Genomic DNA, 72,089 nt, shown 5'->3' with positions numbered 1-72,089 from the left:
CTGTGACTACTCCCAAGGTGGGGAAGGGGCAGAAGAAACCCGCAAAGTCTGGGAGGAGCAGCACGGCGGAGAAGACCGCCATCATCCCCGCTGGCCAGAAGGCCACCGCCAGCCCCATCGTCGCTGTCCAGGAGGACCACGCCAGCCACAGCTCAGCTGCCCAGGAGGGCCCCGCCAGCCACAGCCCAGCTGCCCAGGAGGGCCCCGCCACCCACAGCCCAGCTGACCAGGAGGACCCCGCCAGCCACAGCCCAGCTGACCAATGAAGGACCGCCAGCCCCAGCCCAGCTGGGCAATGAAGGACCGCCAAGTCAAGCACCGCTGAACAGGGCAAGCACCACTGAACAGGGCAAGCACCGCTGAACAGGGCAAGGACCGCCAAGTCAAGCACCGCTGAACAGGGCAAGCACCGTTGAACAGGGCAAGCACCGCTAAACAGGGCAAGGACCGCCAACTCAAGCACCGCTGAACAGGGCAAGCAGCGCTGAACAGGGCAAGGACCGCCAACTCAAGCACCGCTGAACAGGGCAAGCACCACCAACTCAAGCACCGCTAGCCCATAAGCGGCAGGGGCAGTGACGCAACAGGGACCGTCATGGGGTGAGTGATGCACTCTGGGTACTAGTCCCCCTCCAGAACCAGTGGAGACATGCATCCACTCCGTCTGTCCTGCACAGGATGAAGCACTCTGGGCACCAGTCCCCCTCCAGAACCAGTGGAGACTTGCATCCACTCCGTCTGTCCTGCACAGGATGAAGCACTGTGGGCACCAGTCCCCCTCCAGAACCAGTGGAGACTGTTATCCACTTGAGAGACTGTGGCTTTGCACTCCCCAGGATGGTACAGTGGGCAAACCACCCACTGGAGAGACTTGAGAGACTGTGGCTTTGCACTCCCCAGGATGGTACAGTGGGCACACCACCCACTGTAGAGACTCGAGAGACTGTGGCTTTGCACTCCCCAGGATGGTACAGTGGGCAAACCACCCACTGTATAGACTTGAGAGACTGTGGCTTTGCACTCCCCAGGATGGTACAGTGGGCAAATCACCCAATGTAGATACTTGAGAGACTGTGGCTTTGCACTCCCCAGGATACAGCAGTGGGCAAACCACCCACTGGAGAGACTTGAGAGACTGTGGCTTTGCACTCCCCAGGATGGTACAGTGGGCAAACCACCCACTGGAGAGACTTGAGAGACTGTGGCTTTGCACTCCCCAGGATACATCAATGGGCATGGAGCCCCCTTGTGGATCTGGCGTCGTGCACTCATCCGGCTGAGGTGCCCCCACTTCCCTTCCCCCTGAGGTGCCTGTTGTATTTCTATCTGATGCCCCTGTAGTGTTCTCTCCGTCATGTTCGGGTATCTTGTGTGGGCCTTGCCCATGCATTTTGGGCCCAGTGGTCCACGGACTATGAATGGTGCAATACCTGGACTACTATTCGTGGTGTATATTTTGTTAATAGTGTATATATGTATATATTTGCTTACTGAATTTTGATATATTACAATGGTTACACTCATTTCCTTTTGTCTTTGCATTCTTCCGGGGGGGTTGGGGGTGTTACTGTAATGTTTGGATATGCATTGGTGTGTGTGTGTTGTAGTGGGTGAGGGTGGGGGTGGGGGTTGGGGTGTTGCGTGTGTGTGTCCCTGTTTTTTGCCTCCCCTATGTCGTAGGTGCAGTACTCACCGTGGTCTTCGCCGCCGGCGTTGGTACTCCTGGTACAGGAGCAGGAAGACTAGCGCAGGAAGAATATGGAGTTCCGGCTCCATGGTGTCGTCGTTCCTCGTGGAGTGTGTAGAGGTGAGCGTTTTCCCTTCAAAATGCCTGTTTCCGCCGTGTTTTTATCCGCAGTGAATCCGCCCCGGAAAAGGTGGCGGATTGGCCTGTCATAATAGTGTGGGCGGTACATTGTCTCCTGCCTGTCTGTTGGCGGTGACCGCCGCACTGTTTGTTTGTACCACCGTGGCGGTCGGAGTGTTAAAGTGGCTGTCTTTGTTGGCGGTTTCCACCACGGTCGTAATTCCAATTTTTTTACCGCCGGCATGTTGCCGGTCTTACCGCTGCTTTAACACCGTCCGCCAGGGTTGTAATGACCGCCATAGTATTTTCGGCAAAAGCATCACTGTAACCAGATTGACCCTTCCTAGAATCGTAAGAGGCAAATTAGCCCACTTCTTCATCTGCTTACATGACTCAGTCATCACTCTCCAAAACATTTTCTCAGCTAACCCCCCCTAGATCCTTTACTATTGTAATACCCAAGTATTCCAGCTCTCTAGTCGTCTTGACACTCCCTGCGATCATATTTTCGGGCATATTCCAAACCATAACTTCAGTTTTGCTTTTATTAACGGCATATCCCGCAATTTCCCCAAAACCGTTATAAACTCCTCCAAAACAGGCAAGGATTGCTTAAGATTACCAGTATAGACCATCAAGTCACCTGCATATAGTGTTACTTTCCTGTGCCAGTTTCTGCACTGGATGGGGAGTGTCATCGGATTTACTAATTTTACAAGCCGGAGGTTCTATATATAGATCGAATAATAGGGGAGATAAAGGGCGCCCTTGTCTAGTTCCCCTCTCGATCCTAAAGGGACGAGTCAGGGAGCCATTAACTAAAATTCTAGCCACTGGGTTGCGATATATCAGACTTAGTACCCTTATAAAACTACTATCCAAATTAAGAAACTCACTAAGGGCAGTCAAATAGTCCCAATTAACCATGTCAAAAGCCTTAGCAGCGTCTATCATCACCACCAAAAGGGGCACCTTACATGTACTTGCCAAATCTATGACCCTAATCAAACCATGGGTCAACTCATGTAAAAATCTACCCCTTATCAACCCTTTTTGATCTTCCTGGGTCAGTTTCTCCACAACCGTACCTAATCTTCTTGTTAAAATTTTTGCAAACATTTTATAATCGGAATTCAATAAGGAGATTGGTCTATAAGACTCACAACGTGTAGGGTCTTTCCATGGTTTTAATATAAGGGTAATTGTTGCCTCCCTCCAAGAGGGGGGAAGTGCTACCCCCGCCTTAACAATATATCACACTATCCCGCAAAAACCTTAGTTATGCTATCCCCTAGACTCTTATAAACTTCAAGGGGTAAACCATCAGGGCATGGTGCCTTCCCTAATTTTCCAGATCGTATCACCTCTTCCACTTCAGCCTGGTTTACTCCTTCATTCAAGATATTCCTATCCTCATCTCTCGAGGCTGTGATATTTACACCTTGTAGCCAGGTCCAGACAAATCCTGGGGATGCGACTAATCTCTCTGAGTACAGATCCTCAAAATGATCCTGAAATGCCTCTTCTATTTCCTTATTCCCACTACAGGGGCCTCTTATGTTATCCTCCTGAAGCTCCACCACTTTGTTCCTCATCAATTTTGATTTTATTTGCCAAGCTAATATTTTTCCACAGTTTTCCCCGTATTCAAAAAAGTCATCTTATTAGCTTTGTATCTCTCCTTAATTCTCCATCTAATGTAGCTACAAGCTCGTTACGGGATTCTTGAAGTACCTTAACCAGTTCCTTTTCCTCTTCCTGTCCCTTTTTAACTATCAGCTCTTTTTTCTACTGATTGTATGCGCTCTTCTATAACACTAATCATATTATATGTTTTCTTTTTAAAGGAGGCTAGTCTCAACAATCTCCCTCTCAAAAAGGCTTTATAGGCATCCCACACCACCTCTAATGCAGCTGATCCTACATTTAATTAAAAAAGTTATTCTGTATCCTTTTTCAGGTCTGACACGATATCTTCATCTAGGAGGAGAGTTCTTTCTAGCATCCATCTAGTCCGCATGTTACTCCCTCTAAGCTTAAAGCTCACACTCACTGCTGAATGATCTGACAGGTGGGCTCCAACATGTGATATCCTATCAACAAACTCTCTCAACCTCCCATCAACCAATACATAATCAATCCTGGAGTGGTGTTTATACTTCTTCTTGTTGAAAGTATACCCTCGCTGTGTTCCCATCGCCTCCATCCAAACATCATGCAACCCAAAATATGACATCATATACATCACCTGGGACCTCATTTTCTCGTTCATTTTTGCTCTACTCCCCTTAGACCTATCCAGGTCATAGTCCAACACTATATTAAAATCCCCCACCCATATTATCGGATCTGTATGCAGTAGCAAGTGCTGGTACAACTCTTGCAAGGGCTGGACATCATCCCTATTCGGACCATAATAGCACACTAGGGTAAAAGCTTGATTGAAGGCTACCAATCTCCCTATAACCCACCTGCCAGCTTTGTCCACTAGGCTTCCCTGAAGAGATATCTCTGGGTGATTTTTAACCAGTACAGCCACCCCTTTAGTACCCCCGCATAAGTAGAGCACAAAATGTCCTGAACCCACCCCAATGGCTTAAAAAATTACTACACTCTTCACTAGATAGATGCGTTTCCTGTAGAATTATCACCATGGCTTGGATATCTCTCCAGTATTGGACTAACCTCTTTTGCCTACCCCTTACCCTTAAACCATTAACATTCCAAGACAGAAGCCTTAATTTGTTATTCTTATAATTATTTTCCTACACTTCCCCACATTCTACCCACACACCAGAGATTAACAAAAACAACCATTTCTTAACCAATACACCAAAATAAGGACACAGATTTTTTTCCTTTTTTTCCCATGCTCCCCACCCTGTGCAACACCCCCTCCTCCCTACTCCCCCATTCTATACCATCCCTCCAACCCATCCCTGAGAGAACCCACCCAATCTCCTCATTCGGCGAACTCAACGTGGGAGGCTCCTCCCGGACTTTAGTTCATATATATCGAATACCGTGCCCCTTAGCCTAATGGTTGATAATCCTTGTCCAACATCTTAATCAGACCATCTACCTCTCTCGTATCTCGGAATGTGGGGAGCAGGGAATTTCAACTGGGTCATGGCCCCTAATCACTTCAAAACAACAATTATTTTCCCTAATTCCCACTTATGATTCAATGTCATAGAGGATAGGTCTGACCTAATCTCAAAATCAATGCCCTCTGCTGTTAGAGATTTTGGTGGTCATTACAACCCTGGCGGACGGTGTTAAAGCGGCGGTAAGACTGCCAACAGGCCGGCGGTAAAAACTTTGCAAATACGACCGTGGCGGAAACCGCCAACAAAGACAGCCACTTTAACACTCCGACCGCCACGGCGGTACAAACAAACAGCGCAGCGGTCACCACCAACAGACAGGCAGAGGACAAAGTACCGCCCACAGTATCATAACAGGCCAATCTGCCTCCTTTTCCGGGGCGGATTCACCGCGGATAAAAACACGCCGGAAACAGGATTTCAAAGGGAAAACGCTCACCTCTACACACCCCACGAGAAACGAGGACACCATGGACCCGGAACTCCAAATTCTCCCTGCAATTGTCTTCCTGCTCTTCTACCAGGAGCACGAACGCCGGCGGTGAAGACCACAGTGAGTACTGCACCTACGACACAGGGGAGGGAAAAAACAGGGACACGTACACGCAACACCCCCACCCCCACCCCCACCCTCACCCACTACAACATACACACTAATACAGCATGATACATCACAGTTACACCCCCTAACCCCCCGGAAGAACGCAAAGGCAATAGAAAATGAGTGTAATCATTGTAATATATTAAAATCAAGTAGGCAAAAATATATATATATACAACATGTACAAAATATATACCAAGCATTGTAGTCCAGGTAGTGCTCCAATTAAGTCCGTGGAACAATGGGCCCACATGGTATGGGCGAGGCCCAAACAAGATCCCCAACCATGATGGAGAGAACACTGCAGTGGCATCAGAGAGCAACAAAACAGGGAAAGGGGGGGCAACTCAGCCGGTTCAGTGCACGATGCCAAATCCACGAGAGGGCCACATGCCCACTGTTCAATCCTGGGAAGTGAAAAGCCACATTCTCTCAAGTCTCTACAGTGGGTGGGTTGCCCACTGTTCAATCCTGGGGAGTGCAAAGCCACAGTCTCTCAAGTCTCTACAGTGGGTGGGTTGCCCACTGTTCAATCCTGGGGAATGCAAAACTGGTTCTGGAGGGGGCTTGGTGCCCAGAGTGCTTCATCCTGCTAAGGACAGAGGTAGTGGATGGATCTTTCCACTGGTTCTGGAGGGGGCTTGGTGCCCCGAGTGCTTCATCCTGCTAAGGACAGAGGTAGTGGATCGATCTCTCCACAGGTTCTGGAGGGGGGATGGTGCCCAGAGTGCTTCATTCTGCCCGTGACGGACTCAGTAGCGTCAGTGCAGTTGGCGCTCATGGACCAGCGTTGCTTGAGATGGAGGTGCCCTGTTCAGCAGTGCTTGAGTCGGCGGTGCCCTGTTCAGCGGTGCTTGAGACGGCGGTGCCCTGTTCAGTGGTGCTTGAGGCGGCGGTGCCCTGTTCAGCGGTGCTTGGAGCAGTGGTCTCCTTTGCAGTGACTCAGCTGCTGGCAGTCCTTCATGGCCCAGCGGGGCTTTTGCTGGCGGTCCTTTATGGCCCAGAGGGGCTTGTGCTGGCGGTCCTTCATGGCCCAGCGGGGCTGATGATGGCGGTCCTTCATGGCCCAACGGGGCTTGTGCTGGCGGTCCTCTCTGTCCCAGCGGGGCTTGTGCTGGCGGTCCTTCATGGCCCAGCGGGGCTTGTGCTGGCGGTGTCCTACTGGGCAGCTGGGCTGGTGCTGGCGGTGGCCTCCTGGGCAGCTGGGGTGGTGGCGGTGGCCTCCTGGGCAGCGGGGATGATGGTGGTCATCTCCGCCGTGCTGCTCTTCCCAGACTTGCTGACTTTCTTGTTGCCCTTCCCCACCTTGGAAGGTGTCGCAGATGACTCCACACTCTCAACTGTACCCCTGGGAGCGGCTTTGGTGGCTGGAGTCTTCCCCCTCTCCCACCGGGCACTGGCCAACCTCTGATGCTTCACAGGTGGGGGACTGTCTGTGCTGTGGTTCCGTGCCACAATGGTGCCCTGGTGGCCGGTGCACCTCAGATTCCGGTGACTACAGGCACCACTGGTCCTGGAGGTGTTGTGGCTGAGGTGCTAGTTCGGGACCTAGGAGATGGACAGGGTGGGGGAGGTGTGGGAAAGAGGTCAAGGTTGGACAGGAAAAGTTTTTGGGAGACACCGGGACAGGTAGGTGGAGGGGGTTTGGGATTGGAGGAAGAGGTTGTGGTTGTAGAAGGTGTTCGTTTGCTGACTTTTGGTGAAGGTGCATGCGCTGGATGGCTGTTGGGTGGGTGTGTGCCTGCGTTTGTGTATCTTGGGAGGGGGCAACACAGACACACTGGGAGAGGACACAGGGGACGTGTGAATGGTAGTGGGGGTGGTGACTGCACGTGAGCGGGGTGTGGTGGTGGGTGTGCTGTGATGGTAGTAGTGGCTGTAGAGGTAGTGCATGCAGGTGTGAGTGTAGACAAGACTGGGAGGGAGGAGGGAGACGAGGAGGAGGGGGACACAGTGTAGGCAGTGGATGTTGGTGTGTCTGCATGTGTGTGATGCTTGCATGAGTGCCTGTGGGATGTGTGGTGATTATGTTTGCCTGAGCTTCCCTTGTGTGTTGACGTGTGTGCATGCTGGTCATTAGATGTGCTTGTGATAGGCTGGGGTACAGGGGATTGGGTCTGGGTGGAGGAAGGTGGAGGGGGAGGCTAGACACAGGGACAATGGCTGCCATCAGTGCTGAGGCCAGAGTCTGAAAAGCTCGCTGAAGGGCCGCCTGACTAGAATGAATGCCCTCCAGGAATGCATTTGTTTGTTGCAACTGCCGTTCTACACCCTGGATGGCATTCAACAGTGTAGACTGCCCAACAGTGAGGGACCTGAGGAGGTCAATGGCCTCCTCACTGAGGGCAGCAGGGGTGACTGGGGCAGGGCCTGAGGTGCCTGGGGCGAAGGTGATGCCCACCCTCCTGGGTGAGCGGGCAAGGGGCGAAGGCTGAGGGGCTGCTGGGAGAGCGGTGCTGGAAGGGGGGGTGGCGGCTGTACCTGTAGATGGGGGGGCACAGATGTTGCCGCCACCACAATGGAGCTACCATCAGAGGCCGAGTCTGTGTCACTGGTCTCAGCTCCTGTCCCCGCCGTGGAGCTCCCCTCGCCCTCCATCCCATTGGTGAAGTCCGATTCCGTAGTGTGACCCTCCATGGCCATGTGGGATGCAGCCCCCTTGTGCTCCGGTGCCACTGCTCCTCCGCCTGATGATGCTAATGCACACAAGAAAAGGGAGACCACAAAAAGGGGGAGACGACAGAAGAAAGACATGTTGAGTGCATGCATTACCGCTACTGTTGGCGGGCACGACAGACACAGAAGCCCCCTGCACTACGCCGCGCTCTTGGGCTCCACTGTTCAATTCCTGGGAAATGGCCTACTAGGCTATGGACGACATCTGCACACATGGATGACACAGGGGCATGACTAGGTGTACTTGGCACTCTACAGAGGTGCGGTGGGGTGCCACATGGCCTGCCTTACGGAGGGACCTTGCCAACGGAACTCGCCCTGGCCTAGGGAAACCCACAGCCCACCTCCCCCACCCACACACCTCCACTGCATGCAAAATCAGCAGAATGCGAGTGTACTCACCCCCGTGTGGCTGCTGTGATGCCCTCAAGTGCCCATCCAACTCCGGTTACGCCACCGCCAGGATCCTGAACATCAGGGGGGTCATGGTGCGACGGGCACCCCTCCCACGTTGGGAGGCCATCCCCAGCTGAGCCTCCGTCGTCTTCTTGCTCCAGCGGCGAATGTCCTCCCATCTTTTCCGGCAGTGGGTGCTCCGTCTGTGGTAGACCCCCAGGGTCCGGATGTCCTTGGCGATGGCACGCCAAATATATTTATTCTGGTGGGCGCTGACCTACATTATTTGTACAGGGGGAAGAGAAAGTTATTACCAACGGCACCGTCAAAGTGATTGGCCCCCATCCCTACCCTTGCCATGTGGCACATGCACTCTCCCCCCTTCCTTCTTACATCCACCCCTCTCCACACAGGCGTAGCCCATACAGCATGCTCCCAGTGTACTTACCTGTTTGTCTGGAGGACTGTAGAGTAGCGTGTACTCGGGGAGGACCCCATCCATGAGTTTCTCCAACACCTCCGATGTGAAGGCAGGGTCCCTTTCCCCAGACACTCGAGCCATTTGTCTCTTCCAGACCGAGGTCACAGCAGCACTTGCAGTGTAGGTCCTCTCCTGTTGAAGATCAGGTATCGAGTGATTGAACAGATAGAAAATGGCTGTCACGTCCGCGGCGGTGCGTACCGTCACCGCCGGCGTACATCGTCACTGGCTTCTGGGACCCATAGGGTCCAATGTTACCAATGCAGCATTACGCTGCGGACTTCGACCGCCTACCGCGACGGTGTACAACGCCAGCGCAGTTACCTCACATCCCATTGTCCCACTTTACAGCTCAGGCAGCCGCCATTTCAGGGGCCCACATGCCTTCATTTTCAACTGCGTCATACATACATAGGCCTAGACTCAGCACGCATACAGGCCACTTTTTAGATTATGAATGGTGTTCTGTGTAAGCTGTGGGTACGTACCTCTGAGTTTTTTTACTCTGTTCTCGCTGTTGTCCTTCATAGGCGCCGTCCGCTGGGACATGTGAGGAGATGGCGGCATCCTCCGCTGTACCGAGCGTTGGTGGACCTGTCGACAATGGAGGAAAGACATGTGATAATCACATACATGCTTGACCGTGCCACAATCCAGGAACTGTGTACCCAGTTGGAGCCAGACCTGATGTCAGCTATCCGCCATCCCACAGGAATCCCCCTTCAAGTGCAGGTGCTGTCAGTGCTCCATTTCCTTGCAAGTGGGTAATTTCAAACAACAGTGGACATAGCATCAGGGATGTCCCAGCCTATGTTTTCCAACGTGTTGTCCAGAGTGTTGTCTGCCCTGCTGAAACACATGCGGAGCTACATCATTTTCCCTCAGGTGGAGGATTTGCCAACAGTGAAAGGTGATTTCTATGCCCTGGGACATATCCCCAACATCATAGGTGCCATTGATGGGACACATGTGGCTTTGGTACCCCGCCACAGCAGTGAACAGGTGTACAGAAACCGGAAGAGTTATCATTCCATGAATGTACAGATGGTATGTTAGACAGACCAGTACATCTCCCATGTGAATGCCATGTTCCCTGGCTCAGTGCATGATGCCTACATCCTGCGGAGTAGCAGCATCCCTTATGTGATGGGTCAACTCCAGAGGCACCGTGTGTGGCTATTAGGTGAGCACCTGGAAGCTAGTCAGTGGGAATGGTTGGCTGGGTCTGGGGATATCATTCCAGGTTAGTGTGTGTCTAACAGTTGTCCCTCACCATTTGCAGGTGGCTCTGGTTACCCCAACCTGTCATGGCTACTGCCCCAGTGAGGAATCCCAGGACAAGGGCAGTGGAACTCTACAGTGAGGCCCATGGGTGAACTAGGATGGTGATCGAGCGGATCATCGGCCTCCTGAAGGCCAGGTTCAGGTGCCTCTATATGACAGGTGGATCCCTATTCTACTCACCAAAGAAGGTGTGCCACATCATCGTGGCCTGCTGTATGCTTCGCAACTTGGCTTTGCGATGACAGGTGCCTTTTCTGCAGGAGGATGGTCCAGATGGCGGTGTTGTTGCAGCTGTGGAGCCTGTGGGCAGTGAAGACGGGGTAGCATAGGAAGAAGACATGGACAACAGGGACTCAGTGATCCAGCAATATTTCCAGTGAAACACAGGGAAGAATACAGACCTGCCTACTTCATGTACTTAAACACTACTGCCTCTCTACTGTCTGTCGTTTTCACTCAGTTTATGGTCATTGAGTTGTCACTTTCCCTTACGATTTCACAGATCTGGGTCCCACAGTGTGACATCTGCTTTGATTCCTCATGGACTGGAGCTGTGTGACATAGGTATGTTGAGATTACAAATGAAAGAGATTTTTGCCACAGTTATTGCTAATACAGTGTTCCGAAATCACAGACTGACTCCAGATTGTTTTGTGCTTTAAGGGTGTTTATTTAAGGGCTCAATATTGGAAGGGGTTGTAAAATGGTGAGGGGTGATGGCAGAGGAATGTCCATGGCAGAATCTAGTCTATTAGTCTCACAGTTGCATTGCCCAAATGGGCATAGGAAGTGGAGCTGGGGCAGTTTAAGGATGGACAGGGTGACAAAGTGGGACAGTAGGATGACAATCAGGGTGGTCTCATTTCTTGGCGGGGGTCTTGGCATCGTTCTCTGTCTTGTTCCTGGATCTCAGGGACAGTTTGTGAGGTGGTTCTCCCTCTGCAGGGGGTGGGGTGCTTGTGTGGTGGTCCTGTGGCAGTGCCTCCTGTCCACTAGCGCCAGCAGAGGTGGTGGGCAGTTCATCATCCTTGCTAGTGTCAGGGGCCCCTTGGAGTGCCACAGTGTCCCTCTTGGTGTTGAGTATTTCCTTCAGCACCCCTACGATGGTGCCCAGGGTGGAATTGATGGTTCTGAGTTCCTCCCTGAAGCCCATATACTGTTCCTCCTGCAGGCGCTGGGTCTCCTGAAACTTGGCCAGTACCGTTGCCATAGTCTCCTGGGAGTGGTGGTAGGCTCCCATGATGGAGGAGAGGGCCTCGTGGAGAGTGGGTTCCCTGGGCCTGTCCGCCCCCTGTCGCACAGCAGCCCTCCCAGTTCCCCTGTGTTCCTGGGCCTCCGTCCCCTGGAACGTGTGCCCACTACCACTGCCCCCAGGTCCCTGTTGTTGTTGGGGTGGTGGGTTAACCTGGGTTCCCTGTAGTGGTGGAGACACTGCTGATTGACGTGTCCTGGGGACGGAGGTATGGGCCCGCTGGGTGAGTGCTGTGCTGGTGTTTCTAGAGGGGGGAAGCTCTGTGGTGGCCTGTGACTGGGTGTGGGGAACCGACTGTCCCGAGGTCCCCGATGGGCCGGGCTGGTCATCTAGATCCAGTTGGACAGAGGTGCTGTCATCACTGTGGGCCTCTTTGGTTGGTGGTGTGGACATGTGTGGACCCTCCTGTCCGGTGACTTTGGCTAGGGGTCCTGCAGGGGTATAAAAGGATGTTTATTACATCTGTGTGTGGCATGGTGTGCAATGGGTGGGTGACCGTGTACCCCAGTGCTTGCATTCCTGTGTGGGACCTTGTGTGATGATGGTTTAGGGGGGTGTATGGGTATGTGCAGTGGGCATGCTTTAGTGATAGGTGTCCATGCTTTGTTGTTGCATGCAGGGCTTGGGGTTAGGATGTGTGGTTTGTGATGTTTGGACATTTGTGAGGAGTTAGAGTGATGGGGGTGAGGGTGAGGGTGAGGATGGGGGTATGTGCTGGCATGCAGGTAGGGTGGGGGATGTAATAGTTAAGATTTGACTTACCAGAGTCCATTCCTCCACCTACTCCTGCGAGGCCCTCAGGATGCAGAATCGCCAAGACCTGCTCCTCCCATGTTGTTAGTTGTGGGGGAGGAGGTGAGGGTCCGCCGCCAGTCCGCTGAACCGCCAGGTGGTGTCTTGAGACCATGGAACGCACCTTCCCCCGTAGGTCGTTCCATCTCTTCCTGTTGTCCTCCCGATTTCTTGGGTGCTGTCCCACTGCGTTGACCCTGTCCACTATTCATCGCCATAGCTCCATCTTCCTTGCAATTGAGGTGTGCTGCACCTGTGATCCGAATAGTTGTGGCTCTACCCGGATGATTTCCTCCGCCATGACCCTGAGCTCCTCCGAGAACCTGGGGTGTTGTTGCCGTGCCATGGGGTGGTGTAAGTGATGTGTGGGGTGGTGTGTGGGGTGATAAGTGTGCTCATATGTAGTGGTGTGTAGTCTGCGGTGCGTGGAAGTTGTGTGGGTCATGGTGTTGTGTGCCTGTGGATGCTTGTATTGTTGATGGTGGTGTCTCTCTCTTGCCTTCGTTCATGATTTGTTGTCTTAAGGGTTTGTGGGTGATGTGGGTCTGTTTTTTTATAGTATTGGGTGTGTGGGAGTGGTGTGTGTATGTGTATCAGGTGTGTGTATTTCGAATTGTCCAATGTGGATGTGTTTTGTAGGAGTGTGTGTATTTTGAGCGCTGCAGTGTGTACCGCCAATGGAATACGGCGGTTGAAAGACCGCCGAGTGGATTCGTGTGTCGTGATAGTGTGGGCGTATTTCTGTTGGCGTGACGGTGGAGGTTTTGTTATCGCCAGTTTATCACTGACCTTTGGTGTGGCGGACTCGTGTGGGTGTCTGAATTTTGGCGGATTCCGTGCTGTGGGTCATAATAGCTGTGGCGGTTTTCTGCAGCCGCGGCAGTGTGTTGGAGGTCTTCTGCATAGCGGTACGCGACTTTTACCGCTAATGTTGTAATGAGGGCCTTTGTCTTGAAAGCAGCAGCTAAAATATGCTCTTTAATGACATAGGTATGGAGGCACACTAGAATTGTCCTAGGTTTACCCATACTGGGGTTTTTCCTAAAGGGATCCCTATGCACTCGCTGGATGTCTTTTAGAAAGTCTCTTCTTTATCTTCCACCTGAGTGCCTTGTTTAATCAGGCGGATGACCAAACTCTTCAAATCCCCAGCTTCCAAATCTTCTGGTACTTTTAAAAACCTCAGGTTATTCCTCCTCAGTCTATTCTCCATCATTTCAAGCTTTACTTGTACATCCTCCTCCCTCAATTTCACTTGATGAATTGCCTCCCTATTCTCTTCTGTATCTCTCCTCAGGTCTGAGACTTCCATTTCCAGGGCTGCCGTTCTTTCCTCAAGGTCATCAAATTTCTGTCCAAGAGTTTCACATAGGCTTCTTATTGCTTTCTAATTCGTATTTGAAATCTCAAAGCTTCCCCTGACCTCCACTGCTAGGTCATGTATCATCCCTGCAATAGACAGAGCAAGGGGGCCATTATTTATGGCTGTCCCCTGAGAGGGGTGGGGCACTTCCAATTGCAAATATTCTTCTGCACCTTGCCTCTCTCTTGTCTCTGAACCCTGCCGTTGGGGGCAAAGATCTCTTCAGGCGCAGATGTCCCATACTCTTGACTAGAAATCACACAGTAATTACTATAGTGCAAATTGTCCGCTTCTAAAGGTTGAAATCTATTAGGAGAAAGCTCAGTTTGTAAGAGCCGGCTCTCATCTACTCTCCTTCCTGAGAGTGGATCCCTGGGCTTTTCCACCTCCTTCTCCTGCATACCAGGCAGAACTTTAAAGTACCTTCTTAGGGATGGGGTAATCGTCGCTTTTCTGTGAGTAAATTCTGAGGCCCTTTTTTTCACCCCTGCCGCCCCTGTGTACCTGGTAGTGTCCTTGGGCCAGATGTAGCAACGTAGAAATTTGCGAGGTGCAAAGTGCGAGTCCATGCGACTCGCAATTTGCACCTCGCAAATTGATATGCAGTACGGTGTCTCAGACACCGACTGCAACTCGCTATGGGGTCGCAACGACCCACCTCATGAATATTCATGAGGTGGGTCGCAAATTGCGCCCCATAGCGAGTATAGGCACTCGCAAACATGGAGGCCTGCTGTAGTCAGCAGACCTCCGTGTTCGTGACTACTTTAAATGAAGCAGTTTTTTTTTTTTAAGTGTAGCCCGTTTTCCTTAAAGGAAAACGAGCTGCACTTAAAAAAAAAAAACGAAACCTTTAGTTTCGGTTTTTTTTCAGGGCAGGGAGTGGTCCCTGGGACCACTCCCTGCCCTAAAAAAATATTTGTGGGTCCATTCACAATGGGGACCCCTTCCAATTTGCGAGTGGGTTACCATCCACTTGAAGTGGATGGTAACTGCGATACGATTTGCGACCGCGTACGCATACCACTCAGACTCGCAAATAGGAAGGGAACACCTATAGAACCTTCCTATTTGCGAGTCGGAAATGCATTTTGCGAGTCGGTTCCGACTCGCAAAATGCATTTCTGCATAGCAAAGAGGCATTTGCGCCTCGCAAACGGCGATTTTCGCTGTTTGCGAGGCGCAAATCCTTTGCTACATCTGGCCCCTTGTCCCTTATTTCTTGGTCGTCCGCCACAGGGCGCTTGCTAGCTCTCCAATTTCTTTTATGGGGGGGCACAACGTGAGGGGGAAGAGACCCCTTCGTGTTAAGGCTCTTCTTAGTCCCGGGGACAAATAAATTGCAAAACTCCGGAGCAGCAGTAATACTCCCAGCAGGACCCAAATACCTTCCTTCCTAGGGTCTATCGCATGTACAAACAATCCTCTCAAAGGCTTGGCCTTTAGTGTGACTGGCGTCCTCCAGTCTGCCACACCGCTTTTTCTGGCTCTGCCTTCAATACTCCCGAAGGAGATTCTGGCAGTAGTATGCCTGCCTCGCTGAAACTCCCAAGCGGCCTGTGTCCAAGTCGCGGGCCTGAACTTTTCTGCAGCCTCTTCTAGGGTAAGTCTTTCACTTACTCTGCTTCCGCATTTTTCTGTTGTAATCTTTTTTTTGTAAAAATAACGTTGGGGCGCGTATCGCGGTGTAAACACTTCAGTCAGCCAGCCTGTACCGAGCCCCTCCGTCGGCCGCATTAAGCCGGCGCCACGTTCTCTGGTCGGGATTGTCTCCAATAGTGATAGTTAAAAAAAATTGTACAGAAATGGCAAAACATTCACTTGGGCAAATGGGCAAAATACAAAGCAGGCTTTACATTACATCTTGCCAATGCTACCACTTCTTCCTGTTGTTTTACTAATCTAGTAGCGTTGTCAACTTTAGTATATTACCAAATAAAAAGAAGGTACCCCCTATATTTTGATTTAAGGTTTGGGAAAAAAGAGAAAACAACAACCACAAACAATGTGCACAATCCTACATCACCTCTATGTCTTCTATAAAGGCTCTAAGTGCTCAAGGCCGGACCAAGAAACAATGTTCAAAACATGCAAATTTCGATTTGTTTTTCATTTATTCAGCATAGTAGGTAGACCCTACATTGATTTCTAATCCTGCACTCAAAACATTATTAAAACTTATTTTCTACATATGTTTCAATGTCCTAATTCATCAAAGTTTCACAAAAACACAGAAAAATTGTTTGGTACATTGGATATACATGCAAATGTTTTACCATGTAGATTTCAATTATATTAACATTAATCCCCATTATTTCCACCTCCATATATATCACTTTTCACTCTCTCATTCAAACATATAACACACACATCCTTTTCCATCTACACTTAATCCCATCCCAGCCACACTTAACATACATTCCAAGATTTCAATGGAGAAAAGATCTCAAATTTCTGCCATTGTAGAGTTGATGACTGGGATCTCTTGAAGACCAGTCTTTGTACCTTTTGGTGGGAAAAACAGAATAACATTCCACCTTCTTTAGGACCACACAATTTAAAATCATATGAATAAGGTGGGTCAATGTGTGGTGAGCTGCAAAAATAATAGATGAACACAATAAGGACAGGCCTGGAGTTATATAGTTAGTGAGCCACTTTCTACTATATGGAGGCATTGCTCAAACTCAAAGGAATTCCTCTGTTCAAAAATAATGAACCATCTATTCCCACAGGTGTGACATAGTGAAAAGTGCCATTCTATATATAGAAACCTTATACCTCTTTTGCAACATATAGTAGGATGGTGGACTATATTAAATGGAATCGTCTTCTTACAAGCATCAGACCATATGGTAGACTGTGAGATACATGTAAACAAAAAGCAGAAGCTATGGTGGGTACAGTTTAGACATGGAGATAGGCGTGAAGACCATGCATTCACTATAAAATAGTATGTGTATTCACCCATGTGTTTTGCACCACCTACACCATCATATCTCTAGATAGCAAACCTGTCTCATACGTCAGTGTCACTTTCCACTCTTCCCGTGTGCTTACAGGAATTATGAAACCACTAAGTGTGGGGTTCTAACAAAGCATGATAAATGAGAAGTCTACCATTAGAACTGACTCTAGTTTCTAATATATACTGTGTCCTGGTCTATGCAATACCTGTGATTTTACTAGATGTTTAATTACATATGCTCGTCTCTTAGGACCACCTAGCAGTCGGGACCTACTTCTTCCAAACACATGAGTGATACCACCTATAACCAGGAGTAAAGATGCAACATCAACATCAATGCTAGTAGAGGACATTTTGACCTAGTTGGACTATGTAGGAAAGTACCATCTTGCCTGGCATGTTACCCCCATTTTTCACTGTATATATGTTGTTTTAGTTGTATGTGTCACTGGGACCCTGCTAGTCAGGGCCCCAGTGCTCATAAGTGTGCCTGAATGTGTTACCTGTGTTATGACTAACTGTCTCAATGAGGCTCTGCTAATCAGAACCTCAGTGGTTATGCTCTCTCATTTCTTTCAAATTGTCACTAACAGGCTAGTGACCAATTTTACCAATTTACATTGGCTTACTGGAACACCCTTATAATTCCCTAGTATATGGTACTGAGGTACCCAGGGTATTGGGGTTCCAGGAGATCCCTATGGGCTGCAGCATTTCTTTTGCCACCCATAGGGAGCTCTGACAATTCTTACACAGGCCTGCCAATGCAGCCTGAGTGAAATAACGTCCACGTTATTTCACAGCCATTTTACACTGCACTTAAGTAACTTATAAGTCACCTATATGTCTAACCTTTACCTGGTAAAGGTTGGGTGCTAAGTTACTTAGTGTGAGGGCACCCTGGCACTAGCCAAGGTGCCCCCACATTGTTCAGGGCCAATTCCCCGAACTTTGTGAGTGCGGGGACACCATTACACGCGTGCACTACATATAGGTCACTACCTATATGTAGCTTCACAATGGTAACTCCGAATATGGCCATGTAATATGTCTATGATCATGGAATTGATCCCAGTGGTCTGTAGCACAGACCCTGGTACTGCCAAACTGCCTTTCCTGGGGTTTCACTGCAGCTGCTGCTGCTGCCAACCCCTCAGACAGGCTTCTGCCCTCCTGGGGTCCAGCCAGGCCTTGCCCAGGATGGCAGAACAAAGGACTTCCTCTGAGAGAGGGTGTTACACCCTCTCCCTTTGGAAAATGGTGTGAAGGCAGGGGAGGAGTAGCCTCCCCCAGCCTCTGGAAATGCTTTCATGGGCACACATGGTGCCCATTTCTGCATAAGCCAGTCTACACCGGTTCAGGGACCCCTTAGCCCTGCTCTGGCGCAAAACTGGACAAAGGAAAGGGGAGTGACCACTCCCCTGACCTGTACCTCCCCTGGGAGGTGCCCAGAGCTCCTCCAGTGTGCTCCAGACCTCTGCCACCTTGGAAACAGAGGTGCTGCTGGCACACTGGACTGCTCTGAGTGGCCAGTGCCAGCAGGTGACGTCAGAGACTCCTTCTGATAGGCTCCTTCAGGTGTTGCTAGCCTATCTTCTCTCCTAAGTAGCCAAACCCTCTTTTCTGGCTATTTAGGGTCTCTGTCTTTGGGGATTCTTTAGATAACGAATGCAAGAGCTCATCCGAGTTCCTCTGCATCTCTCTCTTCACCTTCTGCCAAGGAATCGACTGCTGACCGCGCTGGAAGCCTGCAAAACTGCAACATAGTAGCGAAGACGACTACTGCAACTCTGTAACGCTGATCCTGCCGCCTTCTCGACTGTTTTCCTGGTGGTGCATGCTGTGGGGGTAGTCTGCCTCCTCTCTGCACTAGAAGCTCCGAAGAAATCTCCCGTGGGTTGACGGAATCGTCCCCCTGCAACCGCAGGCACCAAAGAACTGCATTACTGGTACCCTGGGTCTCCTCTCAGCACGACGAGCGAGGTCCCTTGAATCCAGCAACTCTGTCCAAGTGACTCCCACAGTCCAGTGACTCTTCAGTCCAAGTTTGGTGGAGGTAAGTCCTTGCCTCCCCACGCCAGACTGCATAGCTGGGAACCGCGACTTTTGCAGCTACTCCGGCCTCCGTGCACTTCCGGCAGAAATCCTTTGTGCACAGTCCAGCCTGTGTCCACGGCACTCTAACCTGCATTGCATGACCTCCTAAGTTGTTCTCCGGCAACGTGGGACTCCTTTGTGCGACTTCGGGTGAGCACCGTTTCACGCATCCTTGTAGTGCCTGTTTCTGGCACTTCTGCGGGTGCTGCCTGCTGCTGAGAGGGCTCCTTGTCTTGCTCGACGCCCCTTCTGTCCCCTGACGCAATTGGCGACATCCTGATCCCTCCTGGGCTACAGCAGTGTCCAAAAACACTAACCGTACGATTTGCAGCTAGCAAGGCTTGTTGGCGGTCATTCGGCGGGAAAATACTTCTGCACGACTCTCCACGGCATGAGGGACCGGTTCTCCAAAAGGGAAGTCTCTAGCCCTTGTCGTTCTTGCAGAAACCTATGCTTCTACTGTCCAGTAGCAGCATCTTTGCACCCACAGCTGGCATTTCCTGGGCATCTGCCCATCTCTGACTTGCTTGTGACTTTTGGACTTGGTCCCCTTGTTCCACAGGTACCCTCGACTGGAAATCCATTGTTGTTGCATTGTTGGTTTGTGTCTTTCCTGCAGAATTCCCCTATCACGACTTCTATGTCCTTTGGGGAACTTTAGTGCACTTTGCACTCACTTTTCAGGGTCTTGGGGTGGGCTATTTTTCTAACCCTTACTATTATCTAATAGTCCCAGCGATCCTCTACAAGGTCACATAGGTTTGGGGTCCATTTGTGGTTCACATTCCACTTTTGGAGTATATGGTTTGTGTTGCCCCTATCCCTATGTGTCCCCATTGCATCCTATTGTAACTATACATTGTTTGCACTGTTTTCTAATACTATTACTGCATATTTTGGTATTGTGTACATATATCTTGTGTATATTTGCTATCCTCATACTGAGGGTACACACTGAGATATTTTTGGCATATTGTCATAAAAATAAAGTACCTTTATTTTTAGTATATCTGTGTATTGTGTTTTCTTATGATATTGTGCATATGACACTAGTGGTACTGTAGGAGCTTCACTCGTCTCCTAGTTCAGCCTAAGCTGCTCTGCTAAGCTACCATTATCTATCAGCCTATGCTGCTAGACACCCTATACACTAATAAAGGATAACTGGGCCTGGTGCAAGGTGCAAGTACCCCTAGGTACTCACTACAAGCCAGTCCAGCCTCCTACAGACTACAGGCACATGGCATGCCTATGATCGAACATTACTTTATTTTGCATACTGGGTCCATCACATATCGTAGTTGATGGATAGATCCCTTACTAGAAGAAAGAAAGAAAATCTACAGCATACTATTTGGAACCTCAGTCCTACTGTTAAATGCAGCGCACTTAGAGGAACAAATGAAAATTAGAATATACCTCCAATGTGCATACCACTATATGGGATAGCTGAAATGGGTACTGTAAAGAAATGCCTCCTTGGCATGGTTACCCCCTGACTTTTTGCCTTTGCTTATGCCAAGTTATGATTTGAAAGTGTGCTGAGGCCTGCTAACCAGGCCCCAGCACCAGTGTTCTTTCCCTAACCTGTACCTTTGTTTCCACAATTGGCACACCCTGGCATCCAGGTAAGTCCCTTGTAACTGGTACCCCTGGTACCAAGGGCCCTGATGCCAGGGAAGGTCTCTAAGGGCTGCAGCATGTCTTATGCCACCCTGGGGACCCCTCACTCAGCACAGACACACTGCTTGCCAGCTTGTGTGTGCTGGTGGGGATAAAATGACTAAGTCGACATGGCACTCCCCTCAGGGTGCCATGCCAAACTCACACTGCCTATAGGTATAGATAAGTCACCCCTCTAGCAGGCCTTACAGCCCTAAGGCAGGGTGCACTATACCATAGGTGATGGCATAAGTGCATGAGCACTATGCCTCTACAGTGTCTAAGCAAAACGTTAGACACTGTAAGTGCAGGGTAGCCATAAGATTATATGGTCTGGGAGTCTGTCATGCACGAACTCCACAGCACCATAATGGTTACACTGAAAACTGGGAAGTTTGGTATCAAACTTCTCAGCACAATAAATGCACACTGATGCCAGTGTACATTTTATTGTAACATACACCCCAGAGGGCATCTTAGAGATGCCCCCTGAAACCATACCCGACTACCAGTGTGGGCTGACTAGGTTTAGCAGCCTGCCACACACCAGACATTTTGCTGGCCACATGGGGAGAGTGCCTTTGTCACTCTGGCTAGTAACAAAGCCTGTACTGGGTGGAGGTGCTTCTCACCTCCCCCTGCAAGCACTGTATCACCTGGCGGTGAGCCTTAAAGGCTCACCCCCTTTGTTACAGCACCCCAGGGCACTCCAGCTAGTGGAGTTGCCTACCCCCTCCGGCCACAGCCCCACTTTTGGCGGCAAGGCCGGAGGAGATAATGAGAAAAACAAGGAGGAGTCACTGGCCAGTCAGGACAGCCCCTAAGGTGTCCTGAGCTGAGGTGACTCTGACTTATAGAAATCCTCCATCTTGCAGATGGAGGATTCCCCCAATAGGATTAGAGATGTGCCCCCGTCCCCTCAGGGTGGAGGCACAAAGAGGGTGTAGCCACCCTCAGGGCTAGTAGCCATTGGCTACTAACCCCCCAGACCTAAACACACCCCTAAATCGAGTATTTAGGGGCTCCCAGAACCTAGGTAACTAGATTCCTGCAACCTAAGACAAAGAAGGACTGCTGAGCTGAAAAACCTGCAGAGAAGACGGAGACACCAACTGCTTTGGCCCCAGCTCTACCGGCCTGTCTCCCCACTTCAAAAGAACTGCTACAGCGACGCGTTCCACAGGGTCCAGCGACCTCTGAAGCCTCAGAGGACTACCCTGCATCTAAAAGGACCAAGAACTCCCGAGGACAGCGGCTCTGCTCCAAGGAAGAAGCATCTTTGCAACAAAGAAGCAACTTTGAAAGAACACACGTTTCCCGCCGGAAGTGTGAGACTTTGCACTCTGCACCCGACGCCCCCGGCTCGACTTGTGGAGAACTAACACTACAGGGAGGACTCCCCAGCAACTGCGAGCCTGTGAGTAGCCAGAGTTGACCCCCCTGAGCCCCCACAGCGACGCCTGCAGAGGGAATCCAGAGGCTCCCCCTGACCGCGACTGCCTGCTTCTAAGAACCCGACGCCTGGTAAAGACACTGCACCTGCAGTCCCCAGGACCTGAAGGATCTGACCTCCAGTGCAAGAGCGACCCCCAGGTGGCCCTCTCCCTTGCCCAGGTGGTGGCTACTCCGAGGAGCCCCCCCCCCTTGCCTGCCTGCATCTCTGAAGAGACCCCTGGGTCTCCCATTGAACTACATTGCAAACCCGATGCCTGTTTGCACACTGCACCCGGCTGCCCCCGTGCCGCTGAGGGTGTACTTTTTGTGCTGACTTGTGTCCCCCCCGGTGCCCTACAAAACTCCCCTGGTCTGCCCTCCAAAGACACGGATACTTACCTGCTGGCAGACTGGAACCGGGGCACCCCCTTCTCCATTGAAGCCTATGTGTTTTGGGCACCACTTTGACCTCTGCACCTGACCGGCCCTGAGCTGCTGGTGTGGTAACTTTGGGGTTGCTCTTAACCCCCAACGGTGGGCTACCTTGGACCCAACTTTGAACCCTGTAGGTGGTTTACTTACCTGTAAAACTAACAAACATTTACCTCCCCCAGGAACTGTTGAAAATTGCACTGTGTCCAGTTTGAAAATAGCTTATTGCCATTTGTGTGAAAACTGTATATGCTATTTTGCTAATTGAAAGTTCCTAAAGTTCCTATGTGAAATACCTTCCATTTGAAGTATTACTTGTAAATCTTGAACCTGTGGTTCTTAAAATAAACTAAGAAAATATATTTTTCTATACAAAAACCTATTGGCCTGGAATTGTCATTGAGTGTGTGTTCCTCATTTATTGCCTGTGTGTGTACAACAAATGCTTAACACTACCCTCTGATAAGCCTACTGCTCGACCACACTACCACAAAACAGAGCATTAGAATTATCTCTTTTTGCCACTATCTTACCTCTAAGTGGAACCCTTGGACTCTGTGCATGCTATTTCTTACTTTGAAATAGTACATACAGAGCCAACTTCCTACAGATACTCTAAAGCAAGATTTTATGGGGGGCGCAGAACGACTAGCACAGTTTCTGAAAGTGAGGGGGAGACAAAACCTGCATATAGAGATCAGTTACAGAGATAGAATACCGAAACGTAAAAGGAAAATCCTATTCACTGTCAGCACTCCATTCCTAAAAATAGGGTCTTCAGTGTGTTGGCACCAAACACTATCTGTAATAGTAACAAATGACAATCCCTACCCATGGTGCATGCCTTACATACCCAGGAGAGGGCTTGTGTGATGAGATCAATACAGTCCCCCTTCACACGTGATCTAGGTGGCAATGACGCTTGGCTTCTAACCGCAGTCTGGCGGCACATTAATGACAAGCTTACTCCCTAAACCCCCCAAAAGTGCTATAACCAATGTTGCTGCGCTGCCTACAAAGGACCCTAAAATAACAGATGTCCCTATTTGAGCCTATAAATTTAAGAATTCATGTATATCCATGGTCTAAGAGAGATATAATACACAACAAAAACTAGGCATTGGCACACTGCAAAAACCCGATTTATGAAACTGCAGGGTATCGCTTTCCTAACATGATCTTTTGGCCCCAGGGTAAGTTGAAACACCATTTTCACTTATTTTTGCAGTGTGCCATGCCACACCTGACCTACATTTCCGGCTGTCTAATGTGGATTAAAGGAAGGGGGTGTCAAAAAGGTTGCACCACCACCTTGTAGTGTATTAATCTAAGAAGATATCACAGGCATCCCTATATGGCTGTATTAGTTTACAGGGAGAAGCGTACCTGAATTGAGCAACATTAAGAGAAAAGCGCTCACTGTCATGAATGGGAAAGGGTCTTACCCCAAGACAAGTCATGCTACATGTATGTGGAGCAGGGTCATGATCGTAGAAATTACGATGCCATCTTTAGGTATGTTAAAATAAGGATACATACCAAGTATCCATATGATTTTATTTTCTTACCAGCAAAAGATCTATTCTATTTTGACAATTATTCAGAAAAGAACACTTACGTCTATACCTGGGGTCATGTGTCAGAGAAACCACATTTAGACAGAAGGTCATCCTGCATATCACTAATGTTGGTGGACCTTTGTTTTTTCTCTAATGTAGGACTGAATACAAGCATATATTATCCTAGGATGCTTCGTACAGATCCTTGAGTGTACTCCCTATTGTGTAAACATTGGGAAAGGATAATAAAGGGTGTCCACAAGCATTCCAACAGTGTCAAATCCAAATAAGAGAAAAAATGTGAGACAAAACCATGAGAGAGCCGCCCTACAGGGTCAAGCATATATTATCCTAGGATGCTTTGCACAGATCCTTGAGTGTACTCCCTATTGTGTAAACATTGAGAAAGGATAATAAAGGGTGCCCACAAGCATTCCAACAGTGCCAAATCCAAATAAGAGAACAAAATGTGAGACAAAACCATGAGAGAGCCGCCCAACAGGGTCATTTTCCGTGTTGCTTGTACATGGCTGACCTATTGTCTTACTTGTAACTGAACCTCATTGTTCCCTTTAATGTTTATGTGGCCCAGCAATAGTCCTCTATATTACAGAAAGCTAGAGGTGTGACTACACATGAATGAGATGTTCTCTGAATAAAGAAGACGGTGCGGTGGAAACCCCTCTGCTGGTGGTTCTTTTCTGCTTCCCTCTCTTTTCTGACTTCCATCATTTGGAACCATTATTGTTTCTTTACCTCCTCCAATATGAGCATCTTAAAGCTTTTTCTGTGTGTTTTTCATGTAGGCAGTGTTGAACCAAAAGTGCATCTGTCCTCTTCATCCTGATTGCTGACCTGTGTTCACTGTAGCAAATCCTAAACTCTCTACCTGTTTCACTGATATACCCAAGACCACATGGACATTCAATGAGTTATATGATGTTTCGGCTACTACAGTTGGTCATATGTTTAAGTGTCCCTCTGTGTCCTCTGTACTCCCATTGCTCTGACACCAGAGCTGTATCACAGGCATGACAAGTGCCACAACAGCGGTTGTCTTTAATCAAAGTTATTTCATCTACAGTTCTTTGTTGCTCTTCTACATTATGTCTCAATCTAGTATGCACCAATGTATCCCTAAGGTTGGCATTGCACCTGAATGCAAATATATTTTCCAACTTGGCACATTCCTCATTCATAGTCAGTATCCTCCAGTTTTTCTGAAAAATCTTCCTTACCTTGTGGTGCATATTGAAATGATTTATGTCACACAACATTTTCTCTTCTTTTTTTTTTTGTTGAAAAAAAAAAGAGAAATTTGAATGTTTTAAATATTGTTTCTTGGTCTGGCCTTGAGCGCTTAAAGCCTTTATAGAAGACATACAGGTCATGTGGGATTGTGCCTATTGTTTGTGATAAATGTAGCATAGTGTAATGAAGCATGCTTCAGGAAACAAAATTATTCACCGCCTGACTCTGTGTTCAAGATACAAGACAAATAAGACTAAACTCTCTGGTGTGTCCATCAGGCAACAGACATCTGAAAAAGGGGCCATCAAACCTTCCTATATCCACTTCCTTCTTTAGTCTATTTTGTACAATATGTGCCACTGCCTTATACAATCTCATATTTTCTGCCCATTCCCTATCCCTCGGGTCCTGATTACCAAGTTTAAATTCTTCCTTAAACGTCATTACCAAACATGAGTTTCATCTCATTACTGGAAACTGGCAAATCATATGCTATGATTTTGTATGTCAAAAGGGATAGCTGTATCTTGACACAAGCTGATATTGCCCCTAGTGTTTTTCTTATTGCCATTGGCTCCCTCAGCTGCAACCTGTCCAAAGAATTGGGAGATAGGATGTTTAATTTAGGACAATGTTAATATGCAAAAACCCTATTGAACAGGCCCGATACCTATCCCCTAGTCCAACATTGATGGGCTCTCCCCAAAAGGGCCAATACGGAATGGGAAAACACTAGTGGTAAGCACTGAAGGTGCTGGCTTTGGCAATCTTTCCATTGCTATCATAACTCACTATCAACTTCACACCATTGTTGCCCATATTCAGGCTTAAGCGTGGCCTCATTTCCTCATGATAATACAATCATGCTATTCCCTCAAAATATAGTTGTGCTTTCCTTATGACATCAATGCACTTGGAAAGTGCTGTACCCTTTTAAGAATATTTTTTGTAGCAGACTCTTGCATAATTTAGAAAAACATAGACACCCATGTCTCAAAGATCACCGTTACCATGGAACACCTTGCCAGTTCCCATTTCCCCTCCTTAGACACCTCCCTTGCCTGCACCTCCTTTTGAAGACACTTGTGTACATCTGTAAACTCAACTTTCAAATGTCTCCCTTAGTGATCATTAACAAATGGGCTCTCAGTGGCATTAAAGTACCCATGTAGGTTGACTTATTCTAACATCCCTCTCTTCCTCCTGCTCATCACCCTTTTTATTGCCATTATTATCTACCGTACCCTGCTTATCTGTAATCACACCCTTCTTTTTCTTTTTTCAATCATCTGCTGTTTTATGTATGTCTGAAGGTAAAATCATTCCCACCTCCTTGTCCCTAGGCTTATCACCTTTACAATTGTGTCCCGGATACTCATCAGTCTCACATTCACCCATGCCTACCAATTTTAGCCTTAGCCCCCAAAACTATCTTTCTCCCCTAACAATTCCAAAGCAGACCACACATTGATATACTCTTTGGGGAAGGATTTGCTTCTCCCTTTAGAGCTGATCTTCCTTCTCTACCTTTTAACTGTTTGTTATTCACTTCGACTTATGTTCACTTGGAGGACATTTATTTTGCAAGGAGCCAAAACTGTGTCCTAGATTATCTGTGACTTGAATATCCATCACCTTCCATAATCCACCATTCCATTCATCCTTGCAACTCCTCAACCATTCAGCAATACTTTCTTTCTTCATCTCATCCTGACTATTCTCTTAATCAAATTACACAATCCCAAACTCATCCACACCATCAGTAAACCCAGTGCTATTCATACTCAGCGTTTTACAATGTCCCACTCCAATGTAAGGCTAAACCATCACATCTTTATGAAGAAACCATTGAATATGATGCTAAACTTGACTCTTGTGAATTTAAAAGAGTCAGACTAGACAATTGTTTCCTAACGGCTGTTGCACCAAAGCCACAAAGTAATCTACCAGTGACTGGCAACCATCCCTGTTTATATCTTCTAAGATTTCTTGCCTTGTCCCTTCTAGACTTGACCTGCCTGCTAGGGATTAACCCCTGTGGGTTCCACAAGCGACTGCAGACATTTCCTAACCTATATCCCCCATTCAGACATCTCTATCCACATCTATTTCTGTAACTACCCCATCTCTATCTCTAAACGTACCTCCCAAAATTTGCCAACCTCCCTGCAGCAACTCTCCATCTGCAGCAGACTTCAGAGCCATTGTGCCTCCTACCCAAGAAACATTCTTCCCAGGACCACTATACCTGCTTGTGATCCTTGCAAACAGCCCACCAGCAATAATTCACCCCACCCTCTCTTTTTACAATGGGGAATGTTCAGTTCTAGATCAACCACATATCCTATTCTCCTTCCCCTTCCATACCTACCAACGCTCTGCGTCCTTACAATGCACCCATCAGCTGCTTCTACCTGCTTGTTCCCAGAGCATGCCATGTCTTCAATAGCAACTGCTGACACATATTTGTGCAGTGGCACAACACCAGATATAGGTGGTCATTCCAACCTCGGCGGTAAAAGGCAATTACCGCCGTGCAGAAGACCGTCATAACACCGCCGCGGTCGCGGTACACCGCCACGGTCATTCTGACCCACAACAGGCAAACCGCCAAAATACAGACATCCACAAAAGTCCTCCACACCAAAGGGCAGCGAGAAACTGGCGATGACCAAACCTCCACCGTCACGCCAACAGAAAAACGCCCATGCCATTACGACCCACGAATCTACGCAGCGGTCTTTCAACCACGGTATTCCATTGGCGGTACACACCGCCGCGCTCAAAATACACACACACTTACAAAACACAGCCACATTGGACAAATCGAAATACACACACCTGATACACATACACACACCACTCCCACACACCCAATACAACATAAAACACCCACCCACATCACCCACAAACCCCCACTCCTCGAGATTCGTGAACACGCACTGAGAAAAGAGAACCGAGCACCCAGACGGGCAATTCACTGTCACCCTGCAAAATTACCACGCACTTCAAACAACACACCAATACACAGCACCACATTTAGCACCACACAATCCACCCCACACATCACCCACACCACCCCATGGCACCGCAAAGACACCCCAGGTTTACTGACGATGAACTCAGGGTCATGGTGGAGGAAATTGTACGCGTAGAGCCACAGCTCTTCGGGACACAGGTGCAGCACATCACCATTGCCAGGAAGATGGAGCTATGGAGCAGAATAGTCGACAGGGTCAACGCTGTGGGACAGCACCCAAGAAATAGGGACGACATCAGGAAGCGGTGGAACGACCTACGGGGGAAGGTGCGTTCCATGGTATCCAGGCACAACATCGCGGTGCAGAAGACTGGCGGCGGACCCCCATCTCCTCCCCCAGAATTTACAACATGGGAGGAGCAGGTCTTGGCGATCCTGCATCCTGACGGCCTCGCAGGAGTAGGCGGAGGAATGGACTCTGGTAAGTCTAATCTTAACTACTTCATCCCCCCCACCCCACCAGCATGCCAACTCATACCCCCACCCTCACCCTCACCCCCATCACACCTACTCCTTGCAAATGTCTCACCATCACAACCCACCCATCCCAACACAAAGCCCTGCATGCGACCACAAAGCAGGGACACCCATCACCTAAGCATGCCCACTGCACACCCCCCCCCCAAACCACCGTCACAAAAGCCCCCACAAGGGAATGCCAGCACTGGGGTACACGGGCGCCCACCCATTGCACGCTATGGCACACACAGAAGCAATAACCATACCTTTATACCCCTGCAGGACCCGAACGCCACGTCACCGCGCAGGAGGGTCCACAAATGTCCACTCCACCCCCAGAAGAGGCCCACAGTGATGACAGCAGCTCTGTCTCCCTGGATCTAGATGACCAGCCCGGCCCATCGGGGACCTCTGGACAGTCGGTTCCCCTCAGACAGCCAGAGCCCACAGCAGACCTTCCCCCCACTGGGAACACCAGCACAGCACCCGCCCACAAGGCCCATACCTCTGTCCCCAGGACACGTCAATCACCGGTGTGTCCACCACAACAGGGAACCCAGGTTAACCCACCACCCCAACGACAACAGGGACCTGGGGGCAGTGGTATTGGGCACACGGTCCAGGGGACAGAGGCCCAGGGAAACAGGGGAACTGGGAGGGCTGCTGTGCGACAGGGGGGGGACAGGCCCAGGGAACCCACTCTCCATGAGGCCCTCTCCTCCATCATGGAAGCATACCACCACTCCCAGGAGACGATGTCCACGGTCCTGGCCAGGTTTCAGGAGATCCAGCTTCTGCAGGAGCAACAGTATATGGGGTTCAGGGAGGAACTAAGAAACATCTGTTCCGCCATGGGCACCATCGTAGTGGCACTGAATCAGGTAGTCACCACATTGCAGGACACTCTGGCACCACAAAGGGCCCCTGTCACTAGCATGGACCAAGAACTGGCTACCACCTCCGCCGGCGCTAGTGGACAGGAGGCCCCGACACAAGACCAACAGGCCACCAGAACCCCACCTCCTGCAGAAGGAGAACCACCCCGCAAGCGGGCCCTGAGATCCAGGAAGAAGACAGAGTAAGATGCCAAGACCCCCGCCACGAAAGGATACCTCCCTGATTGTCATCCCACTGTCCCACATTGACACCCTGTCCAACCTTAAACTGCCCCTGCTCCACTTCCCACAGGCATTTGGACATTGCACCTGTGATACTGATAGTCTGGACTCTGCCATGGGCAATCCTCCACCATCACCACTCACCGATTTGCAACCACCCACCAATTTAGAGCACTGTAATAAACACACTTATTGCACAAAACAATCAGGAGTCTGGCTGTCATTTGGAACAAATGTATTAGATATGACTGTGCCAAAATGGTTATTTTCATTGTGATGCCAACATACCAATGTCACACAGCTGTAGTCCATGGGGAAACAAAGCAGATGTCATGCAGTGGGGCCCACAGCTCTGAAATCTGAAGGAAAAGTCACAACTCAGATACCATACACTGGGGGAAAAGGACAGACAGTAGAGAGGTAGTAGGGGTTAAGTAAATGCTATCTGCTGGGGGGGATTCTTACCTGTGTGTCATTGGAAATACTGCTGTATTACTGTGTTCCTGTTGTCTATGTCGTCCTCTTCGCCTTCCTCCTCTTCACTCTCCACAGGCTCCACAGCTGCTACAACACCACCATCTGGACCATCCTCCTGCAGAAAAGGCACCAGGCGTCGCAAAGCCAGGTTGTGAAGCATACAGCAGGCCACGATGATTTGGCACACCTTCTTTGGTGAGTACATTAGTGATCCACCTGTCATATGGAGGCACCTAAACCTGGCCTTTAGGAGGCTGAAGGTCCGCTCTATCCCCCCCCTAGTACGTCCATGGGCCTCATTGTACCGTTCCTCTGCCCTTGTCCGGGGATTCCTCACTGGAGTCAGTAGCCATGACAGGTTGGTGTAACCAGAGTCACCAATTAGCCACACACGGTGCCTCTGGAGTTGATCCATCACGTAAGGGATGCTGCTATTCCGCATGATGTACGCATCATGCACTGAGCCAGGGAACTTGGCATTAACATCGGAGATGTACTGGTCAGCCAAACAGGCCATCTGGACATTCATGGAATGATAACTCTTCCTGTTCCTGTACACCTGTTCACTCCTGCTGGAGGGACCAAAGCAACATGGGTCCCATCAATGGCACCAATGATGTTGGGAATATGTCCAAGGGCATAGAAATCACCTTTCACTGTAGCCATATCCCCCACCTCAGGGAAGACGATGTAGCTCCGCATGTGTTTGAGCAGGGCAGACAACACTCTGGACAACACCTTGGAAAACATGGGCTGGGACATCCCTGATGCAATGGCCACAGTTGATTGAAATGACCCACTTGCTAAGAAATGAAGTACTGACAGAACCTGCACTAGAGGGGGGATCCCTGTGGGTTGGTGGATAGGTGACATCAGGTCTGGCTCCAGCTGGGCACACAGTTCCTGTATAGTGGCTCGGTCAAGCCAGTATGTCAGTATGACATGTCTTTCCTTCATTGTCGACAGGTCCACCAGCGGTCTGTACACGGGAAGATTCCTCCATCTCCTTGCATGTCCCAGTGGACGGTGCCTATGAAGGACAACAGCGAGCACAGAGTCAATCAAACCACAGGTACGTTCCCACAGCTTGCACATAACACGAATCCCTATGCATTGTATGGCTTGTATGAGTGTCGAGGCAAGGCCTAGGTATGTGTGTCGCAGTACAAATTCAGCCATGTGGGCCCTTGAAATGGCGGCTGCCTGACCTGTGAAGTGCGACAATGGGATGTGAGGTCAATGCGCTGGCGTGGGACACCGTGGCAGTAGGCGGTCGAAAACCGCGGCGCAAAGCAGCATTGGTTAACATTGAACCCTATGGGTTTCAGGAGCCAATGACGATGTGCGCTGGCGGTCGCGGTACGCACCGTCGCGGTACGCACCGCCGCGGTACGCACCGCCGCAGGCGTAACCGCCATTTTCTATCAGCTTAATCACTCGATACCTGATCTTCCACAGGAGAGGAGCTACACTGCAAGTGCTGCTGTGACCTCGGTCTGGAAGAGACAATGGCTCATGCGACTGGGGAAAGGGCCCCTGCCTTCACTGCGGAGGAGTTGGAGAAACTTGTGGATGGGGTCCTCCCCCAGTACATGCTACTCTATGGTCCTCCAGACCAACAGGTAAGCACACTGGGACCATGCTTTGTGGGCTATGCCTGTGTTGAGTGGGGTAGATGAAAGATGGTGGGGAGGGGAGCGATTGAGGCATGCATCAAATGACAGATGGGAGCATGTGCCACATGGCAAGGGTGGGGATGGGGGGCCACTCACATGGAGCATGCAGAAGGTGATGATTATACTTCTCTCCCTGTACATGTCACATAGGTCAGCGCCCACCAGAAAATTGACATTTGGCGTGCCATCGCCAAGGACGTCCGGACCCTGGGGGTCCACAACAGACGAGGCACCCACTGCTGGAAGAGATGGGAGGACATCCACCGCTGGAGCAGGAAGACGGCAGAGGCTCAGCTGGGGATGGCCTCCCAACGTGGGAGGGGTGCCAGTCGGACTATGACCCCCCTGATGTCCCGGATCCTGGCGGTGGCCTACCCCGATTTGGATGGGCGCGTGAGGACATCACAGCAGACACAAGGGGGTGAGTACACTCTCACTCTGGTGACTTTGCGCGCAGTGGAGGTGTCTGGGTGGGGGAGGAGGGCTGTGGGTATCCCTAGGCCAGGGCGATTTCTATAGGCTAGGCCCCTCCGTAAGGCATGGCCCTGTGCCCCGCCCCCCACCTCTGTAGGGTGCCAAGTACAGGTATCCATGGCCCTGTGTCATCTATGTGTGCAGTTGTCGTCCATAGGCTTGTAGGCCATGTCCCACGGATTGCGTAGTGGACCCCAAGTGCGCGGCGTAGTGCAGGGGGCTTCTGTGTCTGTCCTCTCCGCCAACGGTGTCGCCAATGCATGCACTCAACATGTCTTTATTTCTCCCCCCCCCCTTTTTTTGTGGTCTTCCTGTTCATGTGTGCATTAGCATCATCAGGCGGAGGAGAAGTGGCATCAGACCACAAGGGAGCTGCATCCCACATGGCCCTGGAGGGCCATGCAACGGAGTCCGAATTCACCAGTGGGACAGAGGGCGAGGGGAGCTCCACAGCGGGGACTCGTGCTGATGTCAGTGACTGCGACTCGTCCTCTGAAGGAAGCTCCCTTGTGGTGGCGGCAACATCCGTGCCCCCCGCAACAACAGGTACAGCCACCACCCAGCGCACCAGCACCGCCCTCCCAGCAGCCCCTCAGCGTTTGCCCGTGCCCGCTCACCCAGGAAGGTGGGCATCTCCTTCGCCCCAGGCACCTCAGGTCCTGCCCCTGTCACCCCTGCTGCCCTCAGTGAGGAGGTCATTGACCTCCTGAGGACCATCATTGTTGGGCAGTCTACCCTTTTGAATGCCATCCAGGGTGTAGAAAGGGAGGTGCACCAGAGTAATGCATACCTGGAGGGCATTCATTCTGGTCAGGCTGCCCATCAGCGATCGTTCAACGCTCTGGCCTCAGCACTGACGGCAGCCATTGTCCCTGTCTCTAGCCCCCCCCTCCAACTTCCTCCACCCAGACCCAATCCCCTGTACCTCTGCCTATCCCAGACACACCATCAGACCAGCCTGCACACACCTCAACACCCAAGGGAAGCTCAGCCAAACATAAGCACCACACATCACACAAGCATTCACACAAGCAACATCCACATGCAGACATAACAACACCCACTGCCTCCACTGTGTCCCCCTCCTCCTCGTCTCCCTCCTCCCTCCCTTTGACGTCTCCACTCACACTTGCATGCACAACATCTTCAGCCACTACCTCCATCACCAGCACACCCACCAGAACACTCCGCACACGTGCAGTCACCACCCCACTACCATTTACACGTCCTCTGTGTCCTCTCCCAGTGTGTCTGTCACCCCCTCTTCCAAACTACACAAACGCAGGCAGCCACCCACCCAACAGCCATCCACCTCACGACAGCCTCCAGCCCAAGCACCTGCACCCAAAGACACCAGACTTCACACTCCTACAACCACATTCTCTTCCTCCACTCCCATACCCACTACACCTACCCGTCCCTCTCTTTCGAAATTGCTTTTACTTGCCAACCTCAACCTCTTTCCAACAACTCCCCCACCCCGTCCATCTCATAAGACTCCAATCAGCACCTCAGCCACCACAAAACCGGGACCTATAAAGACTGTTTGCCATGGACTGTGGAGTCCCCCACCCTCAAGGGCAGGCAGTTCAGCTAGGAGCCAAGGCACGGCCAGCCCACCCCCGGAAAAGCATCCGAAGATTGCCAGTGCCCGGCGCGAGAGGCCAAAGACACCAGGGACCAAAATCCCTACCATGGCTCCGGCAGGAAGTGGAGTGCCTCCTGGCACACCACCAAAGGTGGGAAAGGGCCACAGGCGAACAGGGAAGGGTGGGAAGGGCAGCATGCCCGACAAGTCCGGCAGCAGGCCAGCTGCCCAGGAGGGCCCCACCAGCCCCATCCCAGGTGTGCAGGAGGACACCCACAGGTCCGGTACTGCAGCCCAGGAGGGCCCCGCAAGCCACGTCCCAGGTGTGCAGGAGGACACCCACAGGCCCAGTACTGCAGCCCAGGAGGGCCCCGCAAGCCAACAGACAGATGGGCAGGAAAGCCCGCCAGCCAAATGTCAGGTGGCGTGTGACATCCATGCCATGGCCGGATCCGCTGACCTGGACACTCATCTCAAGCACTGCTGAACTGTGCCCTTCATCTCAAGCACCGCTGCACTGGGCACCGCTGTCTCAAGCACCGCTGCACTGGGCACCGCCGTCTCAAGCACCGCTGCACTGGGCACCGCCGTCTCAAGCACCGCTGAACTGGGCCCTTCATCTCAAGCACCGCTGCACTGGGCACCGCCGTCTCAAGCACCGCTGAACTGGGCACCGCCGTTTCAAGCACCGCTGAACTGGGCCCTTCATCTCAAGCACCGCTGAACTGGGCCCTTCATCTCAAGCACCGCTGAACTGGGCACAGCTGTCTCAAGCACCGCTGAACTGGGCACCGCCGTCTCAAGCACCGCTGCACTGGGCACCGCCGTCTCAAGCACTGCTGAACTGGGCCCTTCATCTCAAGCACTGCTGCACTGGGCACCGCCGTCTCAAGCACCGCTGCACTGGGCACCGCTGTCTCAAACACCGCTGAACTGGGCCCTTCATCTCAAGCACCGCTGCACTGGGCACCGCCGTCTCAAGCACCGCTGAACTGGGCCCTTCATCTCAAGCACCGCAGAACTGGGCCCTTCATCTCAAGCACCGCTGAACTGGGCCCTTCATCTCAAGCACCGCTGAACTGGGCCCTTCATCTCAAGCACCGCTGAACTGGGCACCGCCGTCTCATTGGCAGAAGGGGCAGGCCCTCATCTGTGTCGGGCAGGGCTGCACGAAGCACTCTGGGCACCAGTCCCCCTCCTGAACCAGTGGAGACTGTCATCCACTTGTGAGACTGTGGCTTGGCACTCCCCAGGATGGCACAGTGGGCAACCCACCCACTGCAGAGACTTGAAAGACTGTGGCTTTGCACTCCCCAGGATAGCACAGTGGGCAACCCACCCACTGCAGAGACTTGAGAGACTGTGGCTTTGCACTCCCCAGGATGGAACAGTGGGCAACCCACCCACTGTATAGACTTGAGAGACTGTGGCTTTGCACTCCCCAGGATGGAACAGTGGGCAAACCACCCACTGTAGAGACTTGAGAGACTGTGGCTTTGCACTCCCCAGGATGGAACAGTGGGCAAACCACCCACTGTAGAGACTTGAGAGACTGTGGCTTTGCACTCCCCAGGATGGAACAGTGGGCATGGAGGCCCCTTGTGGATCTGGCGTCGTGGACTCATCTGGCTGAGGTGCCCCCGCTTCCCTTCCCCCTGAGGTGCCTGTAGTTTTGCTATGTGAAGCCCCTGCAGTGTTCTCTCCGTTGGTGTCAGGTATCCTGTGTGGGCTTTGCCCATGTGATTTGGGCACAGTGGTCCACGGACAATGCCTGCAAAAATTATCGGACTTTTAATATTTATGTATATAATAGTTTTAGATGTGTGATATATTTATAAGCCAGTGATACAATATATTCGACAGTTGATGATCATTTCCTTTTGTCTTTGCATTCTTCCGGGGGCTTTGGGGGTGTAACTGTGATGTATTGCTATGCATTGATGTGTGTGTTGTAGTGGGTGAGGGTGAGGGTGAGGGTGGGTGTGTCGCGTATGTGTGTCCCCGTAAGTTTTTCCCTCCCCCCTCCCCTGTGTCGTAGGTGCAGTACTCACTGTTGTCTTCTGCGCCGGCGTTCGTGCTCCTGGTAGAGGAGCAGGTAGACAATAGCTGGGAGGATGTGGAGTTCGGGTTCCATGCTGTCAAGATTCCTCGTGGGGTGTATGGAGGTGAGCGTTTTCCCTTCGAAATGGCTGTTTCTGCCGTGTTTTTATCGGCGGGGCTACCGCCCCGGAAAAGGTGGCGGATTGGTGGGTTGTGATAGGGTGGGCGGTACTTTGTCTCCCGCCTGTCTGTTGGCGGTGACCGCTGCGCTGTTTGTTTGTCCCGCCGTGGCGGTCTGAGTGTTGAAGTGGCGGTCTCTGTTGGCGGTTTCCGCCAGGGTCGGAATTCCATTTTTTTAACCGCCAGCCTGTTGGCGGGTTGGCCGCCGCTTTAACACCAACCGCCAGGGTTGGAATGACCCCCATAGTGCCTGATTACGACCTTGGCAGATGGGATACTCTGTTACAAATGTGACGGATATCCCGTCCGCCGTATAAAAAGTTTCATTATGTCCTATGAAACTTGTAAAACGTCGGGCGGGATGTCTGTCACGTTTGTGACAGACTATTTCAACTCCAAGGTCTTAATCAGGCCCATAGTGTGAACCATCATGAAGACCCACTGAGACTTTCACTACCCCTACATCCTCCTGCATTAAGACACTGTCTGTGCATATGGCAAATAGCGACACCCTACACACAGAGACACCCACTGCTATCCAATACCTCTCCTTTATGGCACCACCTCATAAAAGGTACTCAGGCAGACCACTAAGGCAGAAGCGTCCTACATGCTACCCTCACACACCACATCCTGCCAACACTGGTACTTCGCTCTAACTATCTGGGGACAAAATCCATTATTTTCCACCTTCCACGGGAAGTTGAACATGCTACCATGGCTGTCACCATGCAGCTCACCGCCTGGAGCTTAGGTTGCGGTAGAGCTAATCAGACCAGATCTGAAGTCTATGTTATTAGAAGCCTACACAAAATCGAGCACCAACCTGGTGTCTTGAGCCAGTGGGTCAATAGTCAGAAACAGTATATCCACTACCTTTAGTGTTCTGCAAGTAGAACAGATGGTGCTGTTCATCAAGTAGCTCACCCAAGGGAATGGGGATGTGGATAAAGTAATAAAGACAGCCTACTGTTGATGTTCTATGATCTGGAGGGACCTCCCTTGGTGTATCACCTGGAGTGTCTCTGGAGGGAGCGTGTGACTAGTTTGGCGATAACAGGCCCCTTGTATCTGCACAGAAGGAAGATAGTGAATACAATATTAAGTAGTACATGTGCACCCACATCAATCTTCCGCACTCATTCCATGCATTCATGTATACTCACACACTCAGTTTGCGTATTCACTCAAGTGAAATAAATGGCTGTATAGTTTCATCGCAGACTCAGTGAAGGAGTTGAGTTTGCCTCTCCTTTCCAAATCATGGTTGTCAATAATGCTCAGGGAACTCTCTCACATTGCAGTTCCAAAGGTGCCATGCACACGTTTCAGTTCCACGTCTTACAGTCAGTCATCCGCGATTCTAGTCAGTCACGCACAATAAGGACCCAAATTGCCCCCAAGATTCAGACTGTTATTGCTTCATAAGGCCCAACAGCATTAGCGTTAGACCTGTCAACGTTAGGGTGATCTTTCCCTAAATGTTTGGTGCTGTGCCTCCATCTTTTCTGGATTTTATTGCATGTTGGCCTTAGGACTATGTACACTTTACCACTGCTAACCAGTGCTTAAGGTCTTGTTCTCACTCCCCTTGATTGGCATACACCTGTTTGACATATTTAATTTACATGTAACTCTCTTATAGAGTGGTATACCAAATACCTAGGCCTGTAAATTAAATGCTAGCAGTGGGCTTATAGCACTCACTTTGCCACCCAATTAAGTAGCACCTTAAACTTGTCACAGGTAGCTTGAGGGCAGTGTCCCACTGCCATGTCGACTTGACATTTAAAACCCCTTTCCTAGTCTTACACGCTCCTTTTTTATTTATGATAACCCTAGGGTAGGCCCCAGGTAGCCCATAGGACAGGGTGCTTTGTAATTAAAAGGTAGGACATGTAGTTTTAAGTTTTACATGTCCTAGTAGTGAAAAGCTCCCAAATTTGTTTTTCATTACTGCGGCCTAACTCTCCAATTGGGTAATATTGGGGAGTTCTTATTATATTTATTAAGCAGTAATTCCTAAACCAAAGGTGGTAGATGTTTGGATCTATGAACTTGTAATGATAAATCCTTCTTAAAGGTAAAGTTGGATGTATCATTACAAATCTGAAAATGCCACTTTGAGAAAGTTGGCACTTTCCTGCCCTTAGCCTTCTATGACTGCAGCCTGCGTTAGGTCACATGACTGGGTGTAACTGACAGTTGAAACTTTGTAAATTCATCCCAGACAGTCACAAAATAGTAGGATTAGGACAACCTGAATAGACCATTAACTGACTTGATGGGGGGCGGAGCTAAGCATAACCCCACTTGTATCTGAATAGGCTTCACAACCCTGTATTGTCAATGCAGCCAGCTAGGAGCCAGGGCAGGGGCGGCAGGAACTCCTGTAACTTCAAAGAACCCTTTTGGAATCATCTCTCAACTTCTAGGAGTAGGGCACCAGGGCATACAAATAGGGCTCTCAGACCCACTCTTCAGTTCACTAGTGGACCTGCTGAAGGAATCTCAGAGGACTGCCTGCTGCTGTGACCTGTGCATTCTGCCAGACTGCGGTTGTACCTGGACGGACTGCCTTGCTGCCTGGAGCCTGCTTTGAACATTCAGAGACCAGCCCTGCTGTGGAGCCCTGCATCTTTACCTGCACTTAGGACCTCCAGAAGTGACTCCAAGGGCTAGTTTTGCTGGTCTCCTGTTCAGAGCCACAGGGACATAGCAGGCTCCCACCATCTTGAACCAGCACCTGGACCCAGCCTGAGTGAGTCTGGAACCCGCAGGAGGTCTCCATCAACTCCTGGACCATTGGTTGTGGTGCTTAAGATGCACATGCGGTCATTTTCCAAAACTGTGGACTTGCTATGTTGAACCTTAAACCTTACAAATCCATTAGTCTGGTTCTACTAATTGGATGTTGATGATTTTGGTGTCAAATAATTTATTTAACTTTTCTTTATTATTCTAAATTGGTTTGGGATTTTTATTCTGTTGTGTACTGCATAAATACTTAATACATTGCCTCTAAATTTAGCCTGACTGCTTTTCATGCCAAGCTACCCAGAGTTAAACACATCTTAAATTAATGAGTTTTGGTGCTTCACTCTGCAGGAGATTTTGGCTCTTGCTTGACCATTGCTCATTCTTCAGTCAACCAAACATATAGTTTCTCACAATTAGTGTCTCATAAACCCAAAGTACATGAAATAACCACTCTTTGAGTGCTGCAAATTATGATCAAGCTTGGTTATGCAGTTAGATGATATGTACATGCAGGCATTCTCAACACATTCACTTAGAGGTATCATTTTGACTTTATCTTGCAGGGATCATGAAGTTCTGTAAGGAGCAATCATGGTAGCATGAATCTGTGGCAAGGGTGAGCCTCAGAGAGTCCTGAAGGTGGAATTCTGTGAAGGGAGTCGCTATTGGTTTCTCCCGTAAGTATTGCATGTTGTGGCCCATGCAGACTGATCTCAGGTCACAAAGGCAAGGAATGGAAAGTAGGGCATGGTCACTGGGTGTGGCTTTCAAGCCCTCATGCCCAAAATGGCCACCAGGATCATGTGAGCTTGCATGATAACCTTGCTGGCTGAGAAGCATCTTGAGAAATGAAGTTCCAGTATACAGTGCTAGGACAAGCAGTCCTAAAGTCTGAAACTCTGAGCTGTATGAGCCTCCTTTAAACATACAAACTGTTTGCATGTGTACCCATATCGTTTGAGCGCCTCAAGTCCCATTCATGCCACCATTCATCCATAATCACTGTCTTCACTGTACTACTGGTATTGGGAAAGGTGGGTAGTGACTTGCTGTGCAATTTGAACCCTGTCCGTCCAAGCACCGGCACTGGAGGATGCTATGACCAGCTTGTGGCATGTAAACTGTTGGACACCAATGACACACATCTTTTCTGGCCACTTTCTGAAGCAATTTAGTGTTCTGCATCCCACAAACAAAACAATCCAAACACCCTACTAAACACAATGGGGCTTACCTGTCACAAACATTTAATGTGCTCAAGATAAGTAGTAATGGATCTGGCAGGAGAGGCCACCCTTAGCTCTGTCACTCTGAAACCAATCCCCTTCCACCCTATTTCCCTATAATTGCCCTTATCCCATCAGCCATTGTTACTAGCCAGAAATCCCAGGCTAATATGACCTTGATCTACTTCCACTCTGGTGCCCATTCTAGGAACTGAGAGATTAAGTGGTAGATGTACGAAGAACAGTAATAGCGATTACAAAATAGCAATTGTTTTGTGGCTCTCTATTTGGTAATTGTTATTACTGATGCGCAAAGTGTTTATTTAGCCCCTATCCCCTAAATAGCAATTCATATTGGGTCACAAATAGACCTACCTCATGAATATTAATGAGATAGTGTAGGAAGCTGGCCTGGTGTGTGGTGGGTACCTAAGGTTCTCAGACCTTATACCAGGTCCAGGTATCCCCTATGAGTGTAGTGTAGGCAGTGTCTAGAAGTCAGGGTCTCTAGAGGTAGCTGTACCACTGTAGTCATACAGCACTTACACACATGAAAGAATACACTCAGTGTTACAAAAATAAAGGTACTTTAGTATGGTAACACAGTACCATAAATACTATAAAGGCAATACTCCCTTAGGAGACAAGTAATACACAAGTTATATACAGCAGTTGTCAGAAATAGGCATAAGAATAGTTAGAAAACAGTGCAAATAGTGTAAAATAAAGTAGAGAATAGTGCCCCTGGGGGAGAACAAACCACGTACTAAAAAAATGGAGTGCAAGAATTGGCCCCCAACTAGGTAAGTAGAGTGTAGAGGGGCGCTGGCTGTACCATAAAAGCACAAAGGAAAGTACCAAAACACCCCTAAGCAACCAGGAAAGCAGGAGTAAATCACTAGAATCTACCCAAAACACCCTCTTAGAAGAAAACAAGAGAATTGCAAAACCTAGAGGTTACTGCAAGACGGTGGATTCCTGAAGAGGAAGACCTTTGGAAAGAGGGGACCAAGTCCAGAACATACAGCAGAGTTCAGTGGGGCAGGAGCCCCCTACCCACCAAGCTGAGGATGAAGGAGTTGGTCAACAGTGAGGAAAAACAGTCAGCAATGCAGACCTGGAGTCAGAGTAGAGTTCCTGGAGGATGTAGATGATGTCCCACGCCGGAAGGAAGACTGCAGTTGGGTTTGCCTGTTTGGATTCCACCTTTGACACAGGCAAAAATTGCTGTTGGTGGAAAGTGGTGTTGCCAGGGACCAGCAAGGTCCAGGAGGACTCAATCCAGGAGGGGTATTCAGAGGGAGCCCTCACCGTCGCAGAGAGTCCACAGAAGCACAGGCAGCACTCACAAGAGACCCACAGGACAGGGACACAGAATCTGCAAAAGGAGCCCCTGCAGCACTACGAAAAGGAGTCCCACAATGCAATCGAGCCACTCACAGAGATGAATATTGCAGGGCTGGAGCTACACGATGCCTGATTCCCCTTGGAGGAAGTGCCAACAAGCCTTGGCAGCTGCAAATGATGCTGTGCAAGGGGCTACTGTCCTGTGTGGGAAGGCAAGAGCTTACCTGCACCTAAGTTGGACAACTGGTACTGAGGACTGATGGGACCACTTCTGACTACCACCCGTGATGCAGAATCCATGCAGCTCAGCAGGAGAGGGGATCCACGCAGGTCATTGTTGCTGTTGGGGCCTGCAGATGCATGGAAGTGGCTCCTTCGCTCCAAGGGAGATTCCTTCTTCTTTCCTGTGCAAATTGAAGACAGGCTGTTCTCAGAGGATGGACGACCGGGGAATTGTTGCAGAAGCTGGATGGAGCTGTGGAAATGATGTTGCAGGCTAAGTCTTCATCTTTGTTACAGATTATCGGGTCCTGGAGAGTTCAGATGCAGTTTCTTTGGTCAGAAGTCGAAGTAAGGGATGCAGAGGAATCCTGCTGGAAACTTGCAAGCCGAATCTGAGGAACCACACAAAAAAGACCCTAAAAAGCCCTGAAAGGGGATTGTTCACCTAGCTGGGTGACCACCTATCAGGAGGGGGCTGTGACGTCACCTGCATGACCTGGCCACTCAGATGGTGCCATAGATCCATGCCAACCTTGGATGCAAGATGGCAAAACCCAGGGACTCTCTGGAGGTGCTCTGGGCACCACCCCTGGGGTGGTGATGGACAGGGGAGTGGTCACTCCCCTTTCCATTGTTTCATGTCAGAGCAGGGACTGGAGGTCCCTGAATCGGTGTAGACTGGTTTATGCACAGAGGACACCAAATGTGCCCTTCAAAGTATTTCCAGAAGCTCTGGCAGGCTACCCCTCCCAAGCCATGTAACACCTATTTCCAAAGGGAGAGGGTGTAACACCCCTCTCCCCAAGGAAATCCCTTGTTCTGCCTTCCTGGGCTTGAGCTGCTCAAGCAACAGGAGGACAAAAACCTGTCTGTGAGGTGGCAGAAGCTGGGGCTACCTGGAAAACCACAGAAGACTGTAGGAGCAATGCTGGGGGTCCTGTAAGGAGCCCCCAGAGTGCATGGAATCATACAACCAATACTTGAAAAAGTATTAGGGTATGATTGCAATATGTATGATACCAAACATGCCTAGGTTTGGAGTTACCATTATGTAGCTGGACATAGGTAGTGACCCATGTCCAGTACACGTGTAAAATGGCGTTCCCGCACTCACAAAGTGGAAGAAAATGGATCTGGAGTTTGTGGGGGCATCTCTGCAAGTGCACGGATGCCCTCACACACAGCTACCTGCACCCTTCCCTCTGGACTGAGAAGTCCTACCATGGGGGTGACATAGTGACCTGGTGCAGTGACCTATAGTGAAAATGGGTGCATGCACCCGGTTCACACAGACTGCAATGGCAAGCCTGCAGAACCCTTTGCATGGGCTCCCAATGGGTGGCAGAATAACTGCTGCAGCCCATAGGGATCCCCTGAAACCCCAATGCCCTGGGTACCTGTGTACCATATACTAGGGGCTTACAGTGGGACCTGTATGACAATTATGGGATAAAATACAGAGTTTTGGGAGAGAGAGCATAATTACTGGAGTCCCAGTTAGCAGGATTCAAGTAACCACAGACAAACACACTGACATCAGGCAGAAAAAGCGGGTAACAATGCCAAGAACGAGGGTACTTTCCTACTCAACCCCCACCCCCAAACAAAGGACAAGAAGGCTAACTTTGCCAAAAAGAGTCTTCATTGTCTAAGTGGAAATATCTGGAAAGACAATCTGCTTTGGAGTGGTTACTCCCAGGTCTATGTTCCACTGTATAGTGCATTCCCTGTAAGGAAATGGACCACCTTAACAATTTAGGATTTCCACCTTTCATTGGTTTTAGCCATAAGAGAAGTTTTTTGTCTGTCTGAACAATGAAGTGAGTACCAAAAAGGTACAGTTTCAACTTCTTCAGGGCCCAAATCATAGCAAAGGCCTCCCTCTGTATGGCTGAGCAACACTTTTCTCTGGGGGTCAGCCTTCTGCTTATAAAAGCTATAGGTTGGTCCTGGCCCTCTATATTGATTTGTGAGAGAACTGCCCCAACCCCTGCCTCTGAAGCATCGGTTTGTACTATGAACTTCTTTGAGTATTTAGGGCTTTTTAGAACAGGTGCAAAGCACATGGCCTGTTTGAGTTCCTCAGAAGTTTTTTGACAGCTGGCTGTCCACAATACTTTTTTACGAATCTTCTTACTTGTGAGGTCATTAAGAGGGGCTACAATGAGGCCATGGTTCTTACTGAACATTCTGTAGTACCCAGTGATGCCCAAGAAGTGTCTTACCTGGGTTTGTGTGGTAGGGGGAGACCAATACAAAATGGTTTGGATTTTCCACTGTAGAGGCTGAATCTCTTCCCCAACTCCCAGGTGTTCCAGACAAACCACTTTCCCCTGCCCTATTGGGCACTTTGAAGCCTTGATTGTGAGGAGGACCAGGTGATCATTCCAGGAGGAGCTAAAGACAGCTATATCATTTAAATATGCTTCGCCATAGGCTTCCAAACCGTGGAGGACTGTGTTCATCAGAGTCTGAAAAGTGTCAGGTGCATTTTTCAAACCAAAGGGCATTACTGTGAATTGGTAGTGCCCTCTAGTGGTAGAAAATTCAGTTTTAGGTTTCACATCTTCTGATAACTTAATCTGCCAAAAACCAGCAGTAAGATCAAAGGTGCTAAGATACTTGGCAGATGCCAGTGTATCTATGAGCTAATCTGCCCTATGGGTAGGATGAGCATCAGGTTTTGGTACTGTGTTGAGCCCCCTAATCAACACAAAACCTAATCTCTTTCTTCCCATTTTGAGAGTAAAGTTTTGGGACTAAGACCACTCGGCTATCCCAGGGACTGTCAGAATGCCTAATCACTCCTAGATCTAGCATCTTTTGCACTTCAGCTTTGATGCAGTCCCTTTCCTGGTCAGGTTGTCTGCAGATTTCACTCTTTACAACAAACTATTCCCTGTGTCAATGGTGTGTTCGCACCATGTGGTCTGACCAGGAGTAAGGGAAAATAGTACAGAAAACTGGTCTAGGAGGTTTCTACAGTCTTCTTTTTGTGACTCAGCGAGGCAGCCAGCAAGGACTACTCCCTCAACTGAGCTATCAGTTGCAGAATGAGAGAAGAGATAAGGGAGAGGGTCACTTTCCTCTTCCTGTCCCACTTAAGTGGCCATGAGCAGGGTTAAGTCAGCCCTCTCATAGTATCGCTTTAGGCGGTTCACTTGAAGCATTTTGAGGGGGCTTCTAGGAGTACCTAGGTCAACTTAGTATGCAACCTTACCCTTACTATAGTGTGAGGACCACTCAATTTTTCCTGGAGTGCCCTGGGAACCACAGGCTCCAGGACCCACACTTTCTGCCCTGGCTGTTCTGGCCATGCCACTGCTTTCGCAATTCTTGGCTGAAGATTATTGGTTGCCTTTTTCATGTACTCAGCCGTCCTTGATCTGAGGCCAAGTACATAGTCCACAATATCTTGTTTAGGAGGCTTGAGGGGTTGCTCCCATCCCTCCTTTACAAGTGTGAGTGGACCCTTAACAGGGTGCCCAAACAGAAGCTCAAAGGGGATGTAGCCCACTCCCTTCTGATGGACCTCCCTATAGGCAAAAAGGAGGCAAGGTAATAGGACATCCCATCTCCTCCTGAGTTTTTTCAGTCCCATTATCATTCCTTTGAGAGTTTTGTTAAACCTCTCATCTAGCCCATTGGTTTGGGGATGGTAGGGTGTGGTGAAGTTATAAGTTGCACCACACTCTTTCTACATACCGTTTAAGTATGCAGACATGAAATAGCTACCCCTGTTGGATACTACCTTTTTTGGTAAACCCACTCTGGAGAAAATACCCAGGAGGGCTTTGGCCACTGCAGGACCTGTAGTGGTCCTTAGAGGTATGGCTTCTGGATACCTGGTGGCATGGTCCACCACCACCAGTATAAATATATTGCCAGAAGCTGTAGGAGGGTCTAGGGGACCAACAATGTCAACCCCTACCCTTTCAAAGGGTACCCAAACCACTGGTAGTGGGATAAAGGGGTCCTTTGGAGTGCCACCTGTCTTGCCACTGGCTTGCCAAGTGACACATGAGCAACAAAACTCCTTTTTGTCTTCAGACATATGGGACCAGTGAAAGTGAGGGACTAGTCGGTCCCAAGTCTTACTTTGCCCCAGGTGACCAATTAGGGGAATGTCATGAGCTGGGGTCAATAAAAACTCTCTGAATTGCAAAGGTACTATTAATCTCCTGGTGGCACCAGGTTTGGGTTCCCTTGGCTCTGAATACAGGAGGTTATTGTGAGAAAGTAGCCTCTTTCTAGCATGGTTGCCCGCATTTCTGGCTGTGTGTGAGTGTTTGTCAGTGTGTTTTTCCTGTCTCACTGGGATCCTGCTAGCCACGACCCCAGTGCTCATAGTTTAAAACCCTATTTGTCAGTGTGTTTTGTGTGTCTCACTGGGATCCTGCTAGCCAGGTAGTGAGCTATGTCCAGTATATGCATAAAATGGTGTCCCCACTCTCACAAAGTCCATGAAAATGGATCTGGAGATTATGGGGACACCTCTGCTAGTGCAGGGACGCCCTCACACACAGCTACCTGCACCCTGCCCTCTGGGCTGAGAGGGCCTACCATAGGGGTGACTTATAGAGATCTGATGCAGTGACCTATAGTGAAAATGAGTGCATGCACCTGGTTCACGCAGACTGCAATGGCAAGCCTGCAGAACCCTTTGCATGGGCTTCCTATGGGTGGCAGAATAACCCCTGCAGCCCATAGGGATGCCCCCAAACCCAATGCCCTGGGTACATGGGTACCATATACTAGGGTCTTACATGGGGGCACCAGTATGCCAATTGTGTGATGAAATACAGAATTTGGGGAGAGAGAGCATAATCACTGGAGTCGTGGTTAGCAGGATCCCAGTGAACACAGTCAAACACACTGACATCAAGCAAAAAAGGGGGTAACCATGCCAAGAAAGAGGATACTTTCCTACAGGTAGGTCACAATTTGCGACCAAGTAGGATTCACTGCCATCACAGGAATGGTGGCCTGTTGGGGGTCAGCAGACCACCATGTCTGTGATTGCTTTTAAATAAAGCAATACATATATATTTTTAGATGCAGCTCATTATCCCTAAAGGGAAATGGAATGTGTCTGAACATAAAAATGAAACAGTTCATTTGTATTTGTTAAGACCATTGGGACTTAAGTCTGCTCTGAAAAACTATATTTCTAAATATTCTCAAAGGGGAAGGGGTCCCACAGTAAACTGGTCATAAAGTACAAATGTTTTGCGGCTGCATTTTGTTCACAAAATGTTAGTAAATACCATTCAGATTCCTTATTTGGAAGGGACACCACTAAATGTGCCCATTTCAAATAGAGATTCTGTTTTGGGTCGCAACTTTGCATTTGTACATTTCAAAAAGCATTTTAATGGGTACAAATGGCCCAATTCTATGAATCGGGTCGTTTGTGATTGCAAAAATGCTTCATACATCTAGCCCTAAGTGGTTTGAACAGAAACACAAAATTTGCAGATGAATGCCAGAAATCAGGTTCCCATGATAGCAACTCCTCCCTCTACCTTTAGTTCAAATAGACTTTATTTTACACAAAACATAACACCCTGTTTAAACGTATTGTCAAAAATGATAGCAAATTCCATTAGACAAAAAATTAACACAGATAAAGAAAGATATATGAAACCTATAGATAGATCACAAAAATTAATCTCACCTTATTTTGTAAATTTTAAATTAAATCATAGCTTTTAGTTGCAGCCGTGGCTCGCTGGAAGGAGAAGGGGCGGTGCGGGGGGGGGGTAGAGTGTGGGGAGCGCAACTAAAGAAATTAATAATTACATTTAAAAAGAAGTACCTGTTTTGCCTCACTGCGCCACCTCCAAACTCACTCCTCATCTGCAGAGACAGGCTCAGGCTCCCAGCCTGCCCTGCATCCAATCCTACTGCTTCTTTCATGCTGGTGGCACCATGAAAACAGCAGTAGAATTGGATGGAGCACCCTCGCTTGGTGCTGTGAGGCAGAGTGGGAGCCTCTGCCTGTTCTCTCCAATCAGGCACTGCGTTGCCAGGTTGGACAGAGCCTACTGTGCATGTCCGTTTGGCCGGTCCGAGACTGCAGGCCAAACATACATGAGCACTGAGAGGGAGTGTTTTGCACTCCTCCTCTGTCCCTGTCACGCCCCTGGCCCCACCTCTTTTGCTGTAAAAACATAATAAACATCATTTATTATGTTTTTACTGTAAAAGTTTTGCAGCTCGTGCTGCAGGCCGGGGTGGGTGGGGGGATTTGATGCTCCTCGGCTATAGCGGAGGAGCCGCCCCTGTTCAATTGGCCTCATGTGAAAAGAGTGCTCAAAGCCATTCCTTCTTTTCAGCAACCAGTGAAAATGCATTTTAGAGCACTATACTTTAAAAATGAAACTGCATGTCTCAGCATTCTTAACCATAATGGTTAAAAATCGGAACTCCTGACAGACTGGGCCTGATTCATAAAGGCAAACTTACACTTTTCTGTAAGTTTACAGTTGTTTGCTATTCACAAAGATATTTTACTAGTAGTATCTTTGTGACTTCGGAGTCTCCGCACATACAAATATAGGGTTATCCTATTTTCATGTGCAGAGAGTCCCGAACCTTAAAGGTGTTACTAGTAAATTGCCTTTGTGAATATCAAACAATGGTAAACTCACACAAAACAGTAAGTTTACCTTTGTGAATCAGGTACCATATAGTCAGCTGACTGATGTGCTGCACCTGATTTCGATTCACAAGATTTTAGCACAGTCAGGTGAACAGTTTGAAAAAAAGAGACACATTGGTCCAGAACACAGCTCTCAGAAAAGAACCGTCAGTAAAGTCAACATCGATAGCCCTGAAAGAGTATAAGTTGCATTTAAATGGAAATAAACCACCGCAGAGTTTGTTTCTTATGAGTATGTGGATATCTGCTGGTGGCTCTAACTACAAGTCTGTAGTATCATTCCACATTGCAAAAAGCAGCACCATCCGTGATGTCTCCACAGGGGCATAGTTTCATAGGGGGTTTGCTGGTGACCCTACCCAATAATAAATGCTTAAAGTCAAGTTCTGGGAGTCCTTTCGGATCCGGAGGTTGACCAAACTTACAGGGGACACTGAAAATAAAATGTTAAGCTTGATAACGCGTCCCTTTATGATAATTTATCACACATCAGGACTCGTTTTAGGCCAATGAATCTTTTGACCCAGTTGAGGGACACCTTAGGACGAGATAGCTAATCAATATGTCAATAATCTCATCAATATTTATCACAACAAGACATTTCACTTTAGTCAAAGTCATTAATCAATTCAAGACGCTACCATGACCTTTCAGTCATGAATAACCACACTGATTTACTAGAATTTTATAAGTTTTATTCCCTACTAATTACAATCTAGAAGCAGATGTGTTAATCTCAACACCAAGAAACATAATAGCATAGTCACGATATGGCAACTTTGATAAGATTTCATTAAAGCAAGAATCACAAACTTCAGAACATAACACGGTGTGAACATAGATTAAATTCAACAGAGTGTCAATAACGCGTCAGTTCAACAAAGCATAGTCTCGGTTGTTTGTCTATTTGCGTCAGTTTTGGTGAACACCTGTCCTAACCACTGATCAGCATTCGCATGTTGGGCTTCATGCAAAACAATTTAGAACACTAATTTGGAAAACATCTAACTAAGGTCTCTGTCAAAATTAAGCAGTTGGTACCCAGAAAGAAAAGGAGAAAGACAAATTACAATTGCATTGTCATAATTACCCTCCAAGGTTTAGGTCAGCGCACAGGCTCAGTCTTCGTCTTCAGGACATCAGTCAATTCGCCATCAGTCAGAACTCAGCTCCGGGGCAAAAAGGGCACTTTCCTCATAAGGAGGTAAAGTGTAAAATGGACAAATCTAAGGGCGAGGATGGTTTTAAGTAACCCACCAAGTCACCAAGAGTGACAGAGTTTCTGGATAAAATCAATAGCATTCCCTAACCCACCTAAATGACTCCTGTGACATGGGTTTTTATCCCTTTTTCGATGTACATTCCCCCATAATTCTATTGGACATTTGCTATACCCCACTATCTTTAACCTATCATAAAACACATTAGGTCATCTAATGGAGTTTAAAATAACCCCTACTGAAGGAATTATGGCTCCAAATATGTCTCCAAAGACAGCAGCCGCTGTCTCTCGTTTTTGTCTAGCATGTTGTAATTCAGACGTTTTAGGTATTTGCTTTAAGTCATCAATCTGATAAATCTTTTGGAAAACTATTCCCAAATAACATGTCCCATACCATCCCTTAGGGAGACGGTAATAAGCATTAAGTCCACAGATATAATAAATCCCAGGGATCGCTGGATCCTGTCCATTTAACATGAATGTTCCATTTACTCTGAAACAAAAACACATGTCTGCATTCACTCGTTCCCACAAATAAAGTGTCATGCTCAGATTTTGGCCTATATATACAAAGCCTTCCAACATGTAATGCATCTATAGCTAGTTTGCCTTGCGTCTTTATTGTAGTGTAAGCATAATAATTTACATATGTGCGTTTTTCTAACCCTTTTTCTAATCTTTCTTTCAATGCTTTGCGTCTATCATCGGTGTGATCTAAGAAGCTTTTCTCTACAGGTGTCAATAAGCAGGTCAGATTGTTGCGGTGTGCATAAGCTGTCCCAAATGTAAGCGTTGGTTCAAAGAAACCTCTCACTAATTTTATACTATGCTCTTTAGCTAGCTTGTTCAGAAACTCAATCACGGACACAAAAGAAAACACAACATCCAGATTTGAACAAAAATATTGCACATGCTCTTGATTATAGAATCTTGTTAATAGCAAGCTACAACTTATCCCGTAGGTTAGTGGAAGGCTATGGTAAGTGACCCCTTCCTGCACTGATGAAGGAATCTTTGTGCACATGGTCTCAACATACTCATTCAGCAAGCAATAGAAGACATTAGTAGAAAGTTCCCCCTTTGAGTTAGTTCCCTCATGCAAGTGTTTTGCATCCTGCTCAAACCTTTCCCACAGTGTTAATGTTGTAGTTTCAGGTTTTGAAGCATGGTTAGTCACTTTATTATCCAACCACGGCATTCCCACAATCACTCCCACAATTATTATTGCAAACACAATACCTAATATAAGACTCAACCAACCACACACCTTACTCTTCTTGTTACTACCTCTATTATAAGCCATGTCTGTAAAGAATCAGATAGCAAAACAACAATCAACTTGAGGACGATATAAACTCTTTCCTTTTCTCTCTCTTTTTTTTTTCTTTTTTCTTAATGCAAAAGTCTCTTTCTCTCTTCTGCGTGTATTTACAGCGTTTCACTCACTCCAGGACCCCTTTGTCAAATCAGGTTAGCAGCTTGTCATAATCAGGTTCTCAAAGTCAAATCAGGTTATCAGTGTCGCATCCGGTAATTTATAAGTCTCTTTTCTTTAGTTTTTCAGTTTTCGATTTTTAACAAAATCTTTTCCTTGAGTTACTTCAGGTACCGTAGTATTGGCCTGGTACTTCTCGATCAAAACAGAACGCTAAGAATTCTTGTTGCCATTCAGATGTTGTTGCATCTGCCCATTCAGGACCTGCGTATCTTCTATTTGCGATTCTTTTTCTTTTCAGTCTGCGTTCACCTTGCAATTCTCCTTCACTCAGGTCCTCTATTCGGGATGTATCAGTTTCTTCTATTATTGTTTCACCTGGTACGACCTTTTCTTTTGCAGCCTTCTTCGCTGGCCAGTTATCTCCCTTATGTGTCTTTTTCATGCTTGTCCTTTCAGGACGCTGAACAGCACCCTCCTCTTGTACTATGGTGTTTTCTCTCGATGGACCTGCAACTGGCTCAGGGGATGCCGGTGTGCTTTGATCTCTTTCTATTATTTCCCCTTCTTCTTCTTCTTCTGGATCTGTAACGGGTTCAAGCTCTACCCGTATCCGTCTGCTTCTGGGAGAACCTCTCCTTCACTTAGTTCTCCTGCTGCCTCTACTGAGATAGGCACACTGTCACCTCTCCCGAACTCGTTTACTGTTTGAGGGACAAGGCTGTTCTCAGTGGGCTCTCCTGCAATCTCAGTTCTCTCTTGGCTATTTTCAGGCCCTGAGACTTCCCTCTCTGGAACTGTTGAGTCGGAAACTTCAAGTTCCTCATCAGTTGGACACGTTACCTTCTCTGTGTGGCTGGCATGTATCCAGTTTAGAACGCCTGCACATTTCACAGCAGTGGTTGTTCTCAGTATTACTTGATATGGCCCCTTCCAGCGCGGTTCCAAACACTACTTTCTCACGTGCTTCTTGACAACCACCGAGTCACCGGCTTGCAGGGTGTGACCTGGATCACTGATCGGTGGCAATGTGTTAGCTTCCACCTGGTGAGAAAAAGAGTGAATCACAACAGCCAAACCCTTGCAGTAGTCCAGTACCATATCATCCGTGATATTCACAAGAGCATTTGCAGGTACTTTGGGCAGCCTCATAGCTCTACCCATAAGGATCTTGTGTGGTGATAGTCCTGTCTTCTTATCAGGGGTGTTCCTCATTGACATCAGCACTAAGGGCAATGCATCTGGCCATTTCATATTGGTAGCTGCGCACATCTTCGTCATTCTCGATTTCAAAGTACCATTAATTTGTTCTACTAGTCCTGATGGTTCAGGGCGGTAGCTACAATGCAGCTTCTGTTCAATGTCTAATGTGGCACACAAGAGCTTAATCACCTCATTGTCAAAGTGTCTGCCCCTATCTGATTCTATAGAGACCGGAAACCCGAACCTGGGTATTAGTTCCCTAAGCAGCAGCTTTGCAACTGTGAGACTGTTGTTTCTACGCGTGGGGTAGGCTTCAATCCAGTGGCTGAAAACAAACACAATCACCAAAACGTATTTCAATCCTCCACAAACAGGCATTTCAATGAAATCCATTTGCATCTTGCTAAATGGACCACCAGCTCTCCCTACGTGGCTCAAAGTTACCACAGTACCTTTTCCGGCATTCATCTGTTGACAGATGATGCACCTGTGACAGATAACCTCTGCGGCATGTCTGAATTTTGGGTTAAACCAGTCAATCTTAAATGACCTGATCATTGCATCTCTCCCAAGATGTGCCTGTCCATGGTAGAGCCTTGCGAACTGTGATAGAAGACTGTTCGGCAGAACCAGTTTCCCCTCCTCTGAGACCCATAAGTTGTCAGCTCTTTGTACACATTGCATTCTCTGCCAGGAGTGTTCTTCCTCTTTGCTAGCACGACCCTGTAGTGTCTTTAGCTCATCTAGTGTGTCGACCACCCTTAATGCAAGGTTCAGTTTGCGGTAACAATTCCCACTGATCCTTGAACAATATACAGTTCAATGCGCAAAACCTCGCGACTTGATCTGCATAAGCGTTTCCCATGGACACAAAGTCTTGTGACTTAACGTGAGCACTGCATTTCACCACGGCAATTTCAAGAGGTAACTGAATTGCATGTAACAAATCCTTAATTTGTTCACCATTTTTCACAGGGGAACCAGAGGAGGTCATGAAACCTCTCTGTGACCACAATTGGCCAAAATCAAGGACAATTCCAAATCCGTATCTGCTGTCAGTATAGATAGTGACTCTCAGATTTTCAGCTGTGTGGCATGCCTTAGTAAGGGCAATTAGCTCTGCCACTTGTGCGGAATACACTCTCTCGAGCCAAGAAGCTTCGATGATACCAGCTATGGTACATACAGCGTAACCGGCTCTCAGCATTCCGACTGAGTCTCTCAAACAGGATCCATCAACAAACATAATGCAGTCATTTTCTTTTAACTGCATAACTTGAATATCAGGTCGGGGCTTGGTACATAGTTTTGTTACCTCAAGACAATCATGCTCCACTTCATCTTCATTCTTAATCTCGGTATTCTCAACAGGAAGCAGAGTTGCCTGGTTTAATACAGTACATCGCTCCAGTGAAACATTAGGTGACCCCAATATAATTGTCTCATATCTGGTAAGACGGGCATTTGTCATGTGCTGGGTTTTGGTTTGAGTCAACAAAATCTCAACTGAATGTGGAACCATTACTGTTAGGGGATGTCCCATCACTATGCCTTCACACTGTGGGCCGTATTTATACTCCGTTTGCGCCGAATTTGCGTCGTTTTTTTCGACGCAAATTCGACGCTAAACTAACGCCAACTAACGCCATATTTATACTATGGCGTTAGAGGCGAATAGCGCCAAAGTTCCCGGAATGTGCGTCATTTTTTAGCGTGAACCCCTTCCTTGCGTTAATGATATGCAAGGGAGGCGTTCCCGTCTAAAAAATGACTCCCAGGCCTTTACGTGGTATTTATACTCCCGGGCAAAAGAGACGCCCGGGAGTGGGCGTGGCTAAAAACGGCGCATTTGCGCCGCTTTTTAACGCCTGGGTCAGGCATGGCGTTAAGGGACAAGTGGGCTCAAAATGAGCCCAGAGTGCCCTCCCCTGCCCCCAGGGACCCCCCCTGCCACCCTTGCCCACCCCAGGAGGACACCCAAGGCTGGAGGGACCCACCCCAGGGACATTCAGGTAAGTATTTTTTTATTTTTTTTTAATAATTTTTTTTGGCATAGGGGGGCCTGATTTGTGCCCCCCTACATGCCACTATGCCCAATGACCATGCCCAGGGGACAGAAGTCCCCTGGGCATGGCCATTGGGCAAGGGGGCATGACTCCTATCTTTACAATGATAGGAGTCATGTTGATGGGGGATGGGCGTCGAAAATAAATGGCGCAAGTCGGGTTACGACGATTTTTTCGACGTAACCTGACTTGCCCCATTTTAAGACGCCCATGCGCCATTTTCCCCCTACGCCGGCGCTGCCTGGTGTACGTGGTTTTTCTCGCGCACACCAGGCAGCGCCGGTCTGCTTGCGCCGGCTAACGCCATTCAATAAATACGGCGCCCGCATGGCGCTTCAGAATGGCGTTAGCCGGCGCAAAACTTTTTGACGCTAAACTGCGTTAGCGCAGTTTAGCGTCAAAAAGTATAAATATGGGCCTGTGTGAGGCTTTGACCAACTGCTGCAACTGCACGCAAGCTACCCGGTAAGGCTGCTACGATGGGGTCCAAGGTAGCTGAAAATTATGCTACAGGACGATTTGCACCTCCATGGACCTGTGTTAAGACAGACAAAGAACAAGCATCATGTTCATGACAAAACAGTAGAAACGGCTTCGTATAATCAGGCATACCCAAAGCTGGTGCCCTGCACATGCACTCTCTCAATTCCATGAATGACTCAAGCTCTTCTTTTGATACGGTTATAGTATATGGTTCATCCTTAATCTCTTTGCCTGTTAGCTTTATCAATGGTTTTGAGATAATCGAGAAGTTGGGTATCCACTGGTGACAGTAGCCCACCATTCCCAAAAACATCCTGACATCTCTCTTGGTTGTTGGAGGGTTCATTTGCAAAATAGCAGTCACCCTTTCCTTCGATATTCTCCTGGACCCTTTCTCAATCAAGTGTCCTAAGTATTTCACCTCTTTCTGGCAGTACTGCAGCTTCTTTGGTGACACCCTATGTCCGTTCTTTCCCAAATGATTCAGTAAGGCAATTGTGTCATATTTACAGTCATCTTTTGTCCCGGACGCAATAAGCAAGTCATCAATGTACTGTACTAGAGTCGAATTGAAAGGCAGTACTAGGGATTCTAAGTCCTTTTTCAATATCTGATTGAAGATGGACAGTGATTCAGAAAACCCTTGAGGAATTCTGCACCAACTGTACACTTTGTCCAGGAATTTGAAACTGAATAAAAACTGGCTGTCCTCATGAAGAGGCACCGAAAAGAAAGTTGTGACAGGTCTACAACGGTGAACCATTCGGCATCACAAGGGACCTGAAACATAATCACTGCTGGATTGGGCACTATGGGGCAACACTTTACCACAATCTCGTTTATTTTTCTTAAGTCCTGCACAATTCGAACCTTCCCACAAGGCTTTTTCAGACCCATTATCGGTGAATTACGTGGGCTGCTCAATACCTCCTTTAGGACTCCCTGTTTCACAAAGTCTGCTATTATTTGTGCCACCTGGATAAAAACATCTTGTGCCATATGGTACTGCGGCACCTGGGGGAATACTGCATTTGGCTTCACTTGTACTTTAACTGGTTCCACACCTTTTATCAGTCCCACTTCTTTCCCTGTCAAATCCCACACTTTCTCTGTCACTGTTCCCTGTAATTCAGCCTGGAAGTCAGTCACTGTAAGCATTGGGAATAATGTTATCAAAGGGTAATCTTCATTTGCAGTTTCTGTCTCTAATTCTGCAAACTGACCATCATCTCCTTCATCATCACTGTTTGTCTGCACCTCAATTCCATCATTGGAACATGTAATCGAACATTTCGTCTTGCACAGTAAGTCTCTTCCAAGTAGGGATACTGGACGTGAATCGCAGACTACAAATTTATGCAATCCCTGGAAGCTGCCAATCTCAACCTGCACTGGATCTGTAATTGGATTTGTCAAGTACTGGTTTGCTACTCCGACCACCCGTATGGTACGCCCTGAAAGTGGCAATTTCGGAACTTCTGCACTTCTGACCGTGGAACGTGTAGCTCCGGTATCAACCAAGAATGAAACCTTGTGACCCATTGCCTTTCCCTCTACATAGGGTCCCCTCTGATCACCTCTAGGGACGCTGCAAGCCTGCACTCTTCACTGTCTGAACTATCATCCGACCAATCCTCATTCATTCCATCTTCACCATGCAATGGGAATTGCTGTACTGTATTATTTTGACTCATCACCTGACCTGTGACCTGCTGGGGAAGCATCACCTGTTGCTGTCCCATTAGAGCTATTGGTAGTTGCATTTGCTGTCTAGGTACCATGGAAACCTGCTGTTGTACTTGCTGTATTTGCGCTGGTTGAACACGCGGCATTTGCTGCATGGTCTGTAACCCTTGCATCTGAACCATGTTATTTTGGAAGTTCGGGTTTTGATTTCTCAACTTTGGACCTCTCATATTTTGCAATGTACTGACATTAGTGCCTTGTTGAACGCACCATCCTGCACCACATTTGGTCATTCCCACTTCCAATGCCCCACATCCCCGCACGCGTGACATGGTGACATCTTTTTCATCCCTTGCGCATCATTTTGAACTACAACAGTATTCAAATCTGGACCGCGATTCACAAAACCTCAGCCTCGACCTCTTGGTTGTGCCTGAAACACACTATTCCCTTGCAGTTGCTGCTGTGTCATCTGCTGAATTCCATTTCTCTGCGTTCCTGCCTGCACAGCCCTTATCTGCATCACCATCACTTTCCCCTTCAACTTTTTCTGCTTCAGCTCAATCTCATCACTATAGTATTTCGCATACTGCAACACCTCATCAATCGGCTTCACTTGCCAACAAATCAAATGATTCTTAATCATCTGGCTAACCTCTGGTCTCAACCCTTCAACAAATCTGAACATGATATGGTTCATATCTTTCAGCTCAATGGTCTCAGTACCACTGTAATGTTTGAATGCCTTCAACAACCTCTCATAGTAACTTCCTGTAAGGTCCGGTCAATTTTCTGCCAATCAGTCACTTTCGGCGACACTTTCTGCTTCAGAAACTCAATCACCTTATGATAGTACTTCATCACTTCCTCAGAAGGTGCTCCACTCACCTTATCCCTTGCCAGCTCCTTCGTCAGCCAGTCTACCCCTCTCTTGCACTCGAGCCATAAGTCGGGCGGAACAATAATCTCAAACAAGGTATTCAAGTCTTCCCAGAGACACTTTGCAAGCTTCACAAACCTATCTGTTTGTTGGTACCACTCAATCGGTTTCTCCCTCAACCTGGGATAATCATTAGTAAAAGATAGGATGTCTCCTCTGGACCACGGTACATGAATTAAAACTCCCCCAGCTGATTCTCTCATTGGTAGTATCTTTACTGATTCCTTATCTGGTGTAGTTCTGGCTTTACTAGCTCCTGGGCTGTCATCTCTCTCCTTATCTCGTTCCTTAGCCCATCTGCCTTCCCACTTTTCTAACGCTCCCCAGATTTGCACACTTTGCAGTATTTCCTTTAAATGCCCTTTATTCCGGCAGATCTCATATGCTCGAAGTCTTTTGAATCAAAGTCTAACCTGTAACTTCTTTTCAAATGTTTAGTGTTTTCAATATCAATGTTGTACTTGTCTGCCAGGTTCGCTAATTTCTGATGTACTTTGCCTACTTCTTTAGTAATCTTAGGGCACAGATATCTAAACTCTGCTTCTGTATATGACTCTAACCTGTTTACCCCCATTGTCCCTTCCACTAATTCAGCAGCTTCCACGCCCAGACTCACAAAGTTCAAGTAATCATCTTTCTCTGACCTTTCTGGTTCCACTGTAGTTATTGTAGTCTTTTGCGAAGCATAGGTCTTCTCTAACCACTCATTCAACTGTTGTACCGTAAAACCTTGCAGTGAAATGTTCCCCGCATGCATCATCAGCGACTGTGACGCGTTCGTACTTATTGTCTGTGGGGTTAACACCCCTAGCCCTGCCTGTCTCATTGCTTCCAATGGTGCTTCAACTGGGCTACGGTCTAGCAAAGACCTTGGTTTTTCAACCGCTTGTTCTGCTGTGGCCATTAACTGAGGGGTTCCTATGGACCCTCCTCTTAGCACATCTTGGGCCATTACTCCCTGATCACATACATCAGGCTTACCTTGTACATACAAAGGCACCGGTGGACCAATAGTATTTGGCAATGATATTGCAGCTGGTGTCTGACCTGGTCCCAAACATCGTGGAGCAGCGACTCCAAAGGTCTGATCCAATGAAGCCGGGGCAGGTATTAATGGAGGTCCAGCTGCTGGGTTATATCCCGGTATCAGTTGTGGCAGCAGCTGGGGTAGCAATTGCGGAGTTGACTCAATCTGCACTAACCTCGATTTTGTATTTATCGGGTCTGGCGGGACTATCAGATTTGTAGTAGTCTCTAGTACCGGGACGTCTGGATAGATTCTCTGTATCTGCGGTGGAGGTTGCAACTGTATCTGCATGTCTGGCGCAGTGGGTACACTGACACCATTCTGTATCAAAGCTGTATCACTAGTCTGTGCTGTATCAGTAACTCCCTTTTCCTGCGTCTGGTTCCCAGGACCCATACTAGTGCTCGGGACATTATCGCTTACCGCATAAGGTGGCGGGCGATCATGTAATATCCAATCCATAAATTCTTCATTGTCTGAATCATCTTCATCTTCCCAGGATTCACACCAAACTAATGCAAATTACTGCAAGCACCTTTAACAACAACACAAATTTGCCGGTTTACTAAAGGAAGGGTAACACGTTCGCTTCAGAACTTTACAGAGATTTCACTTGAAGCCTCGGCCGCTACTCTCTCCTTCTCAGTTCCCGCACCCGCAAGCAGAATTCGACCCGCAAATCCTATTCTCGACTTGTCAATGGTTCGTCCTAGTGCACTTTAGAACTTGCCAAATCTCCATCGAAGGTTTCATACATACAATTTGACTCAAACTCGACTTGTCAACCACGCCCGATTGACCTATTAAACTGCACAAATTACAACATAAACCCAAGTGTCTCCCACACTTGTCAATATACTCCGGAGTCTTAGACCACGACGGGTCCGTACATGAACAACCAACCACGTGGATATTTTTGAGCACAAAGCGCCACACTCATATGAAGTACGCCGACTTCCCTACTCTCATACTGTACGCCCACTCCAACTAAAACAGAGTTTCCTGGCCTAAATACACACAATCTTCACAATTCACCTGCAAAATGCATAAGCTGAGCAAGCGCAAATCCTACACCACACATACTATGATGCCGAGAACATTCCCAACTCACTTAGGCAGGCTCCGAGATCCTGGGAAAGTCATGATGAATTTAGAAACACATCATACCTCCAATTTGCATTATCTCAGAAAAACAATTTAAACAATGATTTTCCGTCCTGCTACCAGAACTGATAACGCCTCCCTTTATGATAATTTATCACACATCAGGACTCATTTTAGGCCAATGAATCTTTTGACCCTGTTGAGAGACACCTTAGGACGAGATAGCTAATCAATATGTCAATCAATATGTCAATAATCTCATCAATATTTATCACAACAAGACATTTCACTTTAGTCAAAGTCATTAATCAATTCAAGACGCTACCATGACCTTTCAGTCATGAATAACCACACTGATTTAGTAGAATTTTATAAGTTTTATTCCCTATTAATTACAATCTAGAAGCAGATGTGTTAATCTCAACACCAAGAAACATAATAGCATAGTCACAATATGGCAACTTTGATACGATTTACTTAAAGCAAGAATCTCAAACATCAGAACATAACATGGCATGAACATAGATCAAATTCAACAGAGTGTCAATAACACGTCAGTTCAACAAAGCATAGTCTCGGTCGTTTGTCTATTTGCGTCAGTTTTGGTGAACACCTGTCCTAACCACTGATTCATGCAAAACAATTTAGAACACTAATTTGGAAAACATCTAACTAAGGTCTCTGTCAAAATTAAGCAGTTGGTACCCAGAAAGAAAAGGAGAAAGACAAATTACAATTGCATTGTCATAATTACCCTCCAAGGTTTAGGTCAGCGCACAGGCTCAGTCTTCGTCTTCAGGACATCAGTCAATTCGCCATCAGTCAGAACTCAGCTCCGGGGCAAAAAGGGCACTTTCCTCATAAGGATGTAAAGTGTAAAATGGACAAATCTAAGGGCGAGGATGGTTTTAAGTAACCCACCAAGTCACCAAACTGAGTGACAGAGTTTCTGGATAAAATCAATAGCATTCCCTAACCCACCTAAATGACTCCCCGTGACATGGGTTTTTATCCCTTTTTCGATGTACATTCCCCCAAAATTCTATTGGACATTTGCTATACCCCACTATCTTTAACCTATCATAAAACACATGAGGTAATCTAACTCTTCACCCCATATTATTTTACAAGTTATTGATTGGTCTTCGTAATTGACGTCTTCAGAGGTGGTACGTCCGGTATGATTTCGTCCTTCTGTAATTCTTTTCACATCTTTTGGTCAGCAGTTCCATTGTCTTCACCGGTTTGAATGACCTTGTACATTACATTAGTCTACATTGTTTCAATTCACTTTTAACATTTATTTTGCAAACGAGAAGAAGCGGTGAGAAACGGATCTAACATGGTTACATTCATCTTCCAAGTCGAAGAAAAAGAATAAGCAGGGTCATGGACCCTTGTGAGTCAGCATACTGAAAAATAGAAAAATGCATTTAATATGAGAGCCAAGGCAGTTAAGCTTCGGCTCATGCTAAGTTAAGGCCTATTAGGATTTCAATACAGATTTAATAATGCAAATGTTAGTATAAACTTATTTAAACATAATATAAACACTTTGGTCATTATTATTAGTCTATGTATACATTGGTGGCCACTCATCGTGGTCACTATTCAAGCGCACGTCTAAGCAAAACTATTATTATTATTATAGTTTCTATGTGGCATCATCACACATTCATTCATAAACATTTCATGTTAATATAAATTATATGAGCTCCTCTCTCTCAAGCTCAATGTGGATCTGTAGCGCTGCTGAATGTATGTGGTTTGGTGTCTGTTCACACAATTGGGGTTACTGAGTTGCTTAGAAGCAGAGCTTCTGGAGTCCCAATGCTGACGTTTATAACATGCCACTAGGTCCTGCAGACAGTGTAAAAGACGAAAAGTACTGGACTGCGTGACCCCTAAATTCTGTTAGGGAATGGCAATGAGGTCAGGTTTGTGGGCCAGCATGCACAAAAGAGGTTTAACCAAACTGAAAAATGAAGATAATCACTGTGTGCATACCAACACCTTGCCACTTTGAAAGGCGCTGGCTTATTTTTTTAATCTGACATGATTTCCAACAGCATTATGCCACACAATATGAATTTAATGCATTATTGATGTTAAAACAAGCATGCCAGATTGTGATTTGCAACAGAGATCACAAGTAGTTGCAGGATCTGGTGCAGGAACTGCCTACCACTGAACACAAAAGTGATAGGATGCAACCCCTCCCTAAATTGACTTTTGACCTTATCAATATCTGCAGTATGGAAATTCCCGATGTAATGGAAAACTGGACATCAATGATCAACACTAGTAGCACAAGTTATGGAGCCAAGAAGTAGGCACTGACCTGCATGTGGATAAAATGTGGATATTTTTAGGAAGTGAGGTAGATGCAATATTGATACAGGAGAGTGAGAGATCAAAAACATATCCCCCAATGAATTTACTCTAAAGGTTTTTTAAATAGATTGGCGAGAGTCCACGTGTTCTCACAACAACGTTTTTTAAAATCTATGTCAAAACTAAATAAGCGTTACCAGAGCCAAAAAGCTTTCTGCCAAAGCTAAACATTTTGGCTTTGGCAATGCTTGGTTTTGTTGGGTACACCACAATTCTTGTTGGGAAATCGAAGACTCGCACCCCCTGAATCCCTCTAAAGAATCTACGTCCCTGTGTCTACTAACTCTGACATTTTTGTGGACACAATTTTAATTCATTATTCTGATATAACAGATAGATGCACAATCTCTTTTTGAGACCTGCCATTTAATTTACATGATATTCTGGTTGTTTCGCACATGAAAAACACACCTTTCTTATACTTTGCATAAGTTTAATGAAAGATATGTTGGCTTGAGTTTTCGGCCTTTTTTATAGGAACCATTCTCAATTACACCTCTGAGCCTCTTGTTATCACATCTTTTGACTCACATCAGTTAACATGCCCTCTAACTTAATCAGGGAAGCTTGACTGGAACCACTTAGAATAATTCTCTTTAAATAAATTAAATTTTGAGTTTCAAAGCTGAAAGAGCTAGTGATAGAGTTAGAATACAGGGAGGGTTGTGGCTTAGCTTTTTCTCATGATTTGATGATTAAAAACAACAGGTGAGCGATATTTTAATAAATCAACTTGACTTCAGAAGTTACATATAATGAAACAACCATGGGAAAAATAATTCTTGTGTTAACTGGGTTTTTAATTATGTTACTTGGAATGCAATTTCAGGACTGCATTAAACGTGGCTAGCATATTAAGGACGATGAGTGTGGCTTCCTCCCAAAGAAAGTCAGTGCTGGATTGTCATTTACTTAATGAAGACTGTCCGTCAGAGTCGATTGGTCAGCCAGTCGCCCATCCCATAGTAGAGATTGGACATCATAGGAACGCGCAAGCCTCAAACCAAAGGGGTATTATTTATCTCGTCCCTGGTCTCAATACAGACCTACCCACGGCCGCGCGCCTGGAGACGTATTTTTACACATTAGCATAGGAGAAGTAGTAGTTACGGTCCTGAATAAGTGTCATGGGATCATTATGACCATTCAGACGCGAAACATGTTGACCACATTTTTCTAGGATTGGGGACACTACCTTTGTCCTTTGTGTGGAGTGTAGTGGGACAATATCCCCGTTTACACTCCCCCTGTTTTTCTTTTAATCTTGGCCTGAACCTATCCCTGATTCATTAAATATGATGTTTAAGGTTCTGAGCTAATTTTAACTCTTCTGTCTCTCCTACATTTTTCCAATAGTTAGTATTCATCTCAGACCTAACCGAATTTGGTACATGGTCTCCGGTTAAGTACCACCACCATAACAGGGGTGGTCCGCCAGACATTGCAACACCGGTCCGACGAGCAGACTGCCCAGTGATGAAGACTGACATCCTATTGGGTGTGTGGGGCTCTCCTGAAACTACTGATTTTTCTTAGCCCTGCATGTACTTAGTGTATGGAACAGTGTACTATATCTATTATGGGCATTCATTCTGGCCAGGATGCCCAACAGAGAGCATTTCAGGCTCTGGCCTCAGCACTGATGGCAGCCATTGACCCTGTGTCCAGCCTCTCCCCTCCAACTTCCTCCACCCAGACCCAATCCCCTGTACATCAGCCCATCCCAAGCACACCATCAGACCAGCATGCATACACCTCAACACACAAGGGTGGCTCTGGCAAACATAAGCACCACACATCTCACAGGCACTCACACAAGCATCGTACCCATGCACACATACCAACATCCACTGCCTCCACTTTGTCCCCCTCCTCCACTTCTCCCTCCTCCCTCCCTGTCTCGTCCCCACTCACACCTTCATGAACTACATCATCAGCCACTACCTCCATCACCAGCACGCCCATCGCTCACGTGCACTCACCACCCCCACTACCATTCACACATCCTCTGTGTCCTCTTCCAGTGCGTCTGTGAGCCCTCTTCCAAAACTACACAAATGCTGCCACACACCCAACCAACAGCCATCCACCTCACAACAGCCTCCAGCCCATGCACCTTCACCCAAAGTCATCAAACGCACACCTCCTACAACCACTACTTCTTCCTCCACTCCCAAACCCCCTCCATCTACCCGTCCCAGTGTGTCTAAAAAGCTTTTCCTATCTAATGTTGACCTCTTCCCTACACCTCCCACCCCCGTCGGTCCCCTAGGGCCTCCTTTCCAGGTCCCAACCCAGCACCTCAGCCACCACATCACCAGGCACAGTGGTGCCAGCAATTTCGGGCTTTTGGAGTGCGCCAAGCAACAGGGCTGCCAGTGTTCCACGGAGCGAGGGCAAGGACATTCCACCACCTCCAAAAGTCAAAATGTTGCCCACATCCCAGAGGGAGAAGGCAAAAAAACACCTGCCACCAAGGGCTCAGGCAAAACAAAAGTAGATAGTGGCAAGACAGCTGCGCCACTATCCAAGGTATGGAAGGGCCAGAAGATCAAGGGAAGGTCCACGTCGACGCCAACCTGCATGGCGGACAAGACTGCCACCAGCACCGCCACCAGCACCGCAGTCACTGAGCCTGCCACCAGCACCGCAGTCACTGAACCCACCACCAGCACTGCAGTCAGTGAGCCCGCCACAGCACCGAAGTCAGTGAGCCCGCCACTAGCACTGCAGTCAGTGAGCCCGCAACCAGCACCGCCACCACGAAGAACGCCGTCAGCACCGATGCCACAGAGGCCGCCGCCAGCACCGATGCCACAGATCCCACCAGCACCGCCGCTAATGACACCGCCGCCAGCACCGTCGCTAATGACACAGCCGCCAGCACCGCCAGTGACCACGTGACATCCGAACCAATTGCACCACTGCAGGCATGGCTACCATCCCCAGTGGTTAGCTGTCCGAGGCTGGTGGTCAGTTCCAGGAGCCTGGGCAGCTTGTATGTTGCACCACCGTCAGTGGATTGTCACATCCACTACCTCAGTCCTTGGCAGGATGAAGCACTCTGGGCACCAAGCCCCCTCCAGAACCAGTGGATAAAGACATCCACTACCTCAGTCCTTGGCAGGATGAAGCACTCTGGGCACAAAGCCCCCTCCAGAACCAGTGGAGAAAGACATCCACAACTTCAGTCCTTGGCAGGATGAAGCACTCTGGGCACAAAGCCCCCTCAAGAACCAGTGGAGAAAGACATCCACTACCTCAGTCCTTGGAAGGATGAAGCACCCAGGGCACAGAACCCCTTCAAGAACCAGTGGAGATCTACATCCACTACCTCAGTCTTTGGCAGGATGTAGCACTCTGGGTACAAAGCCCCCTCCAGAACCAGTGGAGAAAGACATCCACTACCTCAGTCCTTGACAGGATGAACCACTCTGTGCACAAAGCCCCCTCCAGAACCAGTGGAGAAAGACATCCACTTGAGAGACTGTGGCTTTGCACTCCCCCGGATGCAGCAGTGGGCAAACCACCCACTGGAGAGACTTGAGAGACTGTGGCTTTGCACTCCCCAGGATAAAGCAGTGGGCAAACCACCCACTGGAGAGACTTGAAAGACTGTGGCTTTGCACTCCCCAGGATGCAGCAGTGGGCAAACCACCCACTGTAAAGACTTGAGAGACTGTGGCTTTGCACTCCCCAGGATAAAGCAGTGGGCAAACCACCCATTGAAAAGACTTGGGAGACTGTGACTTTGCACTCCCCAGGATGCAGCAGTGGGCAAACCACCCACTATAAAGACTTGAGAGACTGTGGCTTTGCACTCCCTAGGATGCAGCAGTGGGCAAACCACCCACTGGAGAGACTTGAGAGACTGTGGCTTTGCACTCCCCAGGATAAAGCAGTGGGCAAACCACCCACTGAAAAGACTTGAGAGACTGTGGCTTTGCACTCCCCAGGATAAAGCAGTGGGCAAACCACCCACTGAAAAGACTTGAGAGACTGTGGCTTTGCAATAAAGCAGTGGGCAAACCACCCACTGAAAATACTTGAGAGACTGTGGCTTTGCACTCCCCAGGATACAGCAGTGGGCATGGAGCCCCCTCATGGAGCTGGTGTTGTGCACTCATCCGGCTGAGGTGCCCCACCCTTCCCTTCCCCCTGAGGTGCCTGTTTCATTTCGATCTGATGCCCCAGCAGTGTTCTCTCCGTTTGGAGTCTGGTATCGAGTGTGGGCCTCGCCCATGCATTTTGGGCCCAGTGGTCCACGGACTATGAATAGTGCACTATCCGGACTGTTATAGTTGGTGTACATAATTGTTTATACTGTATTCAAAGTTTTGACTAATGGATTTTTCATGGTTACAATCATTCAACTAATTTCCTTTTGTCATTGTGTTCTTCCAGGGGGGGGTAAATGTAATGTTGCAGCATGTATTTGTGTGTATGTTGTTGTGGGTGAGGGTGGGGGTTTTGCGTGTTGTGTGTGTGTCTCTCTTTTCCCTCCCCCTCCCCTGTGTTGTAGGTGCAGTACTCACTGTGGTCGTCACCGCCATCGTTCGCGCTCCTGGTAGAGGAGCAGGAATACTATCGCAGGGAGTATTTGGAGTTCTGTCTCCATGGCGTCCTGTTTCCTCATGGGGTATGGAGAGGTGATTGTTTTCCCTTCCAAGTCCTGTTTCCGCCGTGTTTTTGTTCACGTTGGTTCCGCCCCGGAAAAGGTGGCGGATTGGCCTCTTATAATAGTTTGGGCGGTACATTGTCTTCCGCCTGTCTGTTGGTGGTGACCGCCATGGTGTTTGTTTCTACCGCCGTGGCGGTCATAGTGTTAAAGTGGCTGTCTATGTTGGCGGTTTCCGCCATGGTCGTGATTCCATTTTTTTTACCGTCTGCCTGTTGGCGGTCTTACTGCCGCTTTATCACCGACCTCCAGGGTGTATTTTCTGTTATTAGTAATTTGTTGCATTTGTGCAAGATGTGCATGCTGTTTTGAAGCATTAGCATGCTACAAAGACTTAGGCCCTTTTACGTGCAGGTGTGTACCGTCCTGCACACAACAATCCTAAGAGCAGTTTTGTCTTCCTATGTGGGCCCAGTATATAGCACACATAGAAAGAGGAAGTAACGATGAGAAATATATTTCTCCTCATTTCGCCTGGGTCAGGGAGATGCATAATTTTAGTGCAATCCCAGACTTACTGTAATTAGTAAATCTGTGATTGTGTTAAAATCCATGGGTGGATGCACGGGAATGACCAATGTCCACCCATGGAACGCATACAGCAGGGGAAAGTAACACAACGCAGCGCACACATGCCACATTATCTCATATAAAGAGTGTGCCAGCTAAGTTTAGTGAAGTAGTGCTGGCTTTTTACCTCAGAATGGGCTTCAGCTCCGCCTTTTAGAGCAGAAATGAAAAGTACCCATCTGCTGGCTGACCGTCCCCCCTCAAAAAAGGCTGATGGTTTTGTTCTTTTTAATTTTGTATGGAGTCTCTCTCCTGCGTGCCTCCTTCTCTATTTGTCTGTGTTCCTCTAGCTGCCTCTTCTGACAGAATTCTTAGGCCTTACATAGCTTTTCTACCAAAGAGTAATTATTTTTCTAAAAAAACAAAAACACAATTTCCATGCAAACCATGACCTTCATTCAAGAGATAACATTTACATAAAAAACATGCCTTTCCCGACTGTGTGTATTCAGCACTGCTTTGTTATGGATATAGTGCGAAACTGCTTTGTCAGTTCTTGTAGTGCAACCAGTTAAACAGCCTAAGGTGAATTTACTATGGGTGCTATTTGGAACGTGATAAACTGCATGTGTAAGGATATTAAACAAAGTAGAGATCATCCAATGTCATGAGCTTTTGAAAACAGAAGGTTCAGTTGTTGCCACAGGAATAATTATGCCCACATGAATAAATTAAATATGAATGCCTAAATGTAGGTATATAAAAATCATAGATGGTTGAAATGAGCAGGATCCTAAGGTCAAATATTACAATGTTACACTGTGAATCACACAAGAACAACTCATTCACCAACATTCAATGCAGCAGATCTCAGTGCTTTAGTTAGAATGTTGTAGACAGAATACTCAGTCAAAAAAGTAGAGGATATCCCGTCCACCAGGTAATGGACTAAACAATGTAGACTAAACCATGCATACGTTTAGCACTCAGGCGGAACAATCCTTGCCTTCACCACGACTGGCTGCATGTCTGCCTTAACCATGCATATGTCTAAACCACACATATGTGTGGTTAAGGCAGAGAGCAGTCTAGTGTTGTTAATGGGCGGAGCAGGAAGGATCAGGAGAGGAAGTGGTGCATTAAGGGGGGCAGAGTTTAGTGGGTAGTTTTTAGGGGTGGGGTGAAATTAGGGCTCAGGGTAGTTTATTCTTACAGGGGCAGTGTTTTAGGGATCAGGGCAGGGAGGGTCTGGTGCCAGGTTTTGTGGGGGGGTGTTTTTTGGGGTGAAGTCATGCATGGTAAAGATGCAGTCGTGGCTCTGACCACGTAGTTAAGGCATGCATTGTTCTGGCATGCATGGTTGTGTCATACAACCCCATCCACCATATTAGAGATGCATTATATAGCCTATGGTAATATGCAGAGAAGGATATGCACCATAGTTTGAGGTTTTGATGTAGTATTCCATCCATACACTGTAAATAAGGTACATCTCTGAATGAAACACTTTCCTCTCAGCACAGAGATAGAAATAGAGTTAAAAAAGAGGTAATATAAAAATATGTGAGGAAACTGGTACTGGTAACACCACCAGTTTTTAAAATGCAGCAAACATTCTTGGCCAGCTGTCAACGACTCTGCTTCGGAAGACTTTTGCTTTACCTTTGGGATGTAGAAGACAAGGATGTGGCTAACAAGTGATCACTTAGCAGTGATTCACTGTTTGTGTGAAACAATCTAGTTTTGTTGTGGAGTCTTTGTTACAACAAACCAGCATGACAAGGCTTAACCAGGCAAGAAACATTAGAAACAATCAGTCTCCATTCTCAATGCACGCTGCTGCACTTGCTGCTCTGTTTTCTGATTCTGTAATGACATACCCATTTTGCAGTACTGGCAAAGAGAGCATTTTTATTGCTTATCTGAAATCATTCCCACAAACACATTCACCACGGCCAATATAAAGAAAAAATAATGACATATTTGTATCTTGAATGTTTACAAAAGTATGAATATCTCTGGGCAAAAATAAATCTGTTGGTCTTTGTTTGGAAATTCTCTTAGTTTTGAGATACAGACACATAGCACATATTTAATCATCAAACTCACCACAACACAAGAAACACTACTCACAAAACAGACCATCCTCCATTTACCACACTGCTGTCAGACTCTTTTCAGTGGTTGTGGGGCAAACAGGAAATACTGGGTCTAAACCGTGGGGTGGAAGTCATTTGCATCTGATGTTCAGGACTCCATTCTACAATTGTTGTGCAAACCGGACCATGTACAACCCCGTCAGCACTTGACTCTCAATAGTATGGATGGTGAGCAGTCCTAGCCTTGGGTGCTAAGCTAAGGACTCAATAAACACACAGTGTTACAGTAAGTCATTGTCCAACTCAGTGTTTTTCTTGCAAGAATAAAAATACTTTAATAGACACTAGTATCACCCCCCACCCACACACACACACATACACAAACACACAAACACGCTCACATACCTACACGCACAACACACACACATAGACAGACCAACAGACACACACACCTCTGCCTGCTACATTTCCCCAGGTCACCCCTATTGGTCTAGGCAGTAATCACCAAAGTACTAGCTTGATTATACTCAGCTAAAGTACACCCCATTTGATGGCAAAGTGGGTTCACTATTTCACACTTCATAGTTACAGTTCTCATGGCATTGGGTTTGGTTACTCAGTCTGTGGCAGATTTGGTGCAATTGGGTAGGTACCTGGCTTAGTCTATGCATCCTTCTAAAAACAATTATATGCCCAATGTGCTGGGCATGAACCAAAGGCAATCCTAGTATCCCAAAATAGTGGTTTACTTTAGATGTATTCTTAGCCATAGACTTTTCTATTAAGGGAATGCATAATCCATCCAAAAGGAAACATACTTGAATTAAGAATTCAAACAATCAAAAACAATCCATTTGAAAATGGCCAATAAATATGAAGGTGTACTTAATACATTTCTCACTCAATTTTGTTGTATGACTTAATTGTCAGACAGTGATCACATAGTGCAGACAATAGTGAACATTTGAGAGGTGTGTATACAAAAAAGGTGCATGAATCTTGACATCAGGAAGTAGTTTAAATATAAAGAAAGTATATGTATCCTGTGTTGTCACCAACATTTAAATCTCTGGGTTACTAGGATTTGACCATCAGAGGAGGAGGTGTCAACTTAACAATGGGTAAGGGCCAAGGCTGTATGGTGTGGGCTCTAGAAAACAAATAATACGACTCACAGAGAGTTCAATATGGGCAGTAGTAGCAACTGCACTGAGGCTGAAAATTAAATCTCAAGCAATTCACCCTATTATTTGGCCCTTGACCCTGTAGAACGTAATGCTCATCAACAGGCAATCTACAGAGCCTCACTTAACCACTTCATTTAAACTTACACCTTATCACAACCATATAAACCTCATCTACGTCTCCTCACATCTTTCTTTTGTCATCCTCAGGCTTAATGGGGAAGGAGCACAGAAACTGTCTGCCCCCTTAGTAATGCTTTATACATAAATAAAGATCATATCTCCCACTTGATCTCGGACACATCTCTGGACCTTCTTTTAATACTGTAAATATGGCTTTAGGATGATGCATCTCTGACCTGCCATTATGTCATATTTCTAGAATACACATTTACAGCCATGCCAAGGTAAAAAATGGGCTTGCCGTTGCCTATACAGAAAATGAAATATCCAAGACTTTGTTTTGAAGGAATGCATTTTTACTCTGTGAGCTTGAAGAAGACCACGTTAAACCAGTGGAATTTGTGTATCTTAATGGACATGAATGTATGGTTTGACCCTCCAAAGTAGTGGAAATGCATCATGCCACAATTTCTATCAAGTCATAGCAGAACCAAAATAGGCAGCTGGACACCAAACCCTTGTCCAACCATTAAGTAATAATCATGGCTCAGATGTTTAAACCAACCACACATAAACTGATTCCATAAATGACTAATACAATAAATACACTGAAAGTAAATCCTAATGCATATAACACAAATGAAGACATTTACACCAAGAGATTGACAAGTTCTGCTTGTGTTTTCACAAAAAGGAGCACACAATAGCAAACAAGAGAGCACATAAGCTTTATTATTCAAATTAATTGTCAAGCACAGAGTCCAGCAATAGGTGCTCTTGAAAGTAATAATTACTCCTCTATTACACAACTCTTGACGGTCATGACTGCTGCTGGTTTGGTGGTTCAACCTCCAAATGGACCCCCAAATGACCGCAATCGCTGCCGGGAACAATGTTCCCAATGGGGCTGACGGTGGTGCAGGTTGGAATCAGCCACGGCGGTGCTGAACTCAGCGCCATCCTGCTGATTACAAATTTGTTCTCCACCAGCCTTTTTATGGTGTTTTCACCGCCATGAAAAGGCTGGTGGAGAACAGGTGCAGGGAGCATCCTGCCCAGCACCCTCAAAATGCTCACTCTCTGATGTTCAGACAGTGTGCATTACAAGTGTGCTGCTGCCCCTGCAGGCAGCAGCATTGCCGCTGGCTCTCTTACAAGATGGCGACAATGCTGCCACCACTCCCTGCCCCCCATGGGGAAGCCGTAATGGAGCCGGCAGGGAGGTGACCAGTAAGGCAGCAATCTCCCCAGTGGAAGTTCAGTGGATCGGTCTTTCTGTCCACCGAACCCGTAATCATCCCTTTAATGTGGACAAAAAACAATTAGAAGAGGCACCAAAACCAAGGAATAAGGACTGCAGATCCTTGTTTAAAAGAACACATTTATTACCATACTAAACTATATCATTCATTGAAAGTATAAAGATTTGTTTGTATTTACATTGTTGTGAAACACTAACTTACATTACCCAAACATGACCCTTATGTAGAGTAATATGATCA

This window comes from Pleurodeles waltl, chromosome 12 (genome assembly GCF_031143425.1).
Source record: "Pleurodeles waltl isolate 20211129_DDA chromosome 12, aPleWal1.hap1.20221129, whole genome shotgun sequence".
Lineage (NCBI taxonomy): Eukaryota > Metazoa > Chordata > Amphibia > Caudata > Salamandridae > Pleurodeles > Pleurodeles waltl.
Note: the sequence above shows the minus strand (reverse complement) of the source record.